The following is a 72,089-nucleotide window of genomic DNA, read 5'->3' on the forward strand; positions in this document are numbered from 1 at the left end:
TGTCTTGCGTTGAAACAAAACATTTTTTATGATAGCATAGATCGATTCAACATCCGCCAGTATCAACACACTTTATCACATTTAGAAAGGTGTACTCTGCGATGGCATCATTAATATAATATACCCTCTATACTTTTGTTATGTGTATCAAAATATAAAATGAGTATGGATAGGGTCTATTGCTGACAATGTTAATATGTATTGTAACCATCCATCATTTGTTGTCTGTCACATTACCAATTCGCGGTACAAATATCGTCTTAAAGTGCCAGTTTGAGGGGAGATAAATTATGGAAAAACCTAACTTAGAATCCATTGCCAATCCAAAGTGAAAGCATGCACCACAACATTCATGCATTTTGTCGATAAATCTTAGGAAATATTGATTGTTGGTGGACGAGTGCCTCGGTGTTTGGGATATATCCACATCTTGTAGTAGTGTCGCAGTACCCGACGGGGCTGTGCTCACCAGTAACGGGCATGTAGACGGCGCGCGCTCGCGTGACGGACGACGTGGTCTATTGAACAGATGTACCCTTTCGAATCAGCGCGTGCGATCTCCACGTCTGACGTCAGACCAGTGCCCCCTGGTGATGTAAGACTGCAGATAAGGTGGCACCGAGGTCTGATTCCTAAACCAGACAGACATATTCAGTGGTTTAGTGTTTTCATAACTACACTACCTGTACCAGGAGACACACTCTCGAATATAAATGTAACAATATCAGGCCATTGGATTATTAATGATGTTTATAGAACCATTAAATGTTTGTGTTGAATTGCTACAACGATACACAGATAGATTGTTAGTGGGGCTGTATTGTATATCTATTGTGACTGGTTTACCGCCTGAAGAGGTCGTCAGTATATTGCTTTCTGGGTAGGATTTACAATACATGCATAAATGATACGGTATGGGTCACTTTATGTACATACATATATATATATAGTTAAACTTTAAATTTCTGTGTTTGTCGGTTGAATATGTAAATAAAAGGAATCAACACGGTAAAAACAGTTAAAATTTAAATTGTTTTTGTGTTTTTGTTGCGGGTATGTGCGGGTCATAATATATAAAGACACTACTTGATGTGATTTTTAATTAACCCAGTACAGTATCAAAAATCTACCAAATGCATTATTGCATTAATTAGTACGCGACTTCTACATTTCCACAAATCATGACAATTCTATATTCCTAGAGTCGCCCTTTTGCCTCCTGTTTTCCCGACGTTTATCATATCATTCCTGATTAATCTGATCTACGGCTTGATTATTGATGTTCCTCACATCAAAAAGCGGCGGACGGCTCAGGAAAGAACCGTTCAGCACTTTGTCAATTTTCAAGTACCAAAGTATCGACTGAGGTAAAATATATGGCGCCGAAGTTTGGACTTAGGTTGGGAACATGGATTAATATTACATGGTTAATTTGCGAGACCGAAGTTTGACCTAACGTAGAGTACATGTATATGGTTTAGGTACATAATTCGGCCTTATTGAGTCTCTGTCACTGTTTACCTAAAGTTGAATTTACTTGATTGACACATGCATATTAATCTGTATTCTTAGTGTCCTGATACCGTAAGTCTAACAGTGTGTCAATCACATGTATCGGCCGGGTTTTATACTCTATGCCCTGTTGATATAGACGAGTATGCGTATTAAGAGAACACGGTGTAAATCTACACGATGAATCTGACACAATGACTCAGATTAACGCTACAAATCGATACTAATCACGCACTTTCGGTTCCGGGTAAAAGGTTATGACCTTTGGCGAAAAGTGTAGCTATCACATGTCATGTTTTATGGGGTTGATTGGCATGCCAAGCTGCTGTAATCTTCGGCAATATCCATCAGCATCTTGTATCGAGGCATCTTCTGAAGCTCTAGATCTGTAAGCATCATCTCTAGCTTGTTTGCATGCGCATGCTCTAATTACTTAGTGGTTCCTCAAACGCGTTAATTTTCTCTCCAATGTTTATTTATGTTCAAAATTGATCTAGACATATCATAACGTTTGTATCAACAAATGAATATTTTATAGGTGTTTCTTTGTATTGTCAGAGTGGTTGTGTTCACTAACAGATGAAACACTATCGGACGACTACACATGGATTACTGAAACTACGACAGAAATTAAACACATGCATGGTATTCCATGGTTCAAAGATTTACTTTGTCATGCGCTTCCCCCTGTGTTAAACGCGGAAGTAAAACTGTTGGTCTTGATTATCGATTAACGCGCCTACTGTCCGCTTGGTGGCTCTCAGACGTCACAATGGCCGCGATCATCACACGGACCGGGATCTCATCGCTCCCAGGGAGCGCCACCGATTCATAATTCATGTCTTCTTGTCATTCGTCATCATTCCGAATGTCAGACTTACTTTTGTTCAAAAGTAGCCCATGTGAATCCCCGTCGGTGCCAAAGTAATAGTGCTGGGAAGCTTAAGAGAGCGAATTCCGACCTTTTCATAAAGCATCAAAATGACATTGCCATGTATTGTCGATATGACGTACCTCTGGCATAAGTTCAATGGTATTGGCAGCATCGGCCTCCTGGGGGTGGTTAATCGAAGACTAGGATAAATGTCAAGGGTTATCCCAGCTCCCCGACAAACGTATCACTTATTGTAAGAACAGCTGTCAAAGTGCAGAACATAAAGTGAAATACTGACATTTGCAGAATATTTGGCGCAAGCTTCGGCATAATGTTCATAGAGAACGAGTACCTGTGTTTAGTATCCGAGAATTTGTCTGCCAAATCAGAATAACAATATCAACTGGAAAGCGGAAATAAAATTCATCTAAACTTAAGATTTCCCTCGGGCTAGGGAAGTGAGAAATTAAAGTTAAATATGGCGAGAGAGCTGGTAGTTGCGTGTGTATAGCGGTTTCGTGGAGTGTAAAACTAGCCACATCGTGGTGTGTGACATTTCGTACTGTTGAACTATCCTACAGGGAAACAGGGACGCGATATCACAACATAATTACTAGGCTATTTTCCTAAATCTGTTTCAAATTCACGACTGAGAAGTGAGAGATTAATTAGTTTTACAGATACATCTCTGGTACATCCCGTGTCCCGTCGGTATGTCTTCGTGGTAGGTATTATATAGAATATCTGGTACATCCCGTGTCCCGTCGGTATGTCTTCGTGGTAGGTATTATATAAAATATCTCGTACATCCTGTGTCCCGTCGGTATGTCTTCGCGGTAGGTATTATATAAAATATCTCGAACATCCTGTGTCCCGTCGGTATGTCTTCGCGGTAGGTTTTATATAAATGCGCGAATTGTTCTGCGCTGTGATCTTCTGTAATAACTACATGTACATTGATTTTCAATTGATACTTTTTTCAATGACAAATGTTAGATTGCACTCTCAAAATTACTGTTGTCGGCGACGAGTAGTGGCTCATCACAGGTTGATCAAATTGTCTAGGAAATAAAGTCGCTACATGTAAATGAGCAGAGGCAATAGCTAACATACCAACTGGTATAAAGAGGTTCACCCAATATAAGTTTTCAACGTATGTTTTCCTGAATGTTGTGATCTGAGAGTATGCACTTCCGTTGATACGTTGTAAAGGCTATATTCCTCTCTAACCACCATATCCAACTGATATTACCGGATTATTTACCATATATAGGGCGTGTAATAATCTTAAAAATATCAGCACAGTCAGTCATAGGAGGGAAATGTGTTGGTATTCAGGAAAACCAAAATATCAACTAATATTTTATTACATTCCATGGTGCTTGCAACATCCACGGTGGTTGTCTGTTTCTGTGCCAGTTTCTGTGAACAGAGCCATGCCATTTAAAGACACTGGCGACACGACCAACTCAAGGCATGTCCTGTCGTGGTTACAATGCATGATTTCACTCCTGATCCATTATACTGGCATGTGAAAGGACCAGTTATGGTTTTATTCATCCATTTCAGGTCTATGAGTCAAATCATTCAGTAGCATTTTAATGACTTCGGTATAGACTTGCCAGCAGATCTCAGAGCCGTGTACACGGGGATGAACGCTCAGTCCAAAGGCCGTGTAAATAGAAATATGAGTAGGAATGTTTTAAAAATAAGAGGATGCAAACATCATAAATCAAGTCGCCTTTCGCGAATGCAATAAGTACTGCAGGTTCTATTAAGAAATGGTTAAATACCTCTATTTCTTTTTGTCACCAATGCTTCTCTATTAGTAGACGTACGGGACTTTACAAAATAAGTGATATTGAAAAACTACTTTACAGTCCTTCAAGCGTATATTAGGTATCAAAAGAAGCATACCAAATTCCATTGTGTTTGGAGAGATCGGGGGATTCCCTTTATTTCAAAGAAGAGTTCTAATGTTCTGGTATCAAGTTAAAACGAGTAATATATGTCCAATTATGTATATAACTTACTATATAAGTTACAAATTGGAACCGTTGAGTCCAAACGTACAAGAATGTTCACAATTTACTCACAGAAACTCGGATAAAGCTTTTTATCTGGGAATATAAAATGATGTACATTTAAAAGAGATTATTTGAAACTTGTTTTAAAACAAAGATAAGTTTATCCAGAAATGGTTTAACGATATCGAGAGTTCCTCAAGAGGATAAACCTGTTCTATTTTCAAAATAAATTCTAAACTTGAAGCTAAAGCCAAAAGAAAGACAAACTATAGTTAATAGTAAGTTTAGAATTTGGTGATGGATATCATTTTGTTAAACAAATAAGACGGAATTAATATAATTTACCTACAATCGTCAAAATGCATGTAACTATAAACAATGTTATCAAATATTAGCAAACTTCTAGGGGGGAAATGAAAAATATTGAATGCACATCATTGGTTTATTGTTGTTACCTTCTAACCATTGTTATCCGCTGTCTATACAGAATGTTATACATACTGATCTATTGTGACATACATTTTATGTGTGAGTATATTAAAACTATTAATCCTGGTACAATTCTCATGTCCTAACAGCTATCTACCTAGAGTAACATTTTAATGGGTACTCAACCTAATACGTATTGTTATTTGATGATATACAGTTACTGTAACAAGTCTATTATCAGATGTGAGGATTGATTAATATCTGTACCATAACTACCGTTTATTGTACCGTCACTTCATTTGAATCTAAAACCTAAAATTGCATGGCTGTGGATGAAGTTTATAAAACTCTCGCTGTGATTGATCAGTTGTTGCTGTTTAAATTATACAGTTCATATGCAACAGGTTTGCTCAAACCCGACCAAGATGATGGAGAGCTAGTTATAAGAATACAATTCATTTCCATAGTTGGTATATTAGTACGCCCGTCTCATCGTGTTCCAATGACCATCGATGGTTCATATACTCATCAGTGCTTTTCTTTCTGTTTTCGATAGAAAATATATTCACGTGGAGATGTGTTGGGTACTTTTTCTGTGCAGAAAGTCCAAACCCTGTGAGACATGAAGTCAGCAAATTCATGGAATCCAACATCCGCATATTATGATCTAATAGATCTTTATTCAAAACCAGCCAGGATGCGAGATGTTCCTTGTACATGCCCGAGAGGTTTGGTGTTTGGTGTAAAAAAAGTGAGGGCATAAATACATACATACTTACACGTATGTCTGCATACTCTCAGGAACGATCTATTCGGTTACGCGCAGACTCCTTCTCCAAATCTCACGGGATTTATCGAGACAATCTAATTGGAATCTGTAATGTTTCAAACAGAGTGCAGGAAGACTTGGGTGGCAAATATCCAGGTTTGACTACGGATTCACACTTTTCGAGAAGGACAGATGTGTGATCAAAAATAAAATCTTGTCTCAGGGGAGACTACATGTATTGGAAACCCCCGACCGGTCCCCTCCCTCTAAACTCTGGAATGTCCGTATCCAACAGCTTCACTGCCTCACGTGCGACACAATTATGTGTGGGATAATCAGGAGACAAACCTATGTCATCTATAAAAAACACAGGTCGGAACTGTTATATTTCATATTTATTATTTTTAATATGAAGCCTTGATTAATTGGTGTTTGTAGGAAGTCGGCTATATGACAATCAATACTCCCGTACCGAACACTCCATTATCAGCTTACGGCGAACAGTATATCAAAATAAATCATATTATGTGTCTGACAGTTGTTTGGGAAATCTTACTCACTGACTGCTAGGAAATGATGCCAACATCGAATACAGTCTTAGATTATTTAACTGCACGTCTGTAACTAAAAGGTTGAGGTATTAATTTGATTAATCATTACTGATAAATAATTCACAAGGAAGAACAAGTTTGGTTAATATAGTAAAATGACAGTTTTGAATGAAAGTGTGTAAATATTTGATGAAGTTTTCTAAAACTGAAAAAACAAACCTGCTGCAGAGGCCCGGTAAGAGGGAATAAACCGTCAACAGAGTCGTTTACTTTCTTGATTTATTGATGATAAACCGTCAACAGAGTCTACTTACTTGATTTATCGGTGATAAACCGTCAACAGAGTCGTCTACTTATTTGATTTATCGGTGATAACTGTCAACAGAGTCGTCAACTTATTTGATTTATCGGTGATAAACCGTCAACAGAGTCGTCTACTTTACTTGATTTATCGGTGATAAACCGTCAACAGACTCGTCTACTTATTTGATTTATCGGTGTTTAACCGTCAACAGAGTCGTCTACTTATTTGATTTATCGGTGTTTAACCGTCAACAGAGTCGTCTACTTATTTGATTTATCGGTGATAAACCGTCAACAGAGTCGTCTACTAACTTGATTTATCGGTGATAAACCGTCAACAAAGTCGTCTACTTACTTGATTTATCGGTGATAAACCGTCAACAGAGTCGTCTACTTACTTGATTTATCGGTGATAAACCGTCAACAGAGTCGTCTACTTACTTGATTTATCGGTGATAAACCGTCAACAGAGTCGTCTACTTATTTGATTTATTGGTGTTAAACCGTCAACAGAGTCGTCTACTTATTTGATTTATCGGTGATAAACCGTCAACAGAGTCGTCTACTTTACTTGATTTATCGATGATAAACCGTCAACCGAGTCGTCTACTTTACTTGATTTATCGGTGATAAACCGTCAACAGAGTCGTCTACTTTACTTGATTTATCGGTGATAAACTGTCAACAGAGTCGTCTACTTACTTGATTTATCGGTGATAAACCGTCAACAGAGTCATCTACTTACTTGATTTATCGGTGATAAACCGTCAACAGAGTCGTCAACTTATTTGATTTATCGGTGATAAATCGTCAACCGAGTCGTCTACTTTACTTGATTTATCGGTGATAAACCGTCAACAGAGTCGTCTACTTATTTGATTTATCGGTGATAAACCGTCAACAGAGTCGTCTACTTACTTGATTTATCGGTGATAAACCGTCAACAGAGTCGTCTACTTTACTTGATTTATCGGTGATAAACCGTCAACAGAGTCGTCTACTTACTTGATTTATCGGTGATTATATGTAACAAATAATTTAGAATGTATACGTAGATATTTTCTAAATGATGCCTCATTACTGATGTGACTGTAGTGGATACATCTCGTCTTGAATATAGTCCTATAACCGACGGTAGTCTATAACCGACGGATACAGTCATATAACCGATGGTATATAGTCCTATAACCGACGGTAGTCTATAACCGACGGATACAGTCCTATAACTGATGGTATATAGTCCTATAACCGACCGTAGTCTATAACCGACGGTATACAGTCCTATAACCGACAGTATACAGTTCTTTAACCGACGGTTTACAGTTCTATAACCGTCGGTATATAGTCCTATAACCGTCGGTATATAGTCCTATATAACCGACGGTATATAGTTCTATAACCGACAGTATACAGTTCTATAACTGATGTTATATAGTCCTATAACCGACAGTATATAGTCCTATAACCGACAGTATATAGTCCTATAACCGACAGTATATAGTCCTATAACCGACAGTATATAGTCCTATATAACCGACGGTATATAGTCCTATATAACCGAGTGAGTAGATGTATGCATCCGAAAGAAATACGGTTTTACGTTTTCATGGAAATTACCATACGCCAATTATAAATGGGGGGGATTTACAGGCCAGCAATATTTCTATTTCATTTTTGTAAAATACTATGGAAACACATTTACTGTAGACTTTCGTTTAATTTCGTATTTTAGTAGGAAAACGTTGAGACTGTAATTTGGTAATCAGTCCATATTTTATATTTGTGTACAATTGTACATGTCCACATACATGTATGCAGGTTGAAAACTGGTCCTTATATCTCGCGTGTCTGTCTGCCATACAATCCTCTAGCTGTGCAATGATGAGCTCCACTTGTAGGTATATACTCGAGATTCCAACAATCAATACTATCTGTATGGCTTCGTGTTTTATTTTATCAACCAATACCATCAAAGGAACACAGCCAAACAGCCATCTACGTACAAATAATACCTTTGTCTTATCAAACCTTACAGTTCCGGGGAAATGGTGAAGAATGGGAACAAATGACATTACAAACATATATCAATGATAGAAGTAAAGGGTGCCTTCATATTTGGTAGGGAATGTTGTCTATGTATCTAAACGTGCATTTGTTAAGCCAACAAAAACGCGAATACTTCATGGAATTCATGGCGATTTCTATACATGGAGTGCACATATTGCACATACATATGTATGTGCACATATTCTTATCACTGACATCATGGATGCAAAAGCAAACATAAAACATGACCATTCAACCATTCACAATAGTTTAGCCTGTCATACCTTCAATATCTTATACCTTTATGTATATCGGCGATAAGAGCATGTTGTGTCAGCGGTGATCGCAACAGCGACCGCCTAACCTGGAACACTGTGTAAACATAACGTTTGCCATCGCGATAGTTATACTGTACGTTCGATCACGGCAATGGAATAAAGCGGGATCGATGTCGTCCGCGCTTCCCTGGCGGATGGTCAGATTGTCATCCAATCATGATTGATTACACAAGAGATAAGAACACTACTGTATACTGGAGTGATCATACACAAACAAACAAACAAACAAACAGGTTTACAATATCTGAGTGTCCTCAAATATCATTGGCCAATACGACTGGGAATAGAGGCAACGGATGAATACCCACGGAACTCTCCGGGGAAAGGAGAACATATTACTTTCAGTAATGATGTGTGGAAAGAAGTGGACGGAACAAATGTGTCGCCACAAAAGCGAAACTAAAAGGACAGAACACTACATGAAATGGCCAATGATAAATTATTCACAGCCAGCGCACTTCAATGGTGTCGAAATTTGGAGTGATTCTATATTTCCATGCAAGTGAGTCAGACAGCAAAGCCCAATATTGTCCATCAGGGGATATATATGCGGTCCCTCAGTCGACTGAGGCTTAACGGGTATATTCTATGCCCCTTCAGTCAAGTCACTGACGAAGGCGTATGTTGTGGCCCTTCAATCGAGCCACTGACGAAGGCGTATGTTGTGGCCCTTCAGTCGAGCCACTGACGAAGACGTACCAGAAATATGTTGAGACCCTTCAATCAAGTTACTGACGAAGTTGTACCGGATTTATTTTGTGCCCCTTCGGTCGAGTTACTGTCGAAGACGAACCAGATACATATGCTGAGACTATTCAGTCAAGGTACTGACGGAGAGGTACCAGATGCATTTTGGGATTCAATTTAGGCCTCAATTTAGTTAATTTTATGTTTCATTTCAACAGTATTTTTCTCGCTTTAATCTTTGAGTTCATCCGCTCATCACTGAAAGAGATGATGCTTAAGGAAATATGACAGGACCAGTATAAAAGACAGAAAAATAAGTCGTGCTAAATAGCACTATAAAACAACATAAACATTGACCCCGTTAAGTAACCGTAAAAAGCTACCACATTGCATGATTAGTAAGAGGCGACTAAATTTGGGACCTATATTTTCTATTCGTTTTTAATAATAATCGTCTACTGTTTCATCGATGGCACTCGCCTTAATAGATTTAGGTCAAACCCAGATTAAATAACATTCTCGGAACCGCTGGGAACATCAACAAGCGTGAAATAGGTCTGACTTCATATCGCAAAGAAAATATAATACGTCTGAATGGGATTCTGTGGCCTCCCTCAACTTCCATTTTGGAAGCCTTGTTCCCGTCAGTAGTAGGCATCTTTCCCTAGAATATTAAATCAACTGTGACATGTACACAATGGACCTTGTAGGTAGGGGAAAACAGATGTTGCTATCTAGAAATGGAAAATTAACGTTAGTTGTAAGCTGTTCATGTTGATGACATATTTAATCAGATTCGTATGGAAACAAAATCGGTCAACAGATGGGTAGAGTTTGTTGAAAAATCTTGTCGCAATCTCAAATAAGTTGTTGCCGATCAGAAATTAAGTCATTCTAACGATTTTTAATTTCGATGTATTTTCTATGGTCCCTATTCTTATTTGTACGGAATACGTTCGTAAATATGAACACATCGCACTCTCCTAAAACACACACACATATGTATTTTGCACATTACTTATTATTCACGACCACAGTACATAATTATTTGATTTAAGGGTATTACCAAATGAAATATCAAATAAAAAAAGAAGTTACACCATATTGTATATCTTGTATCAGTCGTGTCTGTATAAAACCAAAAGCGTAATATTTCCTCGTAAATGACTAATAGAAATTGGAAATATTAGGGATTTTATCTCGATGATTTTAACCCTGTCTAGATTCAAAAGTCTAGTCTGTCACCTTCGTATTTTCCAAATATATCTGTGATAAATGATTGTATAATATTTGTGACGAGTGATTATGTTATATTTGTGACGAGTGATTTGGTTATATTTGTGAAGAGTGATTGTGTTATATATGTGACGATTGATTTGGTTATATTTGTGACGAGTGATTTGGTTATATTTGTGAAGAGTGATTGTGTTATATAATTATGTGACGAATGATTTGGTTATATTTGTGACGAATGATTTGGTTATATTTGTGACGAGTGATTGGTTATAGTTGTGAAGAGTGGTTGTGTTATATTTGTGAAGAGTGACTGTGTTATATTTGTGACGAATGATTGTGTTATATTTGTGACGAGTGATTTGCTTAAAATATGTGGAATGATTTCGTTATATTTTTGTCGAGTGTTTTGTTTTTACTTTTGACGAGGGGTGTGATTATATTTGTGACGAATCATTTGATCATAGTTGTGTCCGTTGATTAGATTAAACCAAGGAACAAACATTTGATAATATATACAACCAGTGATTTGTTATTGTGAAGATTAGCGACACTTGTGACGGTCGATATAAATGACACTAATTCACTGCTGCTGACAGGTGTAGTGATGTTGGTTGACCATATATGCCATGATAATATATACTATTGATGGGACCAGTATCCAACACATTTAGAGACGTTCTATAACCACATACAAGTTTGAGAAGGTATCGGATACAGACTTCATCCAGTATCCAACAGACGTTTTCTAGCACAATAATCGTTTGCTTCTATGGTGTGTAGCAATGCACTGTTGATCTCTATGGTAAAGACTTTCTACTTTTTTGTGATAAGTTGTTTGCTCTATGCACGGTTTTAAACCAAATCACTCAAAACTTCTTTGTTTCAAAATGATCCAAGGTTGAACTCATTAATACAGTTTTTTATTTACCATGTTTTCCTACTGGTGAACATACATTCATTGCGTGGACTATCGATCAGTTGTATCATGATTGTTTTGACTATTAACCTTGTAACGTTACTCTGGGACGATATAAGGTATAGGTAATGGGTCACCTAGAGCGGTCACGCTTGAGCAGCCGTCGTTGTGCCCCTGCCGTCGTTTCTCTTGTTTGGTTTGAGTGATTACTACTGTAGACTTGGTCAATAAAACGTTTGGTTTCCGTCTAGTTTTTGTTTCGTATCGATTTATTAACGGCTCAAAGAAACAAATGAATAATGCTTTGTTTGAGTAGGTGGTGATGTATATAGCCCTTCCTCGTAAGGTTTTCTGCGATTCCGGCATTGCGATTCTTCTCTAACGCACTTAAAAATCAAACAATTCGTAGAGAAATAATGTCATACGGCACAGAACATCTGTTCGTCATATATGACATATTTATGTTATTTTTAAGCAACAAACAAAAGAAGGGTATTTTTTGTGATATGACTATACCATTCAAACATTCAATACAAAGATTTCGATTGGTGAATCTAAATGTCGTCGACTGACTGTCACGTGACCACGTGATTGCCAATGAACTACGTTATAAGTATGCTATTTCTGACGTCAGATCGAACGTTTCGGGCCTTTTTAGGAAATTTGTTTGCTAGGTCATCAGGTGCTAGCTGACCGGAAGTGTCGAGGGGAAGTAACCTATTTACTCTACTTTTCTTAAAAAAGCTTGCACATTCTTTTGAAATTATTTTAAGTTATTTGACTTTGATTTGAGCAACGTTTAAAAATCAGCAATCAGCATTTGACCTTTCTTTAACTTTTTGACCAACGTTTAAACGCACTACAGCATACCACAAGGCACAATCGCACTAACGCACGCCTTCATTTCTCAACACATGTCATCGTTGGCATGGCGTGTTTTCGTGCCGTAATACTCACGTGATTTTAACAACAATACGTTCATCATTTTTAATAAATGAACTAATAATTATATTTCTTAAAACAATTGCATTTTAATAGACATGTTATAAAATTTCGTTTGACTCCAAATTTGTTAATAGAATTTTATAACAAATGAAAGGCAATTGTTTCCATACTCTATTCGTTTTCACTTTATGCAATCTGCACATATTTTACACTCTTTCAACACGATGTTTGGTTCCATTACAAAGTATATGAATACGTTTTTTTCATCTTCAATCCGCATGACCTGTTAAAGTTGCTCCTTATCACATCAGTCCTTCCGCTGACTGTTTACAGGTGTAACTTTATGTCCATGTAAACGAATTTCATTCCAAGAAAAGAAACCTCTGTATAAGATATGTAATGCAATTATTGATACTAATATTTTAATTAATATAATTCCACAGTTCTCATATCCTGATGTACTTAATATCATAGTACTTGTCAGCTGCGATTTAAACAGAATATTACGGTATTTAATTGAATTTATTCGCCATAACTTGTTTGCATTGCAGCCATACCATATGGCTGTTTTAAGTTTTATGTCCGGAGGAGATATGTGGTGAATGGCAATCCCCCATATCCTCACCGTCATGGTCCAATTTATACGCATGCCGGATTTGCTAAGTTTTGCTAAACCTTGGTTAACATTGCTTTTTTACATTGTTTAGCTTTGAAATGAGTTGAATTTTATTGATATAGACGACAGAGATAAAGGAGTCACGAGACCTGCTCAAAATCATTATAATCTTCTGTTTGCATGCATGCTTTATTACCAAAATAATAGTGATCGTTTTTATTTAGGAGTATTGAATACCCAATTCTTGTCTATAATAATAATAACGATTCTTTTTTATTTAAAAGTATTGAACACCCAATTCTTGTCTGTTCATTATATCGTAGAAATATTATAATGACATTTGTAGAATATAACTACCGTAAAGAAAACGTTAATCAGATCACGTTTTAACCATTAAAATGAAATATCGTTATTATTCAATATTCATGTTTCGATGTAATCCAATATCAAATCACGATGTCTGCTTTCGAGATACTTTGGTATGTTATCTATCTATGTATATGATACATATATTGCTTCCTCATCAACAATCAATTCGGCGAAGAGTATTTCTATCTATTTCTACTCAAACAAAGGGACGCTACTCTGATAACTTTAATATTGCAGTGTGTTTTTATTAATATAGGAGAACTACATGTCCCGTTAGAAGTATGTGGTGCCGTGGTGAAGCGAGAGTTGGACTACTGGCAGGTGAACCAGTACTGTATCAAATCGTGTTGCTGGCGACACTACCGTTCCTACATCGAGAACAAAGCCATCCTTGACTCCTTCAACCGCAGTCTTGCGAAAGAGAGAGTGTTTGTAAATATAGACGAATATGAAGGATGGAAGAGATTTCAAATGAAAATCTGGCTCATTCTAGAACACCCGAGAACATCACGAGTGGCCATGGTAGGTATTTCTATAACATTAAAATACTATCATACATTTAAAGGAATAAAATCTACGATTGATAAAAATATATAATGAGCAATGATAAAACGATGAAACTTTCTTTCCCCTTGAATGTTATGTGAGAAAAGCTAATTTTGTATGCTGAAAATCAGTAAGTAATGAGTATCGGTACAATAATGACGGATTGGCGGGAAACAATCGCCAATATCTTACGATTATGTCAGTGAAAAGAAAACAACCTAAGGTATTTGTATATTCATTTATCCACCTTGAGAATTGTATCTCTAAAAACCGGCCATATATTTTTCACATGGATATGGTAAATTCTTTGACTTTAACTGTTGCAATAACGTCTTTTCTCTCATATCTCGCCATGTTGGATAGAGTTTGCCCATGTAAGATAGCTATGTAAGATAAATGTATCTTACATAGCATTTCACGCGCGCGGATTAATCTGCGTTCAAGGGGGACAACTTTCACAACGTCGTCTGCTTGTGTTCACATCCGACAATCCTTATCGTCGGTGTCGGTTTTGAAACGTTGGACTTAACTATAAAAATACATACATTCTTAGATATATATATATCATATCAGCAGTAAATCAATAGGGCTACACGGTTAAACGATTAAACATTTCATCTGAGCGAACATATAACTCCGTTACTGTAACAAACAGTTAGACAACGCCTACATGCCTGTTGTAACAGTTACAGTACAATACAGACTTGCCTACCCGACAGATTTGTCATTTGTCATTAAAAACATGTAAACACACACAATCACCTGGCAATGACAGGAAGTAAAATAAAAGCCATACATAAAAAAATATAAAAAAAGAAAATGTCAAACATCACAACCTATGAAATGGTTCCGTTTGCGTCAGCAGGGGGCCCTGGAATTTGTTTACTCTACTGTACTGTCAGTAACTGTTAGACCTACTCAGTAACCTGTGTATTTGGAAGTTGGGAATTGGCTCTTAAATGAACGAACATTCGGTAAAAATGACACCCCTCGATGTTCATATAAAAATATTTATTTTAATTGTAACTCAGAGTCTATATTTGTGTAGAGTAACCATGAAAACTAACTGCCATCCTAGCCTTTCAATATGATCATCGTTAGCCTATCGACTGACCTACCTTCGTCATTCCATCAAGACAACCGGTTAAACACATACTTATAATCCTATGTCACAGAAAAGATCGAATACTCGTATAGAGTCACTGTTCGCTGGTTCACACACGAAGTTGCCAAAATCACAGTGAATTTAAAATTACCAGCCACGAAACATCGCCGCTTCATGGCGATCGAGATCGACATCACTCTCAATATCCTTGAACTATGAATGGAATTCCAATGACAGTCGTGACGTCATGCAGTGACGTAGTATTTTATAAAAACAATTTGACTTGACATTTAAAAGTACAGTGTGTTCTGTGAAATGATTAAATACGTCGAGGTGCAAATCAAATTATATGTGAAGTTGGAAAACTCATTTCAGCGTTGGCTTTCAGTATTGTTGATAGAACTTCTTTTTCTCGGATGTTGACAATTTGATCACAGCCACGTAAAAGTCGGTCAAGTTACGGTAATTTTTATCGGCGAATTGTTCATTCGTTCATCACTTAACCACAAAATGAATGAAATTTGTGTGCAAATATAGTTTGTCAAAATAGGGTATGATCTTTCAGAATATCACAAGTATATTTAGTAAAAACGTCAAATAAAGAAATTAAAAAATTGAAGAAAATGGATGGCTGAGGGACACTTTCGCCAGAAATTCGGTAATGATATGAGAGAAAAAGACTCTTTCATTATGTGTGTATGTAGGATAGGGATATTCCACCCTCGGGGTCACAAAATGTGGTGAAACCCGAGGCTTGCCGAGGGTTTTACCACATTTTGTGATCCCGAGGGTGGAATATCCCTATCCTACATACACACATAATGAAAGAGTCTTTTTCTCTCATATCCTTACCGAATTTCTGGCGAAAGTGTCCCTCAGCCATCCATTTTCTTCAATTTTTTAATTTCTTTGGGTGGAATTCCCTCGGGTGGAATATCCCTATCCTACATATACACATATGAAAGAGTCTTATAATATTTTTGAGTTCTAAACATTATTTTTATAAAACAAATCACAAACATGTAGATACTTACTGTTTCTGTTTCGAAGTGACATGCTATGTTACATTTGGGATTGGTTAAATGTTTTATCATTTTACCTCTATCGTTACACTTTCAGTGGTAAGGTCACATTTAATAAGATTAAGTGCAGAGATTCAGTAGTCCAAATTATGTCCCATGAAAAGTAATAGAAATGGCACTCTGATAATCTGATGCAACAGTAAACGATTTTCAAATGTAATTGTTAGTTTTAAATCCTTGTAGTTAATTGGTCGATTGAGTGGAAAAGAGAACAGAGGTCCTATTATTATTGTTGAGAACAACTATACCTTTACTATAAAACCTTCACATGGAATGTTACATATCAAATGCCTATCACTCGTGTTTTCCTTTGTAGATATATGGTATTATATCCCTCCTGTTTGTCATCGTCTCTATCCTCGGATTCTGTCTGGAGTCGCTGCCCAGTCTCCGACCAATGAAAAATATCACGCGCACCGATAATACGACCTCCACGTGCGATGATGGATCACAGGGAGTACAAGTTATGACTCAAAATGAGAGTCTCAATATTCTTGATATCATTTGCACAGCGTTTTTTACGATAGAATTAGCAGTGAGATTCGTGTTTGCACCAGAAAAAATCAGGTTTGTTCGCTCTATGATGAACATCATAGATTTGCTAGCGTTAGTTCCTCTGTATATGCAACTGGTGTTCAACACCGACCATTTACAGTTCTGCTATGTGAACGAACGACTGATGATTGAAATCATGTTCGTTTTACGAATCGTTCGAATGTTCAGAATATTTCACCTGGTGAAACACTACCAAGCACTGAAGATATTGGTGTATGCTCTCAAGGCCAGTGTCCAGGAGTTGCTCATGCTGGCTATATTCCTCATCATCGGCATGCTTGTATTTGCATCCATGATTTACTATGCAGAACGAAAGGACGCCGTTCAACCAAGCGATACGTTTAACACCATTCCAATGGGATTCTGGTGGGCACTCATTACCATGACTACGGTAGGGTACGGTGACATATTCCCTACCAAACCGATCGGGTATTGTGTAGGGGCCGCTTGTGCTGTCAGTGGAGTTTTGATGATAGCACTTACCATTCCTGTTATATCAAACAACTTCTCCCTCTTCTATACGCATGTCAGGTCACGTGGGACGAAGGAGGAGGAGCGCGATAAATACAGAACTAGCCAAAGTACGTGCGTAAATAATCCATTCCGGGAAAATTCCTTGCTGACAAATTCGGAGGAGGACGGATACGGGACAATTACGATCGTAGAGAACAATAGGAACCCTTCCCGTGAATCGTACATAGAAACATACATGAATGGACATGCGTCCATTAAACATTTTTCCGGGAAGGAATCGCCAAAGTATAAGTATTTCAAAAGTATAAACGAAGCGTCGTCCTTAAAGGATATCGTCATCCGGAACTCTGATTTTGACTTACATAAAACGTACAATGAAAAGGCGCGTTCTGACGATGGCGTCACCTATTCAGAGGAAACAATTTTGTAACATTTAATTAATTTTCTCCCTGTAGCATAATGTTATTGCTGAGTTTTGGCTTGGTATGGTAATCCTTGTTTCCTTAACGGCTATGTAACATTTTAACTTATTGCAATTGAAATCTTCATCTTAGATTTTTCCATAGGAAAGCAATAATCAAAATAAAAGAATACTTAAACGACTTTAGCGAAAAATGTTTTTAAACGTTTAAGAAAATTGCTTTAAATTAAGATGTTTTCATTATCAGTGTATTAGTTTCCTATGGAAAAACTTAAGTTGATACATAGTTGCACTGGTAAAGAGAGTCGTTAAATGTAAGTAAACCATTTCCCTTGATCGGATATGCTTACAGTCAAATGTATTCTTAGTGGGCATTAGTCTTAAAAAGTTCTTACATATACACATAAGCATACTTAACGATCTACATTATCCTTGTTTGTAGATGATATTGTATGTCCTGTTTGCAGAAGAAATAGGTATGCTTGATACCCACAGAAACCCTGCCTACAAAACATATAAAAATATCACGTTGTTGCTAGGCCTGTTCGTACTGTCAAACATTGGTAGTAGTCGTATTCTGATACTGTACTCAAAAAGTGGAATTAATGACAGTAGGATTCTGGAATATCCTGATCTGTAATGGCCAATGAAAAACATCCCTTGTTCTTAACATGTTATATTTATATTTTATATATACATTAACGTCCCTCGTTCATACTTCATTCATTTGCTATGAATAACTATCGCGTTAATGAAAGGTGTAACGTAGACTGGAGAATATTTTGTGAAGCCATTCCCTATACTGATCACAGTAAACACTTCAGAATTTGAACTCGAGGTCACTACTGAGTCTTATACAGCAGTCGATTGCATCCATCTATAATTAAAACGTAGCCAGCGGAAGACATGTTTCCATTAAGTTGTGTGCTTAGTGTGAGTATTACGACTTCCGTGATAGTAGTCAATTGCTGAGAAAATAAGAACACGAGGCTTTGAGAGCTGCAGGTTGATAAGGGTCAATGTTTATTGTGGACATCATAATATCAATCTTGTTTGTTCGGTGCTTGTGTCGGGTTAATATGTTGGTTCCATCTCGGTTATCTTTTTGAGACGTGGCACTACCTGGATTCGACCCAGACTTTTCCTTCTTTGCTCTGTTGTCTCTATTTGCTTGTATTTTACGGGGTTTAAGTTAACGATTTTAAGTTAAACGTTATCATTCACTTGTGTTTTTTAATGCTTAGTAAGAAGCTCTCATAACAAGAGTATGTAATGCGGTAGAATACGTGACGTCATACTACTAGAGGGTACCTTTTTCAGAAGAGGATGTTAAATGTTGACCCGAGGCTTGAGTGGTGTACACATTATATTAATGCTACTTCTGAAGTCTACAGTACCAAAATACGACTATAACATTGTTTTACATTGATACAAAAGGGCACAAACGAAGATAGCGTCCCGAATGACGAATACCAAACTGTTTCGTTCCTCGCCAGTGATTGTAGAGAGAGTGTGAAAATCCAAGTCAGATATATGTTATTTACATTGAAGGAATATAATGAATTTGCAGACAATGATAACATTATTGGATAATCTATCTACAGCTATCAAATATTAACCCGAGGTTTAGAGACAACATGTCAATATTATCTTCATCGTCTACTAACGTCACAACCGTCTATAACACTACAAACAAAACATTTCGGTCAAATATGGTTATATCTATTTGAAAACTGATATAAAAATCGCCCTTTTCTCGGTTACTATCCCTCAGGTACATTCTAGTGTACATATAATGACACAATCCATCTTAAACCTAACACATCACATCAAACATGAGCATTATATGCAATTTGCTTTGTACCACAAAATACAAAATACAACATAATAGATTATATATACACAATTCCAAATAAGCTGATTACAAATGACCACCAGTTTATAATAAGTGTACAATGGTTCTATCTGGTGTTTGCTACCAACGCATTGCCAGGTACCCAGGAAAAAATCTGTATTAAACAGCATCTGTTCATTTTTACAGTAGATAATATAATGTAAAAAAAAGTTCTTTACACTGGTTTTTTCAATTAAGACCTCTGACTTTGGTGTCTGAAGGTTGTAAGTGATCCAAACACAATTAAGTATTTAAACGAGACAGGTGATCCATCCACCATTGAATATCTATATAAAAATAGATTAACACGAGATAATTGATTCATATATCATTAAATATTTGCATAATTGAATAGATACCTGTTCATTGAATCATACACAATGAAACAGTTTTACACTTAAATATTTAAACCAGAAATCGGTTTGCACACCATTAAATATTTACACGCGTCATTTGATTTATACACAATTCAACATTTATATAATTGAATATTTAAACGAGATAATCTGTTCATAGACCATTAAATATTTACACGCGTCTTTTGATTTATACACAATTCAACATTTATATAATTAGATATTTAAACGAAATAATCAGTTCATAAACCATTGAATGTTTACACCATTAAATATTTACAAGATATTATAGATCCATTCAACATTAAAAATAATATAATTAAATATTTTAACGATATAATTGGTTAAATATACACTATTAGATAATTAGTTCAAACATTTACAAAAGATCATTGATCCAAATACCATCAATTATATGTCTAATTCATGTTTACATGAGATACTTGATCTATACATCATTGAATATTTGCATAATTGATATTCACACGAGACAATTGATCAATGCAACATTCAATATTCACATAATTAATATTTACATGAGATAATTTACCCATACACCGTTAAATATTTATATAATCCATATTTGCATTAAATAATTTATCAATATACATAATGTACCATAAGATATATATATATATAATCCATCTTTACATGAGATAATTGATCAATATACTATAACATATTTACACGATAATTGGTTCACATACCATTAAGTCATGATTTACACAATTAGATGATAGTGACCAAATTACTAGTACTGTATAATTAATGCTTCATGAAATGTTACAGTTTCCTAGATTTTGCCCTTAATTGATTAATTGTTCCACTAACATTCCAAGGTTTGTTTTTGCTTTCACTAAATTCGTAGTTTGTCATAAAACAATACGATAGACAACAGTGTATGCGCAATGACAATTTGTTATTGAAGAAACCCCCGGGAACATCAATGTTCCCAGACAACGGTCAACATAGATCGTGTTGTCATCGTTTGTCTTGGTTTGACGATATTGTAATGATTGATTTTTAATATTTATCAACCATTTGTGCCAAAGCACCTTGTTCATGCTTCCGAGTGTTCACGCACGACACGTTTTGTTGGACTGTCTTATTTTTATTGTTGACGCATTTTGTATCATATTAAGTATCTATGTAAACAAACAGCAAGAAATTTAATATATTTTGCATATACTAATATCAACTTGATGCTATTCTGATATCGGCATGTCGATAATAGATGTATTTTGTATTGTGATATTTCAATCAAGTTTACTAAATATATGTTGATTGATAACCCATGTCGCCACTAATCTTGTGAGGTAAAACTTTTGAATATTTATCGTTTTATTAACATTTTTTCCCATTTAACATTTATAAATTATTCAAAGAGAAGAAAACATATGCTTGCTCAATTTGTCTTCGAATTATTGTTTTATGAATATCAAATGAATGGCGGCTATATAATGGGGTTTCTGGTATATAGCGGATACAATATACAGTGATATAGCTACCCTGATACAGGAGTATAAATCAGTTTACATTACATGCGGCCTATGCAAAATGACGTCACAGCACGATTGTTTGAACACACATGCACATAGATAAGGTCGTATTATAAAGTCGTTAACAATCTCACTGTGCAACGTTTTTATTTTGTTAATGCTTTTTTTGTATGAATGCGAGGTTTTAACTGAAACCTTGTTACAGCACATTCTAGAATAGCGATTTTACGAAATAATTTAACATTGTTACTTGTTAACATATTATTTCGGACGGTGATTTATTGAGATTCGGCCAAAGATTCCTCTCGCCAACCGCCTATAGCTCCTCTACCCGTCAATCGGTACACCCTTTTATTAAGATTCGCCCATAGCTTCCTCTACCCGACAATCGGTACACCCTTTTATTAAGATTCGCCCATAGCTTCCTCTATCCGACAATCGGTACAGCCTTTTATTAAGATTCGCCCATAGCTTCCTCTCCCCGACAATCGGTACATCCTTTTATTGAGATTCGTCCATAGCTTCCTATCCCCGACAATCGGTATACCCTTTTATTGAGATTCGCCCATAGCTTCTCCCCGACAATCGGTACACCCTTTTATTGAGATTCGCCCATAGCTTCCTCTACCCGACAATCGGTACATCCTTTTATTAAGATTCGCCCATAGCTTCCTCTCCTCGACAATCGGTTTACCCTTTTATTAAGATTCGCCCATAGCTTCCTCTCCCCGACAATCGGTACAGCCTTTTATTGAGATTCGCCCATAGTTTCCTCTGCCCGACAATCGGTATACCCTTTTATTGATATTCGCACATAGCTTCCTCTGCCCGAGAATCGGTACACCCTTTTATTGAGATTCGCCCATAGCTTCTTCTCCCCGACAATCGGTACACCCTTTTATTGAGATTTGCCCATAGATTCGCCCATAGCTTCCTCTCCCCGACAATCGGTACACCCTTTTATTGAGATTCGCCCATAGCTTCTTCTCCCCGACAATCGGTACACCCTTTTTTTAAGATTCGCCCATAGCTTCCTCTCCCCGACAATCGGTACACCCTTTTATTGAGATTCGCCCATAGCTTCTTCTCCCCGACAATCGGTACACCCTTTTATTGAGATTCGCCCATAGCTTCTTCTCCTCGACAATCGGTACTCCCTTTTATTGAGATTCGCCCATAGCTTCTTCTCCCCGACAATCGGTACACCCTTTTATTGAGATTCGCCCATAGCTTCCTCTACCCGACAATCGGTACACCCTTTTTATTGAGATTCGCCCATAGCTTCTTCTCCCCGACAATCGGTACACCCTTTTATTGCGAATCGTCCACTATTTCCGCTCCCTGACAATCGGTACACCCTTTTATTGCGAATCGTCCACTATTTCCGCTCCCCGACAATCGGTACACCCTTTTATTGCGAATCGTCCACTATTTTCTCTCCCTGACAATCGGTACACCCTTTTATTGCGAATCGTCCACTATTTTCTCTCCCTGACAATCGGTAACCCTTTTATTGCGAATCGTCCACTATTTTCTCTCCCTGACAATCGGTACACCCTTTTATTGCGAATCGTCCACTATTTTCTCTCCCTGACAATCGGTACACCCTTTTATTGCGAATCGTCCACTATTTTCTCTCCCTGACAATCGGTACACCCTTTTATTGCGATTCATCCACACTTTCCTGTTCCTGACCCTTCTAACCCTTTGAGTTTTCTATAGAGTAACCTGTTCATCATAAATCAAATTTTGATATGAGTGCAAATAATGTAAAGGACATTATTAATCTGAATATATCCATTACATATTCATGTACTTAAATTATTCTTCTATATAATATTGATCGTATCTAATTGACTAACTTCAATGCAGTGCCACAGCAGGTAATGGCCCAAATCAATCTTGTTAACTTGTGAAATTCCAAGTTTTATACATATGTTAAGATACTTTTCACGTTAAAATGATTAACAATGTTTTGTTACAACTGAATGTTTATTTATCTTTGCTTGTCGATTGTGCATGATAAAATCACATTTTCACAGCGCTCAATTGTTTATTATTTGTATAATTGCCAATAATGGGTATTGTTATAATCATAGTTTCTTGCCGTTTTTGCATTATTTACTTTGCGAATAATTATGATTGGCTTATGAAGAGCGTTTTCAGCATGTACATAACGGATCATACGTACAACACTAATTAGTATATATGTTTTATCTGGCTAAATTTTACCAGTAAAGTGCTGGGTATAAACATTGGATGCTGGACATTCGTCAATGGTAAACATTGGGTGCTGGATATTCGTTAATGGTAAACATTGGGTGCTTGACATTCCTTAATGGTAAACATTGGGTGCTGGATATTCGTTAATGGTAAACATTGGGTGCTGGACATTCGTTAATGGTAAACATTGGGTGCTGGACATTCGTTAATGGTAAACATTGGGTGCTGGACATTCGTTAATGGTAAACATTGGGTGCTGGACATTCGTTAATTGTAAACATTGGGTGCTGGACATTCGTTAATGGCAGACACTGGGTGCGTTGAATTCGTTAGTGATAAGCACTGGGTCTTGTACAATCGTCAGACACGGGGTCCTGGGAATTAGATAATAGATAGTACTGGGTTCATGTAATTAGCTGATAGACATAGCGTGCTGGGAATTCGTTAAAGGTAAGCCAGGTGTGCTGGACATTCGGTAATGGTAAGTACTAGGTTCAGGGAATTAACTGAAGGTAGAGACGGGTTTTGCTGGGGGTTTGTTAATGATTAACACAAGGCGATGGGAATTGGTTAATAGCGAACACTGGGTGCTAGACATTCAGAGATGACAGACATGGGGTTCTGGTTATTCGTTAATGTAAGCACTTCTTAGTGCTTGACTTTCGCGAATGGTAGGCAAGGTGTGTTGGACATCCGTTATATTAAGCAAGGGGTGCTAGGAATTCGTCAATGTAATATACTGGGCTCATTATTGAACGAGAGTGACCGTGACTAGACTTTCCGTATTTATGATATCAGCTACTTGGCAGTATTAAATGGAAAGTAAAACGCATTACGTTATGAAAATATTAGGTACTGAAAAGTATACTATAGAAAACACTAAATAAGGGTAGATTTCTATATATACCAAGCTCGACCATTATGTGAATTTTGATTTATCAAAACGACATTGCAACAACTTACTGGCACTAAACCTTAGACTTTTTTTGTTCTCATGTCTAGCTCACACATTCCATTTTTGTTGCTACTACTGACGAAGTACACTTATGAAGAAGAAATAAGGTTATGGTTATCCCGTACTTGGCAAGTGATCCATAAACGTCGAAGATGTATCGCAAGCGATAGCATGCTACGTTTATTGTAATGACGAACTTGCAATGAAGTACGGCCAGCGATACTGCATACTTTAAAAATTAATCGGAACTACATTGCATAATCTAAAGTGGTCCCCTTATACTGTTGCCTGCAACCAGTGTATTGTACCACATTCCAGATGAAGTAAATTCATAGTCACAGGTGCCACTGATTCGTCGTTGTGATACAATTATCACGTCAAACTGGCGTCTTCTGCTTCTTCGAAGTAGTATCAGATAAACGTTACAGTGTGAATAGGGTTATTCACTGTAGTTTCAGATGAAAACCACGCTGGCTCATGGCTTTACTGTAATATCAGTAGAGCGTGACACTGGTGTCTTCTTATCCTTCACTGTAATAATCAGTAGAGCATCACACTGGTGTCTGCTGCTCCTTTACTGTAATATCAGCAGAGGGTCACACTCGTGTCTTCTGCTCCTTTGCTGTAAAATCAGTAGAGCGTTACACTGGTGTCTTCTGCTTCTATCATTGTAGTGAGCGTTAATATGTTGCCGTTTACTTCTTCCAATTAACATTTGAATATCGCTAAAATGATGTGTGCTTCTTCATTGCAGTATATTAAACGTAACACAGATATCGTATGATTCATCACTTCATGATATACCTGTACTTTATGTATACTCATATCAGATTGTACGTGTCGTCTGCTTATTCACTGTGAAATCAGTAGAACGCCACACTGGTGTCTTCTGCTGCTTTACTGTAATATCAGTAGAGCGTGACACTGGTGTCTTCTGCTCCTTTACTGTAATAATCAGTAGAGTGTGACACTAGTGTCTTCTGCTGCTTCACTTTAATAATCAGTAGAGCGTGACACTGGTGTCTTCTGCCCCTTCACTGTAGTGAGCGTTAATATGTTGCCGTTTACTTCTTCCAATTAACATTTGTCGCCAAAATGACGCGTGCTTCTTCATTGCAGTATATTAAACGTAACACAGATATCGTATGATTCATCACTTCATGATATACCTGTACTTTATGTATACTCATATCAGATTGTACGTGTCGTCTGCTTATTCACTGTGAAATCAGTAGAACGCCACACTGGTATCGTCAGCTTCCCGATATAATCAGTTTAGCGTCACACTTGCTCACTAGAATGTCACTGGTATATGATGGTTCTTTACTTCATTATCCACATGTATGGCTGATTTCTGATGATTATGTGTCGTCTGCTTGGTCACTACTACATCTATTATCAACAGTGCGAAATACACATAGTTCTTTTTCTTTATATTATATCATTATTATTATCTCAATGATATCACCACAAAGTTTACATTGTAAAACAGAATATGTTTTGTTTTTGTTTGAATTTTTTTTTCAAACAACTGTTTAATTTCACTTTCATGAATAAATTTCAATGTCGGGAGGAAAAAATCTGTTATCTTTTTAGTTGTTTTATTTGTTTACTTTCTCTGCATTTGTTTTAAAAAACAAAAGGTATGTACATGTACATACATTGTACCATACTCCAGTTTTGTATTGCCATTTCTTTGTGGGAGTTATTCCCCTTACATCAGTCAGCTTATGTAGCAGTGAGATAACTAACTACTCTAATATCTAATGTACTTGTGCGAAGATACCATGACATTCCAGACTACACTGAGGATGTATTTTGTCATTACAGGAGAACTACATGTCCCGTTAGAAGTGTGTGGTGCCGTGGTGAAGCGAGAGTTGGACTACTGGCAGGTGAACCAGTACTGTATCAAATCGTGTTGCTGGCGACACTACCGTTCCTACATCGAGAACAAAGCCATCCTTGACTCCTTCAACCGCAGTCTTGAGAAAGAACGAGTTCACATCAATATAGACGATTATATAGGATGGAAACGCTTTCAAATGAAGATATGGATGATCTTGGAACATCCAAGGACATCGCGTGTTGCTATGGTATGTATGATATATAGAGCGGAGGCCGAGGCAACTGTTATGAAATAAATGGTAAAGCACAATTAAAAATAATTATATTTTGTGCATGTTTATTTCATAATTCAAATGTCTAAATCACGATTATAATGATACTTCTATTGAAATAAACTTCTATCCATGGATATGATTTGTAAATCTAAGAGTTATCTGTTTAAAAGGAGCGAGTGGACGTTTGATTGTTCCTGATTTTCATTTCAGATATACGGTATTGTGTCCCTGCTGTTTGTGGTAGTTTCCATCCTTGGCTTCTGCCTGGAGTCCCTACCTATGTTACAAAAGCCTGTTCGAAATATTACTCGTGCCGGAAATGCAACCGGCGGATGTGAGGGTTCCGGAGGTGCACGAGCTCAGGCGATGACTCAGAACGAGGCTCTTAACATTCTTGACATTATCTGTACTGTCTATTTTACTATCGAATTGGCGGTTAGATTATTTTTTGCACCAGAGAAAATACGTTTTGTTCGCTCTATGATGAATATCATCGATTTGTTAGCTTTAGTTCCGCTGTATATGCAACTGCTCATCTTCAATACTGAGGATTTGAATTCGTGCTACGTAAACGGTCGGCTCGTGATTGAAATCATGTTCTTATTAAGAATAGTAAGAATGTTTAGAATAATGCATCTTGTGAAACACTACCAAGCGCTGAAGATATTGGTGTATGCTCTCAAGGCCAGTGTCCAGGAGTTGCTCATGCTGGCTATATTCCTCCTCATCGGCATGCTTGTATTTGCATCCATGATTTACTATGCAGAACGAAAGGACGCCGTTCAACCAAGCGATACTTTCAACACCATCCCAATGGGATTCTGGTGGGCACTCATTACCATGACTACGGTAGGATATGGTGATGTTGTCCCAACCCGACCAATCGGATACGTCGTCGGGGCCGCTTGTGCTGTCAGTGGAGTATTGATGATAGCACTTACCATTCCTGTTATATCAAACAACTTCACACTCTTTTACACGCATGTGCGATCACGTGGGACAAAGGAGGAGGAGCGTGACAGATACAGAAATAGCATGAGCACGTGCGTCAATAACCCGTTTAGAGAGGATACAGTGATCAGCCACTCAGAAGAGGACGGATACGGAACAATATCCTTACTGGAGGAGAAAAGGAAACCGTCCAATGGTTCTGTCATAGAAACCTACATGAATGGCCACGCTACACTCAGGAACTTCCCAGGAAGAAAATCACCAAAATATAAGCACTTTCAAAAGTTGGCAGAAGCTTCATCGCTTAACGATGTGGTCATTCGAAATTCCGATTTCGATTGGCAAAGAACGAACAGTGATAAAGCGCGCTCGGATGACGGTGTCGCTTATGCTGGAGAAACAATTTTGTAAAATATGTCTAACGTGACCGATTGGTTTACTTTCACAATAGTATGGGGAACAAAACATTTGCCGGCATCGAAACAACGATTCCCTCCACACTTATTGTGAATGTGCTGACCCCTTACATTTGGTGTCACTCCGTACAGTATCCGATAGACAAAGTTATTGTAGATTCGTAAGACCAGGGTGCGAGTCAATTCAATATCTTTGTGCACTTTTATAAGGTGAAAAAAATAATAAATAGACAAAACTACTATCAACTGAGGATGGCGAAATGAAACCGAATACATGAAACCATACGGATGTGGGTTGATACCAGTGTCAGGTTACCCACTCTATATTTATACGGATGTGGGTTGATACCAGTGTCAGGTTACCCACTCTATATTTATACGGATGTGGGTTGATACCAGTGTCAGGTTACCCACTCTATATTTATACGGATGTGGGTTGATACCAGTGTCAGGTTACCCACTCTATATTTATACGGATGTGGGTTGATACCAGTGTCAGGTTACCCACTCTATATTTATACGGATGTGGGTTGATACCAGTGTCAGGTTACCCACTCTATATTTATACCGATGTGGGTTGATACCAGTGTATGGTTACCCACTCTATATTTATACGGATGTGGGTTGATACCAGTGTCAGGTTACCCACTCTATATTTATACGGATGTGGGTTGATACCAGTGTCAGGTTACCCACTCTATATTTATACGGATGTGGATTGATACCAGTGTGTGGTTACCCACTCTATATTTATACGGATGTGGGTTGATACCAGTGTCAGGTTACCCACTCTATATTTATACGGATGTGGGTTGATACCAGTGTGTGGTTACCCACTCTATGCATTAAGTTCTGGTTTCATCTTTTGATAATGGTGTTATAACTAGTGCACATTTATGATACAAAAACAATACAATGGATTGTAAAATACTAAGCAGAACGACCACAAACACTAATGAGATATTCAGGTAATTTTTCTCGCATTTATTATTGTCTGGTCATTTTGTTTATATATGTCAAGAACCAACAACTCATTTTAGATTAGCATGTATACATAATGTGACACTGACAGTTGACGCTGGTATATACATTGTAACATTGACAGTTGACGCTGGTATACACAATGTAACATTGACAGTTGACGCTGGTATACACAATGTAACACTGACAGTTGACGCTGGTATATACAATGTAACATTGACAGTTGACGCTGGTATACACAATGTAACACTGACAGTTGACGCTGGTATCACAATGCAACACTGACAGTTGACGCTGGTATACACAATGTAACACTGACAGTTGACGCTGGTATGACAATGTAACACTGACAGTTGACGCTGGTATCACAATGTAACACTGACAGTTGACGCTGGTATACACAATGTAACACTGACAGTTGACGCTGGTATCACAATGTAACATTATACAATTATTGCCCTTGTTCCGAGTTGACATGAATATTTGACCACCCGAGAGGTGTCATGTCACCCGAGGGCGTAGCCCGAGGGTGACATGACACCTCAAGGGTGGGCAAATATTCATGTCAACTCGGAACAAGGGCAGTAATTGTTTTATTATACCGAAAAAAACATAAGTGAATTAATTTTGGTATCAATAAGTTTATTTATTACTATCAACAGTTTTTAAGAAAAGTTTTTAAGAGGTACCCCATCGTCTTTCTGGACCCGGCATAAAATTCTCCCAGTTGAACTTTCAATGTATGGACGTCGAAGTTTTCACAATCCTTTGGTCTAGGCCTACCTGTTGCAGATAGGAAATGTCTAAAGGAATCCACGGCCACATTGATGACCCTTTTGGTGTTTTTAGAATCCTTTTCTTGCAATAATTTCGCCAATTCCTCCTCTGTTGGCAGACGATAGCGTCCGCCGGCAGCCATTGTTGTTGTCAAGCAGAATACTCGGAACTTCTCTGATTCGACTACTTTTGAAGACGTTACGGAAGAGAGTTCCGAGTTGGGGCTCACGAGAGGGTGACATAACTATTTTGGAGGGCTCACGAGAGGGTGACATAACGAATGTTTTTAATCACGTGACATGGTTTTCACTAATCAGAAGCTGTGATACAAGTCTGAGGTATAATAATGACAGTTGACGCTGGTATCACAACGTAACATTGACAGTTGACGCTGGTATCACAATGTAACATTGACAGTTGACGCTGGTATACACAATGTAACATTGACAGTTGACGCCGGTATATACAATAAAACACTAACATAAGACGCTGGTATATACAATGTAACACTGACAGTTGACGCTGGTATACACAACGTAACACTGACAGTTGACGCTGGTATCACAATGTAACATTGACAGTTGACGCTGGTATACACAATGTAACATTGAAAGTTGACGCTGGTATACACAATGTAACACTGACAGTTGACGCTGGTATACACAATGTAACACTGACAGTTGACGCTGGTATACACAATGTAACACTGACAGTTGACGCTGGTGTACACAATGTAACATTGACAGTTGACGCTGGTATACACAATGTAATATTGACAGTTCTATCAGAATTAATTGAATACTAGTGTTTTTTTTACATTCTAGAACGTAGCTCGTATTATTGACGAAAACAAGCCTTCGTTTTACATCTTATTTTATACAAAACCTGAATGAAATTCGCCTGAACAAAATGTAATGTTATTATGACAACGCGGAAATTCCTCTTACTTTTATTGATAAACAATGTAGTTGTATCAACAGAAACTTCCGTGATAATGGAAGAAAAAAGACCTTTTTTTAATATATTTCTTGCCAGTTCACAGCCACCTAATTGCCCGAGATCTCTTTTGTCAATTTAATAAATAATTTGACTTCGGACACATTGACATAACAATTGGACAAAGAGTCACACACTGTGATTTTCTCAAATATTTTTTTCTTTAATTCTGTTTCAGAAGAATCAGATTTAGAAAAGTCATTTTCTTCAAATCTCCACAAGCCACGATTGTCAACAAGGTTTAGCTTGATTAGCGACTTTTTGTTCAGGTCCAAATTCTTCGGTGGTTTCAAATTTACCTCAGATACTTTCATTACAATCTTGTCTCATCAGTTTCATATTGACCATGATAATTCACATTTGTTAAGGTAAGTGAAATACTGTTTATCGAAGATTGATAAGTCATTGTCCAAGTATTATCCTCAAAGAGGTTGATAAAACAATATTCCAAGTAACAAACATTCAATTTAATATCAGAGTAATAAAACGTTATATGATGTATCATTGGAAGTGAATGAGCAAAAACATGTCAATCATATTTTCATCAGGGGAAATAATATTGTAACATTATAAACACAAGGGGAGATATCATAGTTATATTACAAACACCGGGGGGTGGGGGGTATCATAGTTATATTACAAACACCGCGGGAGATATCATAGTTATATTACAAACACGGGGGAGATATCATAGTTATATTACAAACACGGGGGAGATATCATAGTTATATTACAACCACGGGGGAGATATCATAGTTACATTACAAACACGGGGGAGATATCATAGCTACATTACAACCACGGGGGAGATATCATAGTTACATTACAAACACGGGGGAGATATCATAGTTATATTACAAACACGGGGGAGATATCATAGTTACATTACAAACACGGGGGAGATATCATAGTTATATTACAAACACGGGGGAGATATCATAGTTACATTACAACCACGGGGGATATATCATAGTTACATTACAAACACGGGGGAGATATCATAGTTACATTACAAACACGGGGGAGATATCATAGTTATATTACAAACACGGGGGAGATATCATAGTTACATTACAACCACGGGGGAGATATCATAGTTACATTACAAACACGGGGGAGATATCATAGTTATATTACAAACACGGGGGAGATATCATAGTTACATTATAAACACGGGGGAGATATCATAGTTATATTACAAACACGGGGAGATATCATAGTTATATTACAAACACGGGGAGATATCATAGTTACATTACAAACACGGTGGGGATATCATAGTTACATTACAAACACGGTGGGGATATCATAGTTACATTACAAACACGGTGGGGATATCATAGTTACATTACAAACACGGGGAGATATCATAGTTACATTACAAACACGGTGGGGATATCATAGTTACATTAAACGCACACGAGTGTAGTATCCCTCGTGAACACGGGTGTAGCATCTCTCGTGAACACAATATAATAATAATACCAGATATTGTAGGAACTTATCAATTCATGCGTTATATCTAACCTGTATAATTTACTTGCGTGTTCACCGCAAGCCAGTGTGTTTCTTTACAGTATATTGTTTAAATATCTTTAAATCGTCAATCTGAGCTCTGTATAAAATGGCAAATCGATGTTGCTATTTAAGGCGATAAGGCACGAGCTATGTGGAGAGTGATATTATAATATTTGTGAATTATTTCCATCCCTTCCCTTGTAAATCTTTTTAATACATCTTATTACCAAAACACATTATAAATAGTTGTTAACCAGTTGTGCCAAAGCACATCTACCCGTGTGTATTAACACCTTTTATTTTATTGTTTTACATAATCAATGCACACATTAAAAATCATATCATCATTAACTTAGGTATCACATTGATTGATTTCGAACCAAACCATTTTATTTTGATGATTTTAATGTATTGTTACTGTTCACTACCATACTCTTAGCGGTGTTCAATTGTTCAAAACTACGCACCTCAGCGGTGTTCAATAAGCATTGTTCAATATGTTGTTAATGATCAATATCAAACGCCTTTGCGGTGTTCCATAAAATACAGGTTTTTTCAAACGCGTGTATTTACATTTTTTTTAAATCTTGTTAAAATGTCCATTATATCGCAATGTTATCAAATGCATACAGAAAAGCCTGCTCGCTCAATGTGTCTTTAAACGGCTTGTACATAACTAATGGCGGCTAAACCTCAATGTACTGATGTACTGGTTACCTGTTCTGATGTACTGGTTACCTGTTCTGATGTACGGAAATGTAAGTTTACATCCAATGGCATGTGTTATCCCCGTAATGTATCGATTTTATTGTAAATAGAACATTGTCCAATTTCACGTGCGGCCTATGCATTTTGAACGTGCTCTAAAGCAAAGTCAGGTAGACGATCGGGGGAGGAATGTCACTCCCGCCATGGTGATAGCTTTGTGTTGATTCGGAGGACCTGAACTTTACGTTGGAATTGAGTACATCGTTGCTTGGATTGATTCCTTCTATCTAGATGTGTGTATTTTAGGATGTTTGCGTCTTACTAATTGTTGAAATGGTTTATCGTGACCCGGATGTAGTTATACCCTGGGAAAACAGTACTTTCTGTACAATGACTCCATCATCACGGTGACATTATCTATTGTTTTCGTTTGAAATCCATTCAAATAAACTGTTTTCAGCGATTTCAAACTTACCCTTATACTTAAATAGCAATCGAATTTTTCAATACAATCATGTATATGTGTCGTGTTTGTTCATATAACGGGTTAATAGATAATGTCATGTTCCGTGTCGTGTACCGCTTTTGTAAATGTGGTCGTGTACCGCGTTTGTAACTGTGGTCATGTACCACGTAATTAAATGCGGCCGTGTACCACGTTTGTAAATGCGGCCGTGTACCACGTTTGTGAATGCAGTCACGTACGACGTTTGTACATGCGGTCGTTTTTAATGTGACCGTGTATCCGATTGTCACGTGTATATCAGAGAATAGTGCTTACGCTGCTTCCTGTTAAAACATTGTTCACACACAAATGTAGGATCATCTTTATAACGTGTGCTGTGATGATTGTAGCCTGATTCACACACGATCTATACCCATCTTGGTACTGTACACGTTTACTATGGTATGGTTGATGTCGTCTATATTATACACTCTGTATCCGGTTTGATACTGTACACGTTTTTAATATGATAATGAGGAGTATCGCATACCTTATTAATTTTCTAAACACAGCTTTGGTCGCCGACAGAACACCTATTATAGTGACAAACCTAGAAATAGGCGGAGTGATTTAGGCGATAAACTGTACACGTTTTACTACAATGGTGAATTACATTACTTCACGTATTCTTTGTCTGTGTTATATCAGCACCTTTTGTCGTTAAGCAGCACATTTCTCTGTACATGGCAAAGGTACGTCAAAGAAAACTATGCATGTAGCTTAATAAGATACAGAGAACACGAATGAACATGCTATTGCGATGAAATCATCCAAAGAAAAGACACACAAGTTTATACCACCTTAGATATAAATTAGATTTGACTAAATAATTAAAACACCATATCACCGAACATAGTATTCTATTCCATCCCACTACTTAGTCTACTCTACCAGTTTAAACAATCAACTTTTATTATGTGTCAAATGTGGTAACCACAGACGACCAGGGAAGCTGTGTTCTCGTACCCTACAGCGGTCCTAGACGTCACATGTTACACTCGCATGTAGGAATAGAATTGGTAAAAGGAATTGACAATGAAATGAATTACTCTTTATATTCCATTTGGAATTGTTTTCTTTGTTATCTATTGGATCTTTGAAATAAAAGTTTAGCACCGTACGCTTTCTGTGTGTAGCTGTGTATTTCTATAGTAGATTGTGTCACCAGTTACTGTGACAGGTGTTATCAATGAAACAATGGGTGTTAATTATGTGACATAATTCATTGTTTTAACAGTATCGACGAATAGACAATGTGTGATTTATGACATTATATTAATGTTTTTTACGAATACATGTATCCAAATGGCAAACGTAGTTTATTTCTGTTATCAATTAATACGTATTTTTTCGTTGAATAGTGTTGGAATTTGTACATCACCTACTGAAGCAGTAGATATTTATCTTCAGAAATGATTATGTAACTACAGAATTACATAAGTTGATTTGGTAAAATTGTGTGTCCGGCTGTCAGCAGTGTAATATATGTAATTAAACATCACAGTTACATCTCATGTAATTCCAGATTATATATAGCATGACTATTATATATATATATGATGTGTGCATAAACGTTTACGTGGAAGTGTGATACAATACAACGTACATTGGTACAGACCGCTGGTTTACTTCTCCAGTCAGTGTGTAATATGTGTAATCGGACAGTGTAGTTCTGGTATGAGACGTTTCTCACCTCTAAAAGTTCTTTATTGCCTTGTGTAAGTGAGAATTCAGTAACAGAACGGTCAATACACAACAGTGAGTGGATATTGTAGTTAAATCCCTAGCCCATTTCCCTATGTCATGACACCATACCGGTAACAATCCATGCAATTCGATTCATTTTACAGCTACGAAATCAACTGTTAAAAAATGTAAATCCTCCACGTGGATTTAGTGTTTAGTCCACTAAAACAGTGATGTCTGTTTACCCCTCATCAAACTACATTGCAACTTTTGAAGGTTCTACTCGACTTATACAATAATAAACTGTTAAGATAAGGTTATAAATACTGATTAGTAGACATTTTATCGTAGTGTTCAAATAACCAGATGAAGAAAATAAGACAAACTGTGACGATAGTGATACATGTTGTTTACAAACAAATAAGCATTGAAGTATAAACCTGTATTCCCTCGTGGAATATTGTTTTGTTTGTTATATTTAGATATCATATGTACCCTGATGTAATAATGATTTATCTGGTGGAATGATTTTTCTTTTTTTTTTATAATTACACATTTTGCTATCATATCATTTTGTACCTGTTGCGGGCAAATGTTGAATTTCACTTTTGTGAATAAACTTCAAGCGATTATTTGCGAAAATACGTTTTACGTTCTTTTTAACTGTTTTAAAAATGAATAAAGAAAAAAACGAAATATTCTTTTACATCGAACAACAAACACATTTTATTTCAAAGCTCACGTGTCTCTGCACTTTGTCAATCCCCTGTTAAGTACTGCTTTCGCCCCGCCTCCTTTAGAGAGAGAGAGAGAGAGAGAGAGAGAGAGAGAGAGAGAGATTAATGTAACTAAGTATACTCGCCTACAATTACTTATACATCACACAATCTATGACACTTCATTTTGCATAGAATTATACAGTGTATACCCTTGTATCACTGTAGAGAGGCAAGTCTTGGCATTGCCAACAAACCATATCATTATGAATTATAATGCATCATTATGTGTCATAACAGGAGAACTACACGTCCCGTTAGAAGTGTGTGGTGCCGTGGTGAAGCGAGAGTTGGACTACTGGCAGGTGAACCAGTACTGTATCAAATCGTGTTGCTGGCGACACTACCGTTCCTACATCGAGAACAAAGCCATCCTTGACTCCTTCAACCGTAGTCTGGAGAAAGAGCGAGTCCAAATCAACATCAATGAATACGAAGGATGGAGGCGGCTTCAGATGAAAGTTTGGCTTATTCTGGAACATCCACGGACGTCACGCATTGCCATGGTAAGTTGTTAATGGAAGCAAATATTCGAAACCATTTATTTAGGTGCTTCAAACATTTATTTTCAATTGCCATTAAATTATATTGATGGGTGTCACCAGGTTTTTTTTAATTTTGAGTGGTCATGTTGAGTATTGCCTAAGACTATAATATATATACAATGATGTATATTCACGGATTTTAATCATCTGCATCACGCAGATGTAGTGGAAGATAGTATTCGGTTAATGATTGTTATTTTCCTTTGTGTTTCAGGTATATGGCGTAGTGTCTCTATTGTTTGTCGTGGTCTCCATCCTTGGTTTTTGCCTGGAGTCACTTCCAATGTTAAAGAAGCCTTTAAAAAACACCACCTTTAACGGAAATGCTACCGGGGGATGTGAGGACTCTACTACGCAAGTTATGACTCAAAACGAGGCTCTCAATATCCTTGATATTATATGTACTGTCTATTTTACAATCGAACTAGCAATCAGATTCTGCTTTGCCCCAGAGAAAATGCAATTTGTTCGCTCTATGATGAATATCATCGACCTGTTAGCTTTAGTTCCGTTGTATATGCAACTTGTCTTTAATACAGACACTTTACAATCGTGTTATGTGAACGAACGACTCGTGATTGAAATCATGTTCTTATTAAGAATTGTAAGAATGTTTAGAATAATGCATCTCGTGAAACACTACCAAGCGCTGAAGATATTGGTGTATGCTCTCAAGGCCAGTGTCCAGGAGTTGCTCATGCTGGCTATATTCCTCCTCATCGGCATGCTTGTATTTGCATCCATGATTTACTATGCAGAGCGAAAGAACGCCGTTCAACCAAGCGATACTTTCAACACCATCCCAATGGGATTCTGGTGGGCACTCATTACCATGACTACGGTAGGATATGGTGATATGTTTCCAACCCAACCAATCGGGTATTGTGTAGGGGCCGCTTGCGCTATCAGTGGAGTATTGATGGAAGCACTTACCTTTCCTGTTATATCAAACAACTTCACACTCTTTTACACGCATGTGCGATCACGTGGGACAAAGGAGGAGGAGCGTGACAGATACAGAAATAGCATGAGCACGTGCGTCAATAACCCGTTTAGAGAGGATACAGCAACTGTGAATTCGGAGGAGGACGGATACGGGACCATCTCATTGTTGGAGGAAAAGAGGAAATCGTCTGAATCGGTTATAGACTCATATATGAACGGTCATGCAGCACTTAAGCACTTTCCTGGCAGAAAATCACAAAAATATAAGCACTTCAAAAAAATTCCCGAAGCTACGTCAATGAACGACATCATCATTCGTAATTCGGATTTTGACATCAGCGGACCAGACAGTGATAAAGCGAGGTCCGACGATGGGGTCGCTTATGCTGGAGAGACTTTATTGTAATACCAATACATGGTTACACCGTTTTGTTTTTGTTGTTTACCATCTACTGGCTTCACTATGATTCCCTCCAACTCTTTTAAGACCTCTACTAACTTGGTCTTACAGAAATCTCGCACTACAAATAACAGGAATACCAAAAAATGCATCCGTTCGTCCGTCCTTCCATTGTAATATCAATAATACCAACTATGGTTAGCAAAATGAATGGCGATATATGATAGGAGTATAAATGATTATTGGGTGACGGAATGATTTAAGATCCTTTTCTCGTATAAATAGAAAAGAAAAAACTGTCTAAAGTGCACAAAAAGTAGAATGACTAACACGAAACATCTACAACACATCACCCTATTAATTCATGATCTGTTAAGCATCTAAATCACCCCTGTCAATACCCTTCTAATGGTCTGGGATGGTATCTACATCACTCCTGTCAATACCCTTCTAATGGTCTGGGATGGTATCTACATCACTCCTGTCAATACCCTTCTAATGGTCTAGGATGGTTTCTAAATCACCCCTGTCAATACCCTTCTAATGGTCTGGGATGGTATCTACATCACCCCTGTCAATACCCTTCTAATGGTCTGGGATGGTATCTACATCACTCCTGTCAATACCCTTCTAATAATCTGGGATGGTATCTACATCACCCCTGTCAATACCCTTCTAATGGTCTGGGAATGTATCTACATCACTCCTGTCAATACCCTTCTAATGGTCTAGGATGGTATCTACATCACCCCTGTCAATACCCTTCTAATGGTCTGGGATGGTATCTACATCACACCTGTCAATACCCTTCTAATGGTCTGGGATGGTATCTACATCACCCCTGTCAATACCCTTCTAATGGTCTAGTATGGTATCTACATCACCCCTGTCAATACCCTTGTAATGGTCTAAGATGGTATCTACATCACCCCTGTCAATACCCTTCTAATGGTCTGGAATTTTTTCTACATCATCCCTGTCAATACTCTCCTAATGGTCTGGGATGGTATCTACATCACCCCTGTCAATACCCTTCTAATGGTCTGGGATGATATCTACATCACCCCTGTCAATACCCTTCTAATGTTCTGGGATGGTATCTACATCTTTTCTGTCAATACCCTTCTAATGGTCTGGGATGGTATCTACATCACCCCTGTCAATACCCTTCTAATGGTCTGGGATGGTATCTACATCTTTTCTGTCAATACCCTTCTAATGGTCTGGGATGGTATCTACATCACCGCTGTCAATACCCTTCTAATGATCTGGGATGGTATCTACATTACCCCTGTCAATACCCTTCTAATGGTCTGGAATTTTTTCTACATCACCCCTGTCAATACCCTTCTAATGGTCTGGGAATGTATCTACATCACCCCTGTCAATACCCTTCTAATGGTCTGGGATGGTATCTACATCTTTTCTGTCAATACCCTTCTAATGGTCTGGGATGGTATCTACATCACCCCTGTCAATACCCTTCTAATGGTCTGGGATGGTATCTACATCACTTCTGTCAATACCCTTCTAATGGTCTGGAATGATATCTACATCACCTCTGTCAATACCCTTCTAATGGTCTGGGATGGTATCTACATCACTTCTGTCAATACCCTTCTAATGGTCTGGGATGGTATCTACATCACTTCTGTCAATACCCTTCTAATGGTCTGGGATGGTATCTACATCACCCCTGTCAATACCCTTCTAATGGTCTAGGATGGTATCTACATCACCCCTGTCAATACCCTTCTAATGGTCTGGGATGGTATCTACGTCAGCCGTGTCAATATCCTTCTAATGGTCTGGGATGGTTTCTACGTCACCCCTGTCAATACCCCTCTAATGGTCTGGAATGTTATCTACATTTCCCCTGTCAATACCCTTCTAATGGTCTGGAATGTTATCTACATCACCCTGTCAATACCCTTCTAATGGTCTGGGATGGTATCTACGTCACCCGTGTCAATATCCTTCTAATGGTCTGGGATGGTTTCTACGTCACCCCTGTCAATACCCTTCTAATGGTCTGGAATGCTATCTACAATTCCCCTGTCAATACCCTTCTAATGGTCTGGGATGGTATCTACGTCACCCGTGTCAATATCTTTCTAATGGTCTGGGATGGTTTCTACGTCACCCCTGTCAATACCCTTCTAATGGTCTGGGATGATATCTATATTTCCCCTGTCAATACCCTTCTAATGGTCTAGGATGGTATCTACATCACCCCTGTCAATACCCTTCTAATGGTCTGGGATGGTATCTACGTCACCCCTGTCAATACCCTTCTTATGGTCTGGGATGGTTTCTACATCACCCCTGTCAATACCCTTCTAATGGTCTGGAATGATATCTACATCACCCCTGTCAATACCCTTCTAATGGTCTGGGATGGTTTCTACGTCACCCCTGTCAATACCCTTCTAATGGTCTGGAATGATATCTACATCACCCCTGTCAATACCCTTCTAATGATCTGGGATGGTATCTACATCACCCCTGTCAATACCCTTCTAATGGTCTGGGATGGTATCTACATCACCGCTGTCAATACCCTTCTAATGGTCTGGGATGATATCTACATCACCCCTGTCAATACCCTTCTAATAATGGTCTGGAATGATATCTAAATCACTCCTATTAATACCCTTCTAATGATCTGGAATGGTTTCTACATCACCCCTGTCAATACCCCCTTCTAATGGTCTGGGATGGTATATACATCACCTCTGTCAATACCCTTCTAATGGTCTGGGATGATATCTACATCACCCCTGTGAATACCCTTCTAATGGTCTGGGATGATATCTACATCACCCCTGTCAATACCCTTCTAATGGTCTGGGATGGTATCTACATCACCCCTGTCAATACCCTTCTAATGGTCTGGAATGATATCTACATCACCCCTGTCAATACCCTTCTAATGGTCTGGGATGGTTTCTACATCACCCCTGTCAATACCCTTCTAATGGTCTGGAATGATATCTACATCACCCCTGTCAATACCCTTCTAATGGTCTGGAATGATATCTACATCACCCCTGTCAATACCCTTCTAATGGTCTGGGATGGTAAAAATGTCCATTATATCGCAATGTTATCAAATGCATACATAAAAGCCTGCTCGCTCAATGTGTCTTTAAACGGCTTGTACATAACTAATGGCGGCTAAACCTCAATGTACTGATGTACTGGTTACCTGTTCTGATGTACTGGTTACGTGTTCTGATGTACTGAAATGTAAGTTTACATCCAATGGCATGTGTTATCCCCGTAATATATCGATTTTATTGTAAATAGAACATTGTCCAATTTCACGTGCGGCCTATGCATTTTGAACGTGCTCTAAAGCAAAGTCAGGTAGACGATCGGGGGAGGAATGTCACTCCCGCCACGGTGATAGCTTTGTGTTGATTCGGAGGACCTGAACTTTACGTTGGAATTGAGTACATCGTTGCTTGGATTGATTCCTTCTATCTAGATGTGTGTATTTTAGGATGTTTGCGTCTTACTAATTGTTGAAATGGTTTATCGTGACCCGGATGTAGTTATACCTGGGAAAAACGGTACTTTCTGTACAATGACTGCATCAACAGTGTTACATTATCTATTGTTTTCGTTTGAAATCCATTCAAATAAACTGTTTTCAGCGATTTCAAACTTACCCTTATACTTAAATAACAATCGAATTTTTCAATACAATCATGTACGTGTGTCGTGTTTGTTCATATAACGGGTTAATAGATAATGTCATGTTCGTGTCGTGTACCGCTTTTGTAAATGTGGTCGTATACCGCGTTTATAACTGTGGTCATGTACCACGTAATTAAATGCGGCCGTGTACCACGTTTGTAAATGCGACCGTGTACCACGTTTGTGAATGCGGTCACGTACGACGTTTGTAAATGCAGTTATGTACCACGTGTGAATGCGTTCGTTTTTAATGTGACCGTGTATCCGATTGTCACGTGTAAATCAGAATAGTGCTTACGCTGCTTCCTGTTTAAACATTGTTCACACACAAATGTAGGATCATCTTTATAACGTGTGTTGTGATGATTGTAGCCTGATTCACACACCATCTATACCCATCTTGGTACTGTACACGTTTACTATGGTATGGTTGATGTCGTCTATATTATACACTCTGTATCCGGTTTGATACTGTACACGTTTTTAATATGATAATGAGGAGTATCGCGTACCTTATTAATTTTCTAAATACAGCTTTGGTCGCCGACAGAACACCTATTATAGTGACAAACCTAGAAATAGGCGGAGTGATTTAGGCGATAAACTGTACACGTTTTACTACAATGGTGAATTACATTACTTCACGTTTTCTTTGTCTGCGTTATATTAGCACATTTTGTCGTTAAACTGCACATTTCTCTGTACATGGAAAAGGTACGTCAAAGAAATCAAACCATACATGTAGCTAATTAGATATCAGAGAGCATGAATGAAGATGCTATTGCGATGCTATCATCCAAAGAAAAGACACACAAGTTTATACCACCTTAGATATAAATTTGATTTTAATAAATAATTAAAACACCATATCACCGAACATAGTATTCTATTCCATCCCAATACTTAGTCTACTCTACCAGTATAGACAATCAACTTTAATGATGTGTCAAATATAGTAACCAAGGACGACCAGGACCGGCTGTGTTCCCGTACCCTACAGCGGTCCTAGAAGTCACATGTTATACTCGCATGTAGGAATAGAATTGGTAAAAGGAATAGAACTCCATTTCACAATGAAATGAATTACTCTTTATATTCCATTTGGAATTGTTTTCTTTGTTATCTATTGGATCTTTGAAATAAAAGTTTAGCACCGTACGCTTTCTGTGTGTAGCTGTGTATTTCTATAGTAGATTGTGTCACCAGTTACTGTGACAGGTGTTATCAATGAAACAATGGGTGTTAATTATGTGACATAATTCATTGTTTTAACAGTATCGACGAATAGACAATGTGTGATTTATGACATTATATTAATGTTTTTACGAATACATGTATCCAAATGGCAAACGTAGTTTATTTCTGTTATCAATTAATACGTATTTTTTCGTTGAATAGTGTTGGAATTTGTACATCACCTACTGAAGCAGTAGATATTTATCTTCAGAAATGATTATGTAACTACAGAATTACATAAGTTGATTTGGTAAAATTGTGTGTCCGGCTGTCAGCAGTGTAATATATGTAATTAAACATCACAGTTACATCTCATGTAATTCCAGATTATATATAGTATGACTATTATATATATATATGATGTGTGCATAAACGTTTACGTGGAAGTGTGATACAATACAACGCACATCAGTACAAATCGCTGGTTTACTTCTCCAGTCAGTGTGTAATATGTGTAATAGGACAGTGTAGTTCTGGTATGAGACGTTTCTCAACTCTACAAGTTCTTTATTACCTTGAGCCGGCTAAACCATTCGTGTAAGGGTAGATAATTCAGTAACACAGAGCCAACACACAACAGTGAGTGGATATTGTAGTTATATCCCTATAGCCCTATTTCATGACACCATACCGGTAACAACCAATACAATTCGATTCATTTATACAGCTACTAAATCAACTATTAAAAAATACAAATCCTCCACGTGGATTAAGTGTTTAGCCTACACAAACAGTGATATCTGTTTACCTGTTATCAAATTACATTGCAACTTTTGAAGGTTCTACTCGACTTATACGATTACAAACTGTTAAGATAAGGTTATAGATACTGATTAGTAGACATTTTATCGTAGCGTTCAAATAACCAGATAATGAACCAAAGAGAAGAAAATAAGACAAACTGTGACGATAGTGATACATGTTGTTTACAAAACAAATAAGCATTGAAATATAAACCTGTGTTCCCTAGTGGAATACTGATTTGTTTGTTATATTTAGATATCATATGTACCCTGATGTAAAAATGATTTATCTGGTGGAATGATTTTTCTTTTCTTTTTTTATGATTACACATTTTGCTATCATATCATTTTGTACCTGTTGCGGACAAATGTTGAATTTCACTTTTGTGAATAAACTTCAAGCGATTATTTGCGAAAATACGTTTTACGTTGTTTTTAACTTGTTTTAAAAATGAATAAAGATAAAAACGAAAAAAGTTATTCTTTTAAATCGAATAACAAACAAATCTTATTTCAAAGGTCACGCGTCTCTATACTTTTGTCAATCCCCTGTTTTCTTTTCCGGCATTTCGTTTGTTTCTCATTCCGGACGTTTCCCTATTACCACCCAGTCACTCCTTCGCCCCGCCTCCTTTAGAGTGCGAGAGAGAGACAGCGACATTTTAAGTACTCCTTTCGCCCCGCCTCCTTTAGAGAGAGAGAGAGAGAGAGAGAGAGAGAGAGAGAGAGAGAGAGAGAGAGAGAGAGAGAGAGATTGATTCATGTACATGTAACTAAGTATACTCGCCTACAATTACTTATACATCACCCAACATATTTCGCACCACAAACCGTAAAATGTTCTGAAATATCCGCGAACAGTTTTTTTATGAGTCAAATAAGACAATCTATGACACTTCATTTTGCATAGAGTTATACAGTGTATACCCTCGTATCACTGTAGAGAGACAATTCTTGGCATTGCCAACAAACCTTAGGAAACACTGTTCGCAGCATTATGAATTATAATGCATCATTATGTGTCATTACAGGAGAATTACACGTCCCGTTAGAAGTATGTGGTGCCGTGGTGAAGCGAGAGTTGGACTACTGGCACGTCAACCAGTACTGTATCAAATCGTGTTGCTGGCGACACTACCGTTCCTACATCGAAAACAAAGCCATCCTCGACTCCTTCAACCGTAGTCTGGAGAAAGAGCGAGTCAATATCAACATCAATGAATACGAAGGATGGAGGCGGTTTCAGATGAAAGTTTGGCTGATTCTGGAACATCCACGGACGTCACGCACTGCCATGGTAAGTTTTTCATGGAAGCAAATATTCAAAACCATTTAGATGCTTCGGAAATTTATTTTCAATTGCCATTTTATTATATTGATGGGTGTCAACAGGTTTCTTTTAATTTTGAGTGGTCATGTTGAGTATTGCCTAAGACTGTAATATATATATATATATATATTCACGGATTTTAATCATCTGCATCACGCAGATTTAGTAGAAGATAGTATTCGGTTAATGATTGTTATTTTGTGTTTCAGGTATATGGCGTAGTGTCTCTATTGTTTGTCGTGGTCTCCATCCTTGGTTTTTGCCTGGAGTCACTTCCAATGTTAAAGAAGCCTTTAAAAAACATCACCTTTAACGGAAATGCTACAGGGGGATGTGAGGGGTCTGCTACGCAAGTTATGACTCAAAACGAGGCTCTCAATATCCTTGATATTATCTGTACTGTTTATTTTACAATCGAACTAGCAATCAGATTCTGCTTTGCCCCAGAGAAAATGAAATTTGTTCGTTCTATGATGAATATCATCGACCTGTTAGCTTTAGTTCCGTTGTATATGCAACTTGTCTTCAATACAGACACTTTACAATCGTGTTATGTGAACGAAAGACTCGTGATTGAAATCATGTTCTTGTTAAGAATTGTAAGAATGTTTAGAATAATGCATCTTGTGAAACACTACCAAGCGCTGAAGATATTGGTGTATGCTCTCAAGGCCAGTGTCCAGGAGTTGCTCATGCTGGCTATATTCCTCCTCATCGGCATGCTTGTATTTGCATCCATGATTTATTATGCAGAACGAAAGGACGCCGTTCAACCAAGCGATACTTTCAACACCATCCCAATGGGATTCTGGTGGGCACTCATTACCATGACTACGGTAGGATATGGTGATGTGTTCCCAACCCGACCAATCGGGTATTGTGTAGGGGCCGCTTGTGCTGTCAGTGGAGTATTGATGATAGCACTTACCATTCCTGTTATATCAAACAACTTCACACTCTTTTACACGCATGTGCGATCACGTGGGACAAAGGAGGAGGAGCGTGACAGATATAGAAATAGCATGAGCACGTGCGTCAATAACCCGTTTAGAGAGGATACAGCAACTGTGAATTCGGAGGAGGACGGATACGGGACCATCTCATTGTTGGAGGAAAAGAGGAAATCGTCTGAATCGGTTATAGACACATATATGAACGGTCATGCAGCACTTAAGCACTTTCCTGGCAGAAAATCACCCAAATACAAGCACTTCAAAAAAATTCCCGAAGCTACGTCATTGAACGATATGATCATTCGTAATTCGGATTTTGACATCAGCGGACCAGAGAGTGATAAAGCTAGGTCCGACGATGGGGTCGCTTACGCTGGAGAGACTTTATTGTGATGGGGTCGCTTAGCTGGAGAGACTTTATTGTAATACCGATACATGGTTACACCGTTTTGTTTTTGTTCTCCAACTTTACCATCTACTGGCTTCACTATGATTCCCTCCAACTCGTACTTATAAGACCTCTGCTAACTTGGCCTTACAGAAATATCGCACTACAAATAACAGGAATACCAAAAAATGCATCCGTTCGTCCGTCCTTCCATTGTAATATCAGTAATACCATCTATGGTTAGCAAAATGTATGGCGATATATGATAGGAGTATAAATGATTATTGGGTGACGGAATGATTTAAGATCCTTTTCTTGTATCAATAGAAAACAACAAACTGTCTAAAGTGCACAAAAAGTAGAATTACTAACACGAAACATCTACAACACATCACCCTACTAATTCATGATCTGCATGGTATCTATATCACCCCTGTTTTCACTCTTCTAATGGTCTGGGATGGTATCTACATCACCCCTGTCAATACCCTTCTAATGGTCTGGGATGATATCTACATCACCCCTTTCAATACCCTTCTTATGGTCTGGAATGGTCTCTAAATCGCCCCTGTCAATACCCTTCTAATGGTCTGGGATGATATCTACATCAACCCTGTCAATACCTTCTTATGGTCTGGAATGGTCTCTAAATCGCCCCTGTCAATACCCTTCTAATGGTCTGGGATGATATCTACATCACCCCTGTCAATACCCTTCTAATGGTCTGGGATGGTATCTACATCACCCCTGTCAATACCCTTCTAATGGTCTGGGTTGATATCTACATCACCCCTGTCAATACCCTTCTAATGGTCTGGGTTGATATCTACATCACCCCAGTCAATACCTTTCTAATGGTCTGGGATGGTTTCTACATCACCCCTGTCAATACCATTCTAATGGTCTGGAATGATATCTACATCACCCCTGTCAATACCCTTCAAATGGTCTGGGTTGGTATCTACATCACCCCTGTCAATACCCTTCTAATGGTCTTGGTTGGTATCTACATCACCCCTGTCAATACCCCTCTAATGGTCTGGAATGTTATCTACATTTCCCCTGTCAATACCCTTCTAATGGTCTGGAATGTTATCTACATCACCGCTGTCAATACCCTTCTAATGGTCTGGGATGGTATCTACGTCACCCGTGTCAATACCCTTCTAATGGTCTGGAATGATATCTAAATCACTCCTGTTAATACCCTTCTAATGGTCTGGAATGATATCTACATCACCTCTGTCAATACCCTTCTAATGGTCGGGGATGGTATCTACATCACTCCTGTCAATACCCTTCTTATGGTCTGGAATGATATCTAAATCACTCCTGTTAATACCCTTCTAATGGTCTGGAATGATATCTACATCACCTCTGTCAATACCCTTCTAATGGTCTGGGTTGGTATCTACATCACCCCTGTCAATACCCTTCTAATGGTCTGGAATGATATCTACATCACTCCTGTCAATACCCTTCTTATGGTCTGGGATGGTTTCTACATTACCCCTGTCAATACCCTTCTAATGGTCTGGGTTGGTATCTACATCACCCCTGTCAATACCCTTCTAATGGTCTGGGTTGGTATCTACATCAGCCCTGTCAATACCCTTCTAATGGTCTGGCTTGGTATCTACATCACCCCTGTCAATACCCTTCTAATGGTCGGGGATGTTATCTACATCACCCCTGTCAATACCCTTCTAATGGTCTGGGTTGGTATCTACATCGCCCCTGTCAATACCCTTCTAATGGTCTGGGTTGGTATCTACATCGCCCCTGTCAATACCCATCTAATGGTCTGGGTTGGTATCTACATCACCCCTGTCAATACCCTTCTAATGGTCTGGGTTGGTATCTACATCACCCCTGTCAATACCCTTCTTCTAATGGTCTGGAATGGTATCTACATCACCCCTGTCAATACCCTTCTAATGGTCTGGGTTGGTATCTACATCACCCCTGTCAATACCCTTCTAATGGTCTGGGATGGTATCTACATCACCACTGTCAATACCCTTCTAATGGTCTGGGTTGGTATCTACATCACCCCTGTCAATACCCTTCTAATGGTCTGGGTTGGTATCTACATCACCACTGTCAATACCCTTCTAATGGTCTGGGTTGGTATCTACATCACCCCTGTCAATACCCTTCTAATGGTCTGGGTTGGTATCTACATCACCCCTGTCAATACCCTTCTAATGATCTGGGATGATATCTACATCACAGCTGTCAATACCCTTCTAATGGTCTGGGATGGTATCTACATCACCCCTGTCAATACCCTTCTGATGATCTGGGATGGTATCTACATAACCCCTGTCAATACCCTTCTAATGGTCTGGGATGATATCTACATCACCCCTTTCAATACCCTTCTTATGGTCTGGATTGGTCTCTAAATCGCCCCTGTCAATACCCTTCTAATGGTCTGGGATGATATCTACATCAACCCTGTCAATACCCTTCTTAAGGTCTGGAATGGTCTCTAAATCGCCCCTGTCAATACCCTTCTAATGGTCTGGGTTGATATCTACATCACCCCTGTCAATACCCTTCTAATGGTCTGGGATGGTATCTACATCACCCCTGTCAATACCCTTCTGATGATCTGGGATGGTATCTACATAACCCCTGTCAATACCCTTCTAATGGTCTGGGATGATATCTACATCACCCCTTTCAATACCCTTCTTATGGTCTGGATTGGTCTCTAAATCGCCCCTGTCAATACCCTTCTAATGGTCTGGGATGATATCTACATCAACCCTGTCAATACCCTTCTTAAGGTCTGGAATGGTCTCTAAATCGCCCCTGTCAATACCCTTCTAATGGTCTGGGTTGATATCTACATCACCCCTGTCAATACCCTTCTAATGGTCTGGGTTGATATCTACATCACCCCAGTCAATACCCTTCTAATGGTCTGGGATGGTTTCTACATCACCCCTGTTAATACCATTCTAATGGTCTGGAATGATATCTACATCACCCCTGTCAATACCCTTCAAATGGTCTGGGTTGGTATCTACATCACCCCTGTCAATACCCTTCTAATGGTCTGGGTTGATATCTACATCACCCCTGTCAATACCCTTCTAATGGTCTGGGTTGATATCTACATCACCCCAGTCAATACCCTTCTAATGGTCTGGGATGTTATCTACATCACCCCTGTCAATACCCTTCTAATGGTCTGGGTTATTATCTACATCGCCCCTGTCAATACCCTTCTGATGATCTGGGATGGTATCTACATCACCCCTGTCAATACCCTTCTAATGGTCTGGGTTATTATCTACATCGCCCCTGTCAATACCCTTCTAATGGTCTGGGATGGTATCTACATCACCCCTGTCAATACCCTTCTGATGATCTGGGATGGTATCTACATAACCCCTGTCAATACCCTTCTAATGGTCTGGGATGATATCTACATCACCCCTGTCAATACCCTTCTAATGATCTGGGTTGGTATCTACATCGCCCCTGTCAATACCCTTCTAATTGTCGGGGATGGTTTCTACATCACCTCTGTCAATACCCTTCTAATGGTCTGGGATGATATCTACATCACCCCTGTCAATACCCTTCTAATGGTCTGGAATGATATCTAAATCACTCCTCTTAATACCCTTCTAATGATCTGGAATGGTATCTACATCACCCCTGTCAATACCCTTCTAATGGTCTGTGATGGTATCTACATCACCCCTGTCAATACCCTTCTAATGGTCTGGAATGATATCTAAATCGCTCCTGTCAATACCCTTCTAATGGTCTGGAATGATATCTAAATCGCTCCTGTTAATATCCTTCTAATGGTCTGGGTTGGTATCTACATCACCCCTGTCAATACCCTTCTAATGATCTGGGATGATATCTACATCACCCCTGTCAATACCCTTCTAATGGTCTGTGATGGTATCTACATCACCCCTGTCAATACCCTTCTAATGGTCTGGGATGATATCTACATCACACCTGTCAATACTCTTCTAATGGTCTGGGATGGTATCTACATCACCCCTGTCAATACCCTTCTGATGATCTGGGATGGTATCTACATAACCCCTGCCAATACCCTTCTAATGGTCTGGGATGGTATCTACATCACCCCTGTCAATACCCTTCTAATGGTCTGGGATGATATCTACATCACCCCTGTCAATACCCTTCTAATGGTCTGTAATGGTTTCTACATCACCCCTGTCAATACCCCTCTAATGGTCTGGGATGATATCTACATCACCCCTGTCAATACCCTTCTAATGGTCTGGGTTGGTATCTACATCACCCGTGTCAATACCCTTCTTATGGTCTGGGATGGTTTCTACATAACCCCTTTCAATACCCTTCTAATGGTCTGGGATGGTTTCTACATCACCCCTGTCAATACCCTTCTAATGGTCTGGGATGATATCTACATCACCCCTGTCAATACCCTTCTAATGGTCTGGGTTGGTATCTACATCACCCCTGTCAATACCCTTCTAATGGTCTGGAATGGTTTCTACATCACCCCTGTCAATACCCTTCTAATGGTCTGGAATAGTATCTAAGTCGCCCCTGTCAATACCCTTCTAATGGTCGGTGATGATATCTACATCACCCCTGTCAATACCCCTCTAATAATGGTCTGGGGTAGTACATCTACATCACACCTATTATCACCTGCTAATAATGGTCCTGTGATATCTATATCATCCCTACCATCCTCCTCCTATATTGTACTGTAATAATGGTCTGGAATGGTTTCTACAATACCCCTGTCAATACCCTTCCAATGGTCTGTGATGGTATCTACATCACCCCTGTCAATACCCTTCTAATGGTCTGGGATGATATCTACATCACCCCTGTCAATACCCTTCTAATGGTCTGGGTTGGTATCTACATCACCCCTGTCAATACCCTTCTAATGGTCTGTGATGGTATCTACATAACCCCTGTCAATACCCTTCTAATGGTCTGGGATGATATCTACATCACCCCTGTCAATACCCTTCTAATGGCCTGGGTTGGTATCTACATCACCCCTGTCAATACCCTTCTAATGGTCTGGGATGATATCTACATCACCCCTGTCAATACCCTTCTAATGGTCTGGAATAGTATCTAAGTCGCCCCTGTCAATACCCTTCTAATGGTCGGGGATGATATCTACATCACCCCTGTCAATACCCCTCTAATAATGGTCTGGGGTAGTACATCTACATCACACCTATTATCACCTTCTAATAATGGTCCTGTGATATCTATATCATCCCTACCATCCTCCTCCTATATTGTACTGTAATAATGGTCTGGAATGGTTTCTACAATACCCCTGTCACCACTCTTCTTACAATTGTCTCGGGATGGTATCTACCATAGTCCTGTCATAAGTATTCTGATAATGGTCCCGGGGTGGTATTTACGTCACCCCTACCATCACAAGTCTAATAATGGTCCCGGGATGGTATCTACGCCACCCCTACCATCACAAGTCTAATAACGGTCCCAGGATGGTATCTACGCCACCCGTACCATCACCAGTCTAATAATGGTCCCGGGATGGTACGTACGTCACCCCTACCATCACAAGTCTAATAATGGTCCCGGGATGGTACGTACGTCACCCATACCATCACCAGTCTAATAATGGTCCCGGGATGGTATCTACGTCACCCCTACCATCACAAGTCTAATGATGGTCCCGAGGTGGTATATACATGTACGTAACCCCTACCATCACCAGTATAATGATGGTCCCGGGATGGTATGTAGGTAACCCCTACCATCACAAGTCTAATGATGGCCCCGAGGTGGTATATACATGTACGTAACCCCTACCATCACCAGTATAATGATGGTCCCGGGATGGTGTCTACGTCACCCCTACCATCACAAGTCTAATGATGGCCCCGGGATGGTATATACATGTACGTCACCCCTACCATCCTTTTCTACATTGTAATAATGGTCTGGAATGGTATCTACAATAACCTGATCAACATCCTTTTAACAAAGGTCCCGGGATTGTATCTACGTCACCCTTACCATCACCAGTCTGATAAGTGTCCTGTTGTAGTTTCTGAACAGCAATAGGTTGATCAATGGAAAATCATTGACATCACCCCTAGCATAGGTTTTCTCTAGGGATTCTAGAACGGTATCTAACAGATAAATGATGATGAATGTCAAATCAAAGACATTTGTCCAAGAATTACGTTTCATTCACTATTTTTGGAGTTATATCGAAAAAAAATGCCAACAGTCTTACCGATGTTGCTCTAACATCTCGAAAATACTTAAGTAAGAATAGTTCACTCATCGATCGATAGGTAAGCTGTCGTTATACATTTTTTAACGGGGTATGACGTACGGTTATCACACAGTATTCAAATTTACTTATCTAGTGTGTAAGCTTGTTACTCAGTCCTTGTGTAGGGATGAACTATGTTGGTGTATAACAAACCGTTTTCGACTGTTACACGGTATCATCAAACGTTATGGTCACAATGCCAAACATGTCTTTTCCACTTTGATTCCTGACATATATGGCGTGTTTGCTGAAGGAGTTCTCAGTATGTATCATTACATACACGTGTTCAATGGGAACTTTTCAATATGTATCATCACATCTACGCGTTCATGTTTTTTTCGATGCAGTTATAGTAATTTTCTATAACACACATGTATTTGGCGTTTATTACACACATGTACAGTGTATGAGACCTTTATTACACACATGAACAGTGTATTTGACGTTCATTACACACATGTACAGTGTATTTGACGTTCATTACACACATGTACTGTGTATTTGACGTTCATTACACACATGTACAGTGTATCTGACGTTCATTACACACATGTACTGTGTATCTGACGTTCATTACACACATGTACAATGTATTTGACGTTCATTACATACATGTACTGTGTATCTTACGTTCATTACACACATGTACAATGTATTTGACGTTCATTACACACATGTACTGTGTATCTGACGTTCATTACACACATGTACAGTGTATTTGACGTTCATTACACACATGTACAATGTACTTGACGTTCATCACACGCATGTACAGTGTATTTGACGTTCATTACACACATGTACAGTGTATTTGACGTTCATTACACACATGTACAATGTATTTGACGTTCATTACACACATGTACAGTGTAATTGACGTTCATTACACACATGTACAGTGTATCTGACGTTCATTACACACATGTACAGTGTATTTGACGTTCATTACACACATGAACAGTGTATTTGACGTTCATTACACACATGTACAATGTATTTGACGTTCATTACACACATGTACAATGTATTTGACGTTCATTACACACATGTACAGTGTATTTGACGTTCATTACACACATGTACAATGTATTTGACGTTCATTACACACATGTACAGTGTATTTGACGTTCATAACACACATGCACAGTGTATTTGACGTTCATTACACACATGTGCAGTGTATTTGACGTTCATTAAACAGATGTACTGTGAATATGAGGTTCATTTCATACGTCACAGTGAATCTGAGGTTCATTTCACACATCACAGTGAATCTGAGGTTCATTTTACACATGAATTGTATATGTTTACTTGTTTGTAAGTACCTAGTATATACACAAACGAAGTCATGCTTGCTCAATGTGTCTTCAGAATTTGCTTAAACTTAATGTTATAAAAGGCGGCTAAATAATCATAACTAAAATGTATACTATGTATATATACGTAATAATATGTTTTAGGTTTAAATACGTAATTATCGGATAATGTTTGAAACACTTGTAAATATAGATCTTTGTCAAATATCACTTGCGGCCTATGCAATATGACGTCACTGCACCACAATTTATAATATATACACTCAATCTACACTTCAAGCAAACTCTTCACTTCGGAAATAAATATGAATTGATGAATAGAGTCTCATTTTGTTGTGAAACTGGTCCCAAATATCAGACAACATAAGCTTGTCATTACCTTAGTGGAGTATTTAACATTGTATTGGCCTAAACTTGACACTGTTATAGTGTTAAGATAGCATACATTAAATTACTGTATATATTTATCGTTGTTACACATTATGTACATTTTCCCCAATACTGTTCTATCACTTATATTTATTAGCGGATGAAACTTGTTGGGTATTACCATCAGATACAGAGTAAACAGCACACATTTGGTATTGGACTGTATAGAGTCTATGTGACGTCAGAGAAAGTTTAGATATGTTCAATTACGAATTAAGCTAATTTAAATTATCGGAATGATAAAACATGGTGTTAGCAATTCTGGACAGTACTGATGTAAACAGATTATACCACTTTTTTTTTTATTTCTTCGTAGCGGATTTTAAAACATGTGTACGACATCTGAGGATGGCATTCAAGGGCAATCATCATACTGGTCAACTGAGTATGTCAACAAGCATCAGTACTTAATTTGTTTGTGTTATACCAGACAATCAGGTACATTATACCTGACAATCAGGTACATTATACCCAACAATCAGGTACATTATACCTGATAATCAGGTACATTATACCCGACAATCAGGTACATTATACCTAACAATCAGGTACATTATACCCAACAATAAGGTACATTATACCCAACAATCAGGTACATTTTACCCAACAATCAGGTACATTATACCCAACAATCAGGTACATTATACCAGAAAATCAGGTACATTATACCTGACAATCAGGTACATTATAGCCAACAATAAGGTACATTATAGCCAACAATCAGGTACATTATACCTGACAATCAGGTACATTATACCCAACAATCAGGTACATTATACCCAACAATCAGGTACATTATACCCAACAATCAGGTACATTATACCCAACAATCAGGTACATTATACCTGACAATCAGGTACATTATACCAGAAAATCAGGTACATTATACCTGACAATCAGGTACATTATACCCAACAATCAGGTACATTATACCCAACAATCAGGTACATTATACCTGACAATCACGTACATTATACCCAACTATCAGGTACATTATACCAGAAAATCAGGTACATTATACCTGACAACCAGGTACATTATACCAGACAATCAGGTACATTATACCCAACAATCAGGTACATTATACCCAACAATCAGGTACTTTATACCAGACAATCAGGTACATTATACATGACAATCAGGTACATTATACCTGACTATCAGGTACATTATACCTGACTATCAGGTACATTATACCTGACTATCAGGTACATTATACCCAACAATCAGGTACATTATACCTGACTATCAGGTACATTATACCTGACAATCAGGTACTTTATACCAGACAATCAGGTACATTATACATGACAATCAGGTACTTTATACCTGACTATCAGGTACATTATACCTGACTATCAGGTACATTATACCTGACTATCAGGTACATTATACCCAACAATCAGGTACATTATACCTGACTATCAGGTACATTATACCTGACAATCAGGTACTTTATACCAGACAATCAGGTACATTATACCCAACAATCAGGTACTTTATACCAGACAATCAGGTACATTATACATGACAATCAGGTACATTATACCTGACTATCAGGTACATTATACCTGACTATCAGGTACATTATACCCAACAATCAGGTACATTATACCTGACTATCAGGTACATTATACCCAACAATCAGGTACATTATACCCAACAATCAGGTACATTATACCCAACAATCAGGTACATTATACCCAACAATCAGGTACATTATACCTAACAATCAGGTACATTATACCTGACTATCAGGTACATTATACCTAACAATCAGGTACATTATACCTGACTGTCAGGTACATTATACCTTACAATCAGGTACATTATACCTGACAATCAGGTACATTATACCCAACAATCAGGTACATTATACCTAACAATCAGGTACATTATACCCAACAATCAGGTACATTATACCTGACTATCAGGTACATTATACCTGACAATCAGGTACATTATACCCAACAATCAGGTACATTATGCCCAACAATCAGGTACAGTATACCCAACAATCAGGTACATTATACCAGACAATCAGGTACATTATACCCAACAATCTGGTACGTTATACCCAACAATCAGGTACATTATACCAGACAATCAGGTACATTATATCCAACAATCAGGTACATTATACCCGACAATCAGGTACATTATACCAGACAATCAGGTACATTATACCCGAGAATCAGGTACATTATACCAGACAATCAGGTACATTATACACAACAATCAGGTACATTATACCAGACAATCAGGTACATTATATCCAACAATCAGGTACATTATACCCGACAATCAGGTACATTATACCAGACAATCAGGTACATTATACCCGAGAATCAGGTACATTATACCAGACAATCAGGTACATTATATCCGAGAATCAGGTACATTATACCAGACAATCAGGTACATTATACCAGACAATCAGGTACATTATACCAGATAATCAGGTACATTATACCAGACAATCAGGTACATTATATCCAACAATCAGGTACATTATACCCGACAATCAGGTACATTATACCAGACAATCAGGTACATTATACCCGAGAATCAGGTACATTATACCAGACAATCAGGTACATTATATCCAACAATCAGGTACATTATACCCGACAATCAGGTACATTATACCAGACAATCAGGTACATTATACCCGAGAATCAGGTACATTATACCAGACAATCAGGTACATTATACACAACAATCAGGTACATTATATCCAACAATCAGGTACATTATACCTAACAATCAGGTACATTATACCCGACAATCAGGTACATTATACCAGACAATCAGCTACATTATACCCAACAATCAGGTACATTATACCAAACAATCAGGTACATTATACCCAACAATCAGGTACATTATACCCAACAATCAGGTACATTATACCAGACAATCAGGTACATTATATCCAACAATCAGGTACATTATACACAACAATCAGGTACATTATACCCAACAATCAGGTACATTATACCAGACAATCAGGTACATTATATCCAACAATCAGGTACATTATACCAAACAATCAGGTACATTATACCTGACAATCAGGTACATTATACCTGACAATCAGGTACATTATACCAGACAATCAGGTACATTATACCTGACAATCAGGTACATTATACCCGACAATCAGGTACATTATACCCAACAATCGGGTACATTATACCCAACAATCAGGTACATTATACCCAACAATCAGGTACATTATACCCAACAATCAGGTACATTATACCCAACAATCAGGTACATTATACCAGACAATCAGGTAAATTATACCCAACAATCAGGTACATTATACCTGACAATCAGGTACATTATACCCAACAATCAGGTACAGTATACCCAACAATCAGGTACATTATACCCAACAATCAGGTACATTATACCCAACAATCAGGTACATTATACCCAACAATCAGGTACATTATACCCAACAATCAGGTACATTATACCCAACAATCAGGTACATTATACCCAACAATCAGGTACATTATACCAGACAATCAGGTACATTATACCCAACAATCAGGTACATTATACCCAACAATCAGGTACATTATACCCAACAATCAGGTACATTATACCCAACAATCAGGTACATTATACCCAACAATCAGGTACATTATACCCAACAATCAGGTACATTATACCAGACAATCAGGTACATTATACCCAACAACCAGGTACATTATACCTAATAATCAGGTACATTATACCTGACAATCAGGTACATTATACCCCACAATCAGGTACATTATACCAGACAATCAGGTACATTATACCCAACAACCAGGTACATTATACCTGACAATCAGGAACATTATACCCAACAATGGGTACATTATACCTGACAATCAGGTACATTATAGCCAACAATAAGGTACATTATACCCAACAATCAGGTACATTTTACCCAACAATCAGGTACATTATACCTGACAATCACTTACATTTATGTGACTTACTATACGGTTTAACTCTTTAATGAGAAAAGTAAATCCTGTTCCTGACAATGTTTTGATTCCCAACAGATAAATGTTGATGGTAAATTTGATTTTGCCCTTTGTGATGATTTGTTAAATTGACTTTTGTATCTGTGTATGCTTCACATTACTGGACGTAACGTTTAAAGCCTCTTACTTATATGTTTACATTTTGACCTCTTTACAGTTTTCAGACTATACAGATGTATACCTAACAAATTATCACGAATCAAAAACTAGAAAAAAATGTGTTTTTATGAAAGTATACGGGAAATCCCCCAAAATGTTAACTGGGTCCGACAGAACAAATTTCTCTGCAAATTAGTCCCACAATGCAACGGGCTGGTTAACAGTCAACACAAAATGGCGGAACGGCGATGGCGTAGTACTGCCAAAATGCAGTCAGATTCTGCCTAAAGGAAACGTAAAAGGGACTGGAATCGGCAAAACCCCAGAAAATCCTTGGGAAAGAATTGATTGAGTCGTTGGAACTTAGCAAAAGCAGATGAAGAAATAGACTCGAGTTCCGATGTTGACTGACGTGTTGCTGGTTAGCTTTTTCTGTATTCCTCGAACATTGTAACTTTGACGTTCGCTGATCTGAATTTCATCGATGTTTTGTTGTTTACATACCGCTATAAATTATGTATTTTGAAATGAAGTATTTAGGTGAATGTTTGTTTATATTGATCAGTTAATACGGGAATATTTTGCTAATATGCTCAAATGAAAGTATTATTAGGCAAGTTCGCGTATGCTCGACATGTAAACAACGGCCTTGTGTGTAGTTTGTTGTTGTTGCCTCGTTCTCGGCTCCGTGACAAATCTCTCCTGAAAATAAACGCGGCGAGTTATTTTTATACACTTATGTCGCAAGGATTCCCCTGGTCAAGCGTCCTGTCCAATGGTCATTTTAATGCTAGGAAAGCGTGAATGAGCATCTGGGATTGTCGTTAATATATGTGTGTATCTTGAATTTTGGGTTATTTGGGAGTATGCGACTTTAAGTTAATGATAATTTATAATAGAATCTACCAAAAAACAAATTGCAAAGAAACTTTATATGTGAATCTAATTCTTCAAATTGCGATAATTTGTATTATCTGTCCGGCTACAATGGAGACGTAGACCTGAACATATAACATTGTAGATATGATGTGGATCTCTGTACACACGTTTATATAATCACAACGAATACACGGCCATGGCTAGTGTGCAATATTTTCTTTAGTGCGACGATATCATAGAATAAATTAGTTAAATCATAACCGCCATGTCGATACATGATATATACATAACAGAGATGATGTATAAAAAGTCTGATATTAAACGGTTAAACGGTTCACTAAGGATTGAATGTTGCTTTGGTCGATTTCATGGGGTGATGGATTGAGTTGCTCTTGAGACAAATTAATGAACTGCGAATCAGTTCTTGTTGAATTTGTCTCAAGAGTAACTCAATCCATCACCCCATGAAATCGACCAAAGCAACATTCAATCCTTGTATTTCAATTAACATGAATATTTCCTAATGAATTGAGAAGTATAAGTCTTCAGTTACTAGAATTTGTGCAAGTCTATTGATTTGTGTTAAAAGAAATAGTCCATCATTATATGATCACAGTTATCAAGACAAAAATACGAGTATGCAACACATTTATCATAAAACAATATAAGAAATAGCATGATTTACTTGAAATATTAATTATATCGATGAATTTAAATTTTATTATAAAAACGATTCGCCAGCTGCGCGTAAGAAAATGACTAAATCTAGACCACGTTCTCCTGTTGTCTCCCGCTTCGATTCGAACTGAACAGCCATCTTTACGAAATATGTTACGGAGTTGGTTGTGACTTTGATACGAGCCCTACAACTGATTAAAAGGTGAAGCTTCATTCATTGAATATTTACTGACAATTCTATTTGATCTATAGAACTTCCCTACATTCATTTATTAAAATTTCGACATCCTGTCACGCAGGGACTTGTCACGTGTTCGGACGATTTACAGGATCAAGATAGAATCGCATCGTTTAAGTGATATTAAGCTATGTATTTATTTTGATTGTAATTGTCGTTTTAAAGCATTATGAGCTAATTTTGCATATATATAAAATCAGTTTTCACTCTGGGGAGGGAATTAGGTATTTTTACCCGTGTTAGGCCTATTGTTGAAAGTCTCATTTACATTTTCAGAATCTTTATGTTAGCCTGCATGTATGGAACGCCCAATTAACATATATTCAATTAATTGAACCTATCTTCAATAATTGAAAATAGGTTCAATTCAATTAGAGATAGGTACAATTCAATTAAAGAAAGGTACAATTCTAATTAAAATAGGTTTAAATAAGACTAATTGAACATATCTTCAATTGATTTGAACCTATCTCTAATTGATTTGCACCTATCTCTAATTGATTTGCACCTATCTCTAATTGATTTGCACCTATCTCTAATTGAATTGCACCTATCTCTAATTGAATTGAACCTATCTCTAATTGAATTGAACCTATCTCTAATTGAATTAAACCTATCTTCAATTACGAACAAATAGGGATAAGGGACCGCTCCCCTTGTTCTTCCGGTAATTTCGCGCGCTTCTATCTATCTATCGTGCAGATGGCGGAGCAACTACAGATCGTCTATTTCATTAAATTTAATTCATTCAATCGTTGTTTTTTACAGGTAGATTCTATTTTGATAATGTCGACTTAAAAGCTCCATATGATTATACAGCTACACGGAATTAGCATCGTAACGTAATCGTTTATACAATGAATATACAAAATATTAAGATACTTGTTTCTGGTACTTCTTTCATCTCCAGCTGGTTTTCGTATCTCCCTGAAGGAAAGTTCCAAGGGGGAGACATCGTTACTCTCCTTTTGGCGCCAATGAATTAAAGATAGGTGCAATAGATTGTAAGATAGGTCAAATTGAATTAAAGATAGGTTTAATTTAATTAAGGATATGTTGTATTTGAAGATAGGTTTAGTTCAATTAGAAATAGGTTCAATTCAATTAGAGATAGGTTCATTCAATTAAAGATAGGTTCAAGATAGGTTCAATTCAATTGAAGATAGGTTCAATTTAATTGAAGATAGGTTCAATTTAATTGAAGATAGGTTCAATTTAATTGAAGATAGGTTCAATTACATGTGTAAATTGAACTTACATGTATCTTCAATTAAATTGAACCTATCTTCAATTGATTGAACCTATCTTCAAATAATTAAAAAGAGGTTCAATTAATTGAATATATGTTAATTTGGCGTTCCATATGCATGATGTCTGTTAGATCTAACAGAACAGCCCCATTCATCAAAGTTAAGCTCTGATAATCTCACATGTATGTCATTTCTGACTCAGAATTATTCCTGCAAATTAAGCCTATTGAAATGTTTTTCTCTCCCAAATATAGCCAAGGCCTCCTGTAAGTATGGGTTACCCTGTTAGGCCTACAAGATCGGGCAGCAGCGGGCAGCAGCGGGCAGCTTGTGCACTACAGTTTTTTAATGCGCGTATGTTATTTATTCTAATCTGGTCAAATTCATGGGCAAATGAAACAGATTGAATTTGGTAGTTTCATTGAGTCCAACTTGAATAGAAATTGAAATATAGGTCTATGTTCTTGTTTATGTTCTCGACCATTCTGAATTATATGCGCTTGGTTTTAACCCTACACGTAGACAATTGATGTATTGATGATGGATATTCCCTGTATTCTCTGGTGGAATCATGTGTTTTATCGTGTAATAATACATCTTTGTTTTCGTAACAGTTTCTTTTTCGTGTCTGTAATAATACATTTTTGTTTTCGTAACAGATTGTTTTTCGTGTCTGTAATAATTCGTGTCTGTTTTCGTAACGGTGTTTTTCATGTCTGTAATAATTCATTTTTGTTTTCATGACAATTTGTTTTTCGTGTCTGTAATAATACATTTTTATTTTCGTGACAATTTTGTTTTTCATGACTGTAATAATACATTTTTGTTTTGACAATTTGTTTTCCATGAATGTAATGATATACTTTTGTTTTCGTAACAGTTTGTTTTTTCATATCTGTAAAATTACATTTTTGTTTTCGCAATAGTTTGTTTTTCATGTCTGTATAATAATACATCTTTGTTTTCGTAACAATTTGTTTCGAAATTTCGCGGGCAAATGTTACAATATCCCTTTTTTGAATAAAGTCCAAGCGATCGGTTGCAATACATGTTTTGTGTTGTTTTATAGTACACCCGATATATGTACGAGGACTGTGGGGTTATTATAATCCTCAATCATTTGATGTATACTCTCGTGAACATACAGAGAAGTGTTCCTGTTGATTATGTTATGTACTTCATTCAAACCACATACATGTATATGAATTTGAGCATCGCAAAATTGTCTAAAGTGATCAATATTTTCCCCCCAATAAGTTGAAATAACTGAATATCGCAATCGTCCAGGTTGTGTCTGTACTAAATGTGACTAGGTATCAACCTGCGCATTACAGCATGATTTGGTCAGTGTGTATATAAAACTATACATAGCTCACCTCAATCAGAAATGTTGATAATACTAACAACAACACCAAAGTATTGGAACAGAACACTGGCCCACTAAAACATGGCTTGTGCTACAAGTTCGTTGGAATCGTGCACATATGCTCATATAAAATGGGACAAACACACTGTTCGTGTTTGCGGACAAACCGGTTCGTCTGTTTAAGATATAACGTTTCAGGCATATATCCTGACAGACCTGCAGATGTGAACGCAGGTCTTGAAAGTCTTTGCCAAAGCTCGTCTGAAAACAACAAACAATCGTTAGGTTCGTCCTTATTTCATCAACGAACAACTCTGGTGAATCCGTTCAAACCGTTTGGACCGCGATAAACGAAAACGGCCATGGTTTCATATACTTAAAACTTATTATCTATAACATCTCCGGTTTTGTGTGCATATGTACCCTATACAAATCAAGCAGAAGATAGGCAACTGTCTAAGATTTGGAGTGGAAATCCAATGTTTCAAATGTCTTGACAAAAATTCAACCTTGGCCTTTCATCTGATGACCTAGACATTTATTCAGTTGATATGGTGGCTGATGTCTGTCATTGTATATAATGCCAATAACATCTCTTTACAAAATCTTTGCTGAACTTTCACTCGATTACCAGGACATTTAGTTTGATTACGACATATTATCTTCCGCCCCCAGATTTTGACACATTTTATTTGACAGAAATAAACAGTCAATATTGTTGGGAATTAGGTTAAACCTCTCTGTTTTCTCTCCGAAGGTGACAACTTGTTGAACGGAATCACAAGTAATATATGTTTCATGGTTTACTGTGATACAATATGGCCATACGTCCCACACGAGTAACAAATACAGGCCATACGTCCCACACGAGTAACAAATACCGACCATACGTCCCACACGAGTAACAAATACCGGCCATACGTCCCACACGAGTAACAAATACCGACCATACGTCACACACGAGTAACAGATACCGACCATACGTCACACACGAGTAACAAATACCGACCATACGTCCCACACGAGTAACAGATACCGACCATACGTCATACACGAGTAACAAATACCGACCATACGTCCCACACGAGTAACAAATACCGGCCATACGTCCCACACGAGTAACAGATACCGACATTACGTCCCACACGAGTAACAAATACCGACCATACGTCCCACACGAGTAACAAATACCGGCCATACGTCACACACGAGTAACAAATACCGGTCATACGTCACACATGATTAACAAATACCGGCCATACGTCCAACACGAGTAACAAATACCGGTCATACGTCACACACGAGTAACAAATACCGGTCATACGTCACACACGAGTAACAAATACCGGCCATACGTCACACATGATTAACAAATACCGGTCATACGTCACACACGAGTAACAAACACCGGCCATACGTCACACATGATTAACAAATACCGGCCATACGTCCCACACGAGTAACAAATACCGGTCATACGTCACACACGAGTAACAAATACCGGCCATACGTCACACATGAGTAACAAATACCGGCCATACGTCCCACACGAGTAACAGATATCGGCCATACGTCACACATGAGTAACAAATACCGGCTATACGTCACACACGAGTAACAAATACCGGCCATACGTCCCACACGAGTAACAAATACAGGCCATACGTCCCACACGAGTAACAAATACAGGCCTTACGTCCCACACGAGTAACAGATACCGGCCATACGTCACACATGAGTAACAAATACCGGCAATACGTCCCACACGAGTAACATATATCGGCCATACGTCACACACGAGTAACAAATACCGGCCATACGTCCCACACGAGTAACAAATACCGACCATACGTCACACACGAGTAACAGATACCGACCATAAGTCACACACGAGTAACAAATACCGACCATACGTCCCACACGAGTAACAGATACCGACCATACGTCATACACGAGTAACAAATACAGGCCATACGTCACACACGAGTATCAGATACCGGCCATACGTCACACACGAGTAACAGATACCGACCATACGTCACACACGAGCAACAAATACCGACCATACGTCACACACGAGTAACAAATACCGACCATACGTCACACACGAGTAACAAATACCGACCATACGTCACACACGAGTAACAAATACCGACCATACGTCACACACGAGTAACAGATGCAGGCCATACGTACCACACGAGTAACAAATACAGGCCATACGTCACACACACCAGTAACAAATATTGACCATACGTCACACACGAGTAACAAATACCGGCCATACGTCCCACACCAGTAACAAATACCGACCATACGTCCCACACGAGTAACAAATACCGACCATACGTCCCACACGAGTAACAAATACCGACCATACGTCCCACACGAGTAACAAATACCGACCATACGTCCCACACGAGTAACAAATACCGACCATACGTCCCACACCAGTAACCAATACCGACCATACGTCACACACGAGTAACAGATACAGGCCATACGTCCCACACGAGTAACAAATACAGGCCATACGTCACACACGAGTAACAAATACCGGCTATACGTCACACACGAGTAACAAATACCGGCCATACGTCCCACACGAGTAACAAATACCGACCATACGTCCCACACGAGTAACAAATACCGACCATACGTCACACACGAGTAACAGATACCGGCCATACGTCACACACGAGTAACAGATACCGACCATATGTCACACACGAGTAACAATTAACGACCATGCGTCACACACGAGTAACAAATACCGACCATACGTCCCACTCGAGTAACAAATACAGGCCATACGTCACACACGAGTAACAAATACATTGAGTCAATAGACAATCAGCACGTAGACATACATTTTACAGATAGGATTTCACCAACTTCTAGCAAACAATATGATAGTGTCTGAATTATTTAGGGAGGTGTAACTTCTTATATCTTGATAAAAATATCCCATCTTAGCTGCCCATGGCATACGACATAAAGTAGGGCTTTTACAGCTAAGTGTACGATAACACCGTATTTTATTACAATAAGTATTATATTGTAACAATGAAGTTTCCTAGAAGGCTTTGTTCAAATAATTACAGATTCAGTTTTAGAAGGATTAAATTTGATGTCCCGTTTAATGACCTATACAACTTAATAAATTTCAGATGTGATCAGTTTGATACAAAATATTTGTTTTGTTTAAAGGATGTCAGATAAAAGGATTATTATGTTAAAAGGGGGAATAGGTGTAGGGTTAAATATGATTTTTCTTGTAAGTTCCCATCATTTGCTCGGAGGATAAATTTATTTAATATTTTTTTTTGTAAATTTCAACACATCCTAAGTTTGCTTCATTATATTTGTATCGTGTTTCTGAGCCAAGAAACATATATTTTGACCTGGACTTGTTTACCTAATAATCGTTTCCTCTGTTGACCTGAAGTGTTTTGAATTCTAAACGCTTTGTCCCATAAAATCATTTAACAAATCATTTACCAGTAAAACGATATACGAGATACAGAATGTGACCTTGACCTATTTAGATACTTTTGGATGACAAGACACAAAGGTTAGCCGGTTTTTGTTTGACTCCAATCGACCTGGCTTCATAATGTCATAACAAAGGGAGGGATATAATATATCCGTAAACAGTTTAACCCTGTTGTTATCCATTTGTCTGTATTCTTATTTTCTACACTGTATTGTTTACGAGAATAAACAAATTAATTGTCATTGTCATTGGGATAATCAGGAGCAAGGGTACTCATTTAGATCTGAGCGAGCCACTTATGTGGTGAAACTCATCCTTTCAACACCAACCATTTTAATTTGAATTGGACTAAAGATTCTCTTAAACCATATGGCTGAAATGTAGGTCAGATCCAGGTACCAGAAAATACCTGAAAACAATAACGTCTGCCATTTGCCATTATCTAATAATCATAATGGTAGCGTATTTTGCAGAACCAGTTAATTACCGGGGTCTATACCATTTATTTTCAAGAAATCTAAAGTTTCACATCGTATTTCATAATGATTGTACATTGTGTGGTGAGTGAAACGTTACTACAGGCCCACTAGGTCTCTTGTACCTGCACACTACATGTTGAACCAGCGGTAAGCTGTATAGGGGACTTCCCGGCTTTTCTATATTTAGATATCCGGCCTATTATGCCAGGAAGGGGAGTGGATGTGTTGCAGTTGGAGGTAAGTTTTTCAAAATATTCATCGTTATTTGTCGTTATCAGCATATCAGGCACACTCTACCGAGTTGACAACTTTATCAACATACAATGTACCATTGTTAGGCCCACGAGGATAACTGTCTCTGGCTGAATAATTCATGTATTCATCCGATAATCATAATTCTGTCATAAAAAAGTCTTATTCTTTAAACACTTATGCTTGTTATGTAGCCTAAATAAATTCACTACTCGTAGTATAGATACCAGGTAGATGTATACGAGGAATGCTATATCGGTTGGGAATTAGTGTTAGTTTACAATAACATTGTGTAACCATACATAGGATATTATCAAACTCTTTAGATGGTAGCTTTAATAAGAGAATAATCAGGGTTTAAAAACGTATCGATTTCCACTATATGATATATCAAATTTACTTACAGAATACACATATGTAACACTGGTGTGTTATAGTATTTACTGTACAGTTCGTTTTAACACCACTGATATCGAGATATAACCGTTATAACAAGTAGGCAAGTATAGCTACTGTATGAGTAATGCAGCTTAGAACGGTCTATATTTAAAAGCGTGGGCGTACGTCACTGGGTCACAGCAGCTAGGAGTGTCTCCTCGCTGTCTTAACCTAGTCGATTTGCTTCTACCACGTGATACCCTGGAGTTTCATTCATCAGATATTGTCAATGAAATAGTAAACATGTACTTTACACTGTTAGAGGTTATACACATACCTCGCGTTTTATTTCTATGAATGCTCGCCATTGACGCCAAGGACCCAATGTGTGGTTATGGAGGGGATGTTAGGACTAGCCCTGTGTCCCTCCTTACCCACTGAATTAATCCAGTCAGTAGTCGGGACTAGTCCTGTGTCCCTCCTTACCCATTACCTATCCTCACTGAATTAATCCAGTCAGTAGTCGGGACTAGCCCTGTGTACCTCCTTACCCAGTACCCGTCCTCACTGAATTAATCCAGTCAGGAGTCGGGACTAGCCCTGTGTCCCTCCTTACCCAGTACCAGTCCTCACTGAATTAATCCAGTCAGTAGTCGGGACTAGCCCTGTGTACCTCCTTACCCAGTACCCGTCCTCACTGAATTAATCCAGTCAGTAGTCGGGACTAGCCCTGTGTACCTCCTTACCCGTTACCCGTCCTCACTGAATTAATCCAGTCAGGAGTCGGGACTAGCCCTGTGTCCCTCCTTACCCATTACCAGTCCTCACTGAATTAATCCAGTCAGTAGTCGGGACTAGCCCTGTGTCCCTCCTTACCCAGTACCCGTCCACACTGAATTAATCCAGTCAGTAGTCGGGACTAGCCCTGTGTCCCTCCTTACCCATTACCCGTCCTCACTGAATTAATCCAGTCAGTAGTCGGGACTAGCCCTGTGTCCCTCCTTACCCATTACCCGTCCTCACTGAATTAATCCAGTCAGTAGTCGGGACTAGCCCTGTGTACCTCCTTACCCATTACCCGCCCTCACTGAATTAATCCTGTCTGGAGTCGGGACTAGCCCTGTGTCCCTCCTTACCCGATACCTATCCTCACTGAATTAATCCAGTCAGTAGTCGGGACTAGCCCTGTGTACCTCCTTACCCATTACCAGTCCTCACTGAATTAATCCAGTCAGTATTCGGGACTAGCCCTGTGTCCCTCCTTACCCGATACCTATCCTCACTGAATTAATCCAGTCAGTATTCGGGACTAGCCCTGTGTCCCTGCTTACCCATTACCTATCCTCACTGAATTAATCCAGTCAGTAGTCTGGACTAGCCCTGTGTCCCTCCTTACCCATTACCCGTCCTCACTGAATTAATCCTGTCTGGAGTCGGGACTAGCCCTGTGTCCCTCCTTACCCGATACCTATCCTCACTGAATTAATCCAGTCAGGAGTCGGGACTAGCCCTGTGTCCCTCCTTACCCAGTACCCGTCCTTACTGAATTAATCCAGTCAGTAGTCGGGACTAGCCCTGTGTCCCTCCTTACCCGATACCTATCCTCACTGAATTAATCCAGTCAGTAGTCGGAACTAGCCCTGTGTCCCTCCTTACCCAGTACCCGTCCTTACTGAATTAATCCAGTCAGTAGTCGGGACTAGCCCTGTGTCCCTCCTTACCCGATACCTACCTCACTGAATTAATCCAGTCAGGAGTCGGGACTAGCCCTGTGTCCCTCAGTCCTCACTGAATTAATCCAGATCAGTCTGTAGCAAAGGGATTCTCATGTTCGTTGGTACACATTTTGCTAATTGGTGTGTCACGTTTTCATAACATTCTGTTTCATTGGTTATTTTGATGATATTTCTTTAAACCAACCTTTGATTCATCCTATATAACTTAAAAGCTTTAGATATTTATCAATCTACCTGTAGCTAAAATTGGTAATTTGATTGTTTTGCGAGTAACTTTCGCAGCTAGCTAGTATTTTATACTTCCTCGTTTCTTGTTTCAAATGTTTAAAACCATTTTCTACAAATCAACAGTTATTTTGCCTAACACATTTCCGTAGTCTCCATGTGATGATCCTCTAGCAGAGTTACTTCCTTCCCACGTGGTTAAAATCTCCCGATGTGACATCAATGAAGTAATAAAAAGTAATAAAAGGGGAATACGAGTTATCTTTCTTACCATATCAAAATAGATTTACAGTACTGAAAATATTTTTAACCAATTTTGGCGTGATACATTGAGACTACTATAATCCATTGTTACATCGACAATAGCCTTATTCTTCGTGATACTGTAATTCGCCAACAGGGCACTTAAATCATAACTCCTCAATCAACTTATTCTCCATTGAAAGCTTCTGATTTTTGATTTTTTTGTAAAACACTTTTGTCTAGCCCTGCCGATATTTAGTACAACTTCCATTCGTTCTGTAACCATCGATGTACATCACCTTGCTCATGAAATAGTCCCAAGTTTCAACTGTGGGCATGCATTGACGATTATATATATATATATATTAAGTTATAATACAACTTGATGACTTGTGCCCTGACCGGGCCTCGAGCTCACGATCTTCGGCACTAACTTTCCTAAAAAGAACGCTTGAATGGTGCAGATGGTCGGTCCGATACCCTGACATGATCATAGTGACAAGTCGTCTTTTAGATTATATGAATACCTGGATCGGAATACATGGACGCGAACTGTACACATATTATAGATATTCATCACCGTACAACTACGACAGGAAATTCAAATCTTTACCTTCGGATCACCAACACATAGTGTATATGATACATTGTGTTAATAATTAGATATAATTAATTTTTCTTTGTTTTCATGGTAAATACTCAAATCTGATTGGTCGAAAAATTCTTTTCATTCTTCTATGAAAGAAATTCCGAGAATGGTGCGAAAAATGTGACGTCACAATACGACAATTGACGTTGCGTATTGATTTGAGAAAAAGAATCCCATTTAAAACCAGTAAAATTGTACATAAAACATGTTTTAAATTAGAAAATCATTTTTAAAAATTAATTATAAGCGTTGATGTCAATTATTTGTTTCATACCCCGATGAAACTATAAAAAAAAAAGACATCAATGCTTAAATATAACACAGTATAACAAATGACGAAGGATATGTATATAAAGGAATGATATACGGAATATATATATATATATTCAATTTAAATGTTTCTTGCACAATTCTAGTTACATGTAATTTGATGACAATCAACATATAAACACACAGTAAATTATGTGTTATTAACTGACAAAATGGAAATAAGATTCCCATTTTCTGACTTCTCTAATTTCATTTTATCGAGATACATTTCTCTAAATGAACCATATAAAGGACATTTATTGAAAAAACTGGATTTCATTATCGACCATGGACTGGCTATGAGTTATGTTCATAGCTCTAGCAGCATAAACGTGGTTCAAGTTGAAATTCACTTAACACGTGTACAGGCTTGGCTTGTATAGGCTTCCATACTGGTGTTTAATTGGCACAGTCCTGTATCAATAAAGCACGCTTGATGAAATGATTGGCTTCTCATTAAGTTGCTCCTCTCACTTTACTGTATACGTACACAAGTCCCTACTGAATAATTCATTAGTAAAACGATGTATGATTTCGTGGATTGTTCTGGTAAAGGTGTCTATATAGAACTTTGTCGGGAATATTTTTTAGATACTGGTCAGCTGATGCCATAGTTAGGACGGGAAGGTTAATGTGTCCCACTTTAAATATAAAACAGCGAAATGAAACCGAAGCGTTCCTTAGATATCGCAATAAACACACATACACAATGTATTCACACTTTCCAGTACACATGAGAAATTGCATCGTACAGCTGTTTCGTCCTTCTAGACCTACCTTCTTAAGAACCTAGGAGGATATAAAAAAATCAAATCAAATTAAAAAATAAGATTAATTTGTCAAAGAAATATCAAAATCAGTTTAGGAAGGTTGACATAAAACATAGGTCTTAATACGACTGTGGTTACTTTGGCCGGTTTATGCCTCATGCATGTATTTTTGACCACCTATAATACAGGAAGATAGATACGATTTATCTATGACTGGGACTATGTTCACACAAATAAATATTGTTCATCTTGTAGGTTTAACAAAAGGAAGGTGTTTGACTAGAGTGGACCTCCCCAATTTCTATCCATGGCGTGCTCAAGATGTCCACTAATACGTCAACCTTCTCTCACAAAATACAAGAACATGAAAATGCTGCCCATCGGTAAATGTTACCATGTAACGTTTCTCCACGATTTCTCTTTCCGCTGCAAAGCGTGGGTCCACACGGCAATCGCAGAGCTTAACAAGGAGGGATTCAAATGTTTCGACCTATCTCGTGATGGTGTACCAAAGCTATCGATTCAAAAACA

At 38.1% G+C, this 72,089-nt stretch overlaps 5 protein-coding genes across 5 annotated transcripts in view; all 5 read left to right on the forward strand.

The window, feature by feature from the left end:
* Nucleotides 1-17,962, forward strand: part of LOC117326391 (potassium voltage-gated channel protein Shaw-like) — an 18,269-nt gene extending 307 nt beyond the window's left edge. The window contains exons 2-3 of the mRNA XM_033883138.1: nucleotides 13,875-14,140; nucleotides 16,668-17,962. Of these exons, the coding sequence (XP_033739029.1) occupies nucleotides 13,875-14,140; nucleotides 16,668-17,810 (1,409 nt within the window). The 3' untranslated portion in view covers nucleotides 17,811-17,962. The remainder of the gene's footprint in view (nucleotides 1-13,874; nucleotides 14,141-16,667) is intronic.
* Nucleotides 17,963-26,435: 8,473 nt separating this feature from the next.
* Nucleotides 26,436-29,638, forward strand: LOC117325284 (potassium voltage-gated channel protein Shaw-like). The gene is made up of 2 exons (XM_033881399.1): nucleotides 26,436-26,824; nucleotides 27,062-29,638. The coding sequence occupies exons 1-2, from the start codon at nucleotides 26,495-26,497 to the stop codon at nucleotides 28,211-28,213; spliced, it is 1,482 nt and encodes a 493-aa protein (XP_033737290.1). The 5' UTR covers nucleotides 26,436-26,494; the 3' UTR covers nucleotides 28,214-29,638.
* Nucleotides 29,639-36,371: 6,733 nt separating this feature from the next.
* Nucleotides 36,372-44,137, forward strand: LOC117326393 (potassium voltage-gated channel subfamily C member 3-like). Its single transcript, XM_033883139.1, has 2 exons — nucleotides 36,372-36,671; nucleotides 36,925-44,137. Exons 1-2 carry the CDS (start codon nucleotides 36,372-36,374, stop codon nucleotides 38,059-38,061), a joined length of 1,437 nt encoding a protein of 478 aa, XP_033739030.1. The 3' UTR covers nucleotides 38,062-44,137.
* LOC117326394 (potassium voltage-gated channel subfamily C member 3-like) lies at nucleotides 41,588-47,811 on the forward strand. The gene is made up of 3 exons (XM_033883140.1): nucleotides 41,588-41,630; nucleotides 44,768-45,033; nucleotides 45,276-47,811. Exons 1-3 carry the CDS (start codon nucleotides 41,588-41,590, stop codon nucleotides 46,410-46,412), a joined length of 1,446 nt encoding a protein of 481 aa, XP_033739031.1. The 3' UTR covers nucleotides 46,413-47,811.
* A 19,388-nt stretch (nucleotides 47,812-67,199) lies between these two features.
* The window catches only part of LOC117325286, a 6,724-nt gene continuing 1,834 nt past the window's right edge, over nucleotides 67,200-72,089 (forward strand). Inside the window, exons 1-2 of the mRNA XM_033881400.1 lie at nucleotides 67,200-67,233; nucleotides 71,814-72,089. The exon at nucleotides 71,814-72,089 is cut by the window's right edge and continues 1,834 nt beyond it. Of these exons, the coding sequence (XP_033737291.1) occupies nucleotides 71,866-72,089 (224 nt within the window). The 5' untranslated portion in view covers nucleotides 67,200-67,233; nucleotides 71,814-71,865. The remainder of the gene's footprint in view (nucleotides 67,234-71,813) is intronic.

The sequence above is a fragment of the Pecten maximus genome, chromosome 4 (genome assembly GCF_902652985.1).
Source record: "Pecten maximus chromosome 4, xPecMax1.1, whole genome shotgun sequence".
Lineage (NCBI taxonomy): Eukaryota > Metazoa > Mollusca > Bivalvia > Pectinida > Pectinidae > Pecten > Pecten maximus.

Excerpts from the sequence above, each read along its gene's own strand:
- LOC117325284 (XM_033881399.1), top strand. The coding sequence starts at position 26,495 with ATGTACTTGTGCGAAGATACCATGACATTCCAGACTACACTGAGGATG. Across the intron at positions 26,825-27,061 it reads GGACATCGCGTGTTGCTATG|ATATACGGTATTGTGTCCCT; the intron begins GTATGTATGATA and ends TTTTCATTTCAG.
- LOC117326393 (XM_033883139.1), top strand. The coding sequence starts at position 36,372 with ATGAATTATAATGCATCATTATGTGTCATAACAGGAGAACTACACGTC. Across the intron at positions 36,672-36,924 it reads GGACGTCACGCATTGCCATG|GTATATGGCGTAGTGTCTCT; the intron begins GTAAGTTGTTAA and ends TTTGTGTTTCAG.
- LOC117326394 (XM_033883140.1), top strand. The coding sequence starts at position 41,588 with ATGGTTTATCGTGACCCGGATGTAGTTATACCTGGGAAAAACG. Across the intron at positions 41,631-44,767 it reads AGTTATACCTGGGAAAAACG|GAGAATTACACGTCCCGTTA; the intron begins GTACTTTCTGTA and ends GTGTCATTACAG. Across the intron at positions 45,034-45,275 it reads GGACGTCACGCACTGCCATG|GTATATGGCGTAGTGTCTCT; the intron begins GTAAGTTTTTCA and ends TTTGTGTTTCAG.